Source organism: Ictalurus punctatus, chromosome 29 (genome assembly GCF_001660625.3).
Source record: "Ictalurus punctatus breed USDA103 chromosome 29, Coco_2.0, whole genome shotgun sequence".
NCBI lineage: Eukaryota > Metazoa > Chordata > Actinopteri > Siluriformes > Ictaluridae > Ictalurus > Ictalurus punctatus.
This window is the reverse complement of record NC_030444.2, coordinates 12,015,388-12,087,476: the sequence shown is the minus strand read 5'-3', so window position 1 is coordinate 12,087,476 and position 72,089 is coordinate 12,015,388. Positions and strand designations below refer to the sequence as shown.

At 40.3% G+C, this 72,089-nt stretch overlaps 1 protein-coding gene and 1 long non-coding RNA gene across 7 annotated transcripts in view; one reads left to right on the top strand and one right to left on the bottom strand.

The window, feature by feature from the left end:
• Positions 1-17,983: 17,983 nt before the first annotated feature.
• On the top strand, positions 17,984-47,997 carry LOC108260826 (uncharacterized). The gene is made up of 4 exons (XR_001811259.3): positions 17,984-18,645; positions 44,568-44,662; positions 45,426-45,522; positions 47,550-47,997. It is a non-coding gene; the product is annotated as an uncharacterized LOC108260826 (long non-coding RNA).
• An 18,859-nt stretch (positions 47,998-66,856) lies between these two features.
• Positions 66,857-72,089, bottom strand: part of LOC108260822 (protein tyrosine phosphatase receptor type D) — a 416,825-nt gene continuing 411,592 nt past the window's right edge. For all 6 annotated transcript variants that reach the window (XM_053677696.1, XM_053677698.1, XM_053677695.1 and 3 more), the window contains 2 exons: positions 71,971-72,089; positions 66,857-70,427 (listed from right to left, as the gene is read on the bottom strand). The exon at positions 71,971-72,089 is cut by the window's right edge and continues 17 nt beyond it. In XM_053677696.1, the coding sequence (XP_053533671.1) occupies positions 70,359-70,427; positions 71,971-72,089 (188 nt within the window). In that variant the 3' untranslated portion in view covers positions 66,857-70,358. The remainder of the gene's footprint in view (positions 70,428-71,970) is intronic.

Here is a 72,089-nt window from a genome sequence, read left to right as displayed (position 1 = left end):
CACACCAATGCCAAGTGAGCAGCACATGAAGAGTGGCCATCATTGCATGTTTATTCATGGTTCGGTCCGACACTCCGATCAGGGTGTCCCCAGGGTCCTGCACACCACTGGCTCTGAGGCAGTCCAGGGATTTAAAGTTCCAGCTTTCTGGTCACTACTGCAGAATGGTAACCTCTGAGCTAGCACTGGGATGAGAGTTTTCTCATTGTGAAGTTTCCTGCTCGAACACACATCGTTTCCAATGTTTTTCCTTTTCTTTAGTTCCTGTTTAGTTTTTTTCTTTTCATTTTACCGATTTTTCCTTCATTTTCTTCTGGGTTTTGTTTTTTTTTGGTAGTTCATGTTCTTTTTTTCTTTTTCCTCCCCTTTGGTTCCTGTCTTTTCTCTTTTTCTTTGTCCTGATTTTTAAATTTTTTCCTGTCTTTTCTTATTTCTTACATTTTTTCTTTCCAATTTTTCCATTTTTCTTTCTTGGCTGTTATTTTCCTGTCTTTCTTGACTTCCTACCCTTTTATTCTTGTTGTTTTTTTTTCCCCTTTTCATTCTTTCAATTGTTTCATTCTTTTTTTCTTTCTTTTCTGGGTTTTGTTGTTGTTGTTGTTTTTTCATTTTACTCATTTTCCATTTGGTAATTTCTGTTGTTCCTTTTTTTTTATCTTTTGTTCTTATTTTCCATGTTTGTTTATTTACTGTTTTTCCCTTTTCTTTTCTTTTCGTCCTGTTTTTTCCCTTCCTTCATCTTTTTGTCATTCCTTTCCCCCTTTTTCCTTTCCCTTGTTCTGTTTTTTTTTCTGTCCTGTTCTTATTTGTTCTTTTTTCCTGTCATTACTGTTTTTTTCCCCTTTTCTATCTTTTCTGGATTTATTTTATATTATTTTTTTTGTTTTTCCTTCTGTTTTTTTTTTTTATCGGTTTATTTGCTGTTTTAAGTCCGTTCTTTGCGTTTTTTGTTTTTCTTTCCTGTCTTTTCTTTTTCCTCTTTTTGTCTTTATCTTCACTGGTCCTGGCCTCACTGAGTGTCTTCTCAGGAAGATGTTCACATGTTCACAGATCAGGACTGTCCATCATACCAACTATCTTATTATTGTACACTATATTCCATGAGATTTAGGTGAAAGGAGCAGAAATGAAGAATAATCCTGTACTAATGGCAGCACCAGGAACACTTTTATTTATTCATTTGACTCATGTTTCTATTCAGAGCAGTGACGCAGAACCCCGCAAACCTGACATTAAAAGCCTTCCTTACTCAAGAGCCCAGCTGAGGTTCATGTGGCAGCCATGTGACCTGAGCTCACAACCTTCCGGTCCTTTCCCTGAGCTACCACTGCCCTAATGAGATCCGACACGTTTCACCTCCCGAGTGAGAGAAATCCCAGACTCTCGGCTCAAACTGTAATTACGTCAACCGGGCCTGAGTCATCGTCACCTGCGAGGATCAGTGGGACTCATAAGGCTCGGGAGTTTACAGCACGTTCCACTAGAACCGTTAAAACCAGCGCAGGTCATTTTAATAGCTGGACGTCTGTTAGGATTCAGAGATTAAAGGAGTTGGAGAGCATGTTTTTGCGTTCGCTCCTGCCATGAGAAGCGGTCGTTACGGAGCGCTCGAGCCAGGCAATGAGCTGTGCACCGCTGTGTTTTCTTTCCACCCGGCGCGTGTGCGAGGTCTTTTCCAAAACACACTCGCATTTGGCTCAAGAAAAGAAAAAAAAGTGAAGGCTGAGTGAAACTGGAGGTTTTGGTGTGTTCAGGAAAAAAAGCTCTGTCTTTTACAGGACCTCTATGACCTCACTGTGTCTTTATACACTACTGTCAGTCCACACACACACAATAAAGAACATAAAAAAAAAATCAAAATATTTAATTTACTAAAAAGGTGAAATAAAGAATAAAAAAAAAAAGAATCAAATATAAGACGAGAAAGAAATAAAAAAAATCTGTCATTTTTCTTGCATTTCTATTTTCCCCACATACTTTCCTTACTTTCTTTCCTGTTTTTCACTGTTTTCTTTATTTCCTGTTGTTCCATTTTTTATTTAATTCCTTCTTTACTACAATATTCTTTTCCCCCCATTTTCTCGTTCATGTTTTCCTTTTTTTCCCCCTGTATGTCCTGATTTTCTTTCCTTTTTCTATTTTCCCCTCTTTTCTTTCTTTCCTGTCTATCTGTCCTGCTTTATTCCTTTCATTCTTTTAACGTACTGTTTTATTCCTTTCGCTTTATTTCCAGATTTGTCCCTTTTTTTCTTCCTGTTTTTTTTCCTTTCCTTTTCCCTTAATTTTTCCATCCTTCCTTCCTTCCCTCCCTCTCTCGCAAGTTTCCTTTTTTTATTGTTCCTGTTTTCCTTTTTTCTATTTTCCCTTTTCCTCTTTCTCTACTATTCTATTCTGTTTATCTGTCTCTTTTTTTTTATCCATTTCTTTCTATTTCTTTCCCATTTTCCGCTTTTCTATTCTTTAAGTTTCATTCCTTCTTCTTTAGATCCGGATTGGTCCTTTTTTTTTTTTCTTTCCTTTCTTTTGTTTTTCTTTCTTTCCATTTGCTTTCATTTTTTCCTCATTCAAGCACTTTCCTTCCTTCCTTCCTTCCTTCGGCATGTTACACTACAACATTATGTCTTTACACTGGAGCCAGAATATGGTCATGACCTTCAGCAGCCATGTCTCCTCCACTCTCCTGTAGTCTACATGATCCAGCACTTGATCCTCGGTGTTAGCCCGCAGTAGTAATCGCTCTCGGCTCAGCCTTCAAACACGGCCTGATAACAGGCGAGATAAATCTCTAACCCACCGCATGGCCTCGGGACGTTGCTTCATTCGGCTTCGTCACTGCTACTCTCCCACTGAACGTCTCGCCACGGGACAACATTAGCGCGCAGCACGTCGATATTGACTTTTAGTCCAGACAGTAATTAAGAAGAATTGGGAAAGAACATCCGGGGGTCAAAAGGAGCCGAGTTCCCTCAGGTTGAGACCACAAGCTCATGTAGTTATGTTTGAATCTATACAACCTTCAGAAGAAAAAGGAAAAAAAAAAAGACTAACACTAGGGGTGCTGTTCTCTTCTCTGCCACGTTGTTCCTTATTTGGAATTACTTTCGATAATGTTCTAACAAGAAGGAAAAGAAAAAGAAAAAACAGGATTCAGCTAGGCTACTTGAAGATACGTTTACAGAGTGAAGTACAAAAACATCGGAATGTTTTGTTTGCTCTTTGACCCCACCTCCCATCCGCATGCATGTACACGAAGCCCCACCTCCCAAAATGTACAATGGCTGGTGAAGTTCAAAAAAACAATCACTGACCACCAACCTCCACAGGGCAGGGGTGAAGGTACCGTAATTCATCATTCGAAGAAGACTTTGAGAGCAGAAATATAGAAGCCATACCACAGGATGTAAACCTCTCATCAGCAGTAAGAATCAGAAAGACGGATTGGAATTCGCAAAGAAATACAGAGACGAGCCATGAAAGTTCTGGAACCAAGATGAACCTCTACCAAAGTGATGGAAAGGCCAAAGTGTGGAGAAAGAAAGGATCTGCCCATGATCCAAAACATACAAGCTCTTCTGTGAAACATGGTGGAGGTAGCGTCACGGATTGGGCTTGCAGGGCTGCTTCTGGAACGTTCTCACTAATCTTTACTCATGATGGTAACACCAGAATGAGTTTAGAAGTTTACAGGAACATTTTCTCTGCTAATGTACAGAGAAATGCATCCAAATTAATCAGGAGGAACTTTATAATGCAGCGAAGACAACGATCCAAAACACACTGCCGACTCAACACAGGAGGGAAAAAATAAGTTTTAGACTGGCGAAGCCAATCATCAGACCTTAACCCACCAGAGCAGCATCTCACGTCCTGAAGAGGAGACTGAACAGAGAAACCCCCCCGAAACAAACAACAACTGAAAGAGGCTGCAGTAAAAGCCTGGAAAAGCATCACAACAGAAGAAACCGACAATTATTGATGTCAGCGAGTCACACGCTTGATGCAGTTATTGCAAGAAAGTCATACGCGACCAAATATTAAGCGTCATTTACTTCAAGACTTTTGTTCCTATACTTTTGCTCACCGAAAAATTGGGTAGTCTGATACAAAAGGTTCTATGTTGTTTAACACATCTGGATGTGAATACCAGTATTTAAAAAAAAAAAAAATCATAAACTCATATCCATCTTTTGATCCCAAACCTAAATGTGTTTGGTGTATAGCACAAACAAATGAATTGGCCTTGCTGTTCCAATAGTTTCGGACGGGACTGTATTTGTAATAGGAGGCCAAAAGTTATTATAATAAAAATATTGACGTTGAGGCATCATCAGGACTGCTTCTGAAACTTCACGGGCCCTAAGCGATGTAAATCCTAAAAAAAAAAAAATAATAATCATCTTGGATTCCTGTGTGAAATCTTGGTGGCTTGTGGGGACCTAAGCGTCTGCTTAATACCACTTATAGGCTAGAAACAGTGTTGAGCATTGTTACCTAATATCTGTAGCAAACCGACAAACTCTGAAACAGCAGGAAGGATTCGAAAACGTACTTGAAAGAGTGAAATGCATCGGCAAATAGTCAGGGGCTTGAATTTCCCCTGGAATACTAAAAGGGTCGAGGACATTAGTGTAGCCAGTACGGGACAACAACTAAATATACTACACCAGAGGGTCCATTTAGAGGCAGGACAAACATTACAAATGCTGTGAAAAGTCAAACATATTAAGGCCCCTTCGACTAATGTCTTGTTTATGGGCCTGAAGTAGTACTTCTACTGCAGAACAACAGCTTTATAAACATCACATAGAAACGAATTTCATTATTACCCAACAGAAAAGATTACGCCGGCGCACGTTCATGTGAACGTTCATCTTTGCATATCTACTCGTATTTCTTCCCCGTTGTTTCACACCAGGTGGACTCATTCAGTTTCCCACCACTCCGGAGTGTCTCCTCCTTCGACAGGCTTTCTTTTCTTGCTAATGAACACTTAACATATCCAAAGATCGGTGCGTCATATCCTGTTCTTGCGTATCCGAGGATATAAGGGAGGCGAAAAAAAGAAAGGCGCCGCCGCCACGCCGTATAATTTCATCTCCTTGGAAGCCGCACTGAACAGATCTATCGAGTGTTTGCTCCTTCTGCAATTCCAAAGCCCTACCTTTAGTCATTGCAGCTGTGTAAATAGATTTTTAAGAGCTGATCTGCCAAGCTGGAAGCAAAATAAACGCCTCGAACAAGAACTCCGTCAAGGAGGATCAGTCATCAAGACGGAGTACAGGGATCCAGTGTTCAACGAGAGGTATTTATTTCGGTCGAAGCGAATAGCTTTCAGGGCTTTAGACTGCCTGGATATAACATGCAGTAAATATCCTGCTGTATTAGCGTGAGGGTAATGGAGGAAAATGGCCATTATATCAAGCAGGTGATAGTGCAGAGCTAACACACTCCAAATCAGCCATTTGGTGCCACTGACCTCAACATATGTCCTCGACACTCACCGAGCTAATGCAGCTAATGGAATCCCCTCTGTACGGGTGAATTTATTTTAATCTTGCTGCTGACGATTGGCTCATCCAGGACACTGCTACAACGTAAGGCTGTATGAATGAATGAAAATATACAGATAGAAAAACGCATAAAAATGAACAGTGGCCATTTTATCAGGTAAAGTCGTAAGCGCTCTACACTAGGGGCGTAAACCTAAGGCATTCGACACAATACCATATCATTCCGGTTCATGAGGTGAGGATTCGATATTTGACAATGCTACCGATTGATACGATACGATACGGTACGATTTCGATTCATAACGCGGCGAATCGGGATTTGACAATACCAGCGATACTGCGACAGGATTAAAATAGGTTCCCGAAAAGTCCGAGTAAAACGTAAATAAAGACTTAATGCAACGATTTGCGACTCGCGTAAACCCCGTATGGTATTCCCAATTGAACATGGAAAACGTATCAAATGTTTAAACTGAGGGAAAAAATGTGGTCATTTTGAATTCGATGGCCGTAACACGTCTCGAAAATGTTGGGACGGGGGGCAAGAAAAGGCTGGGAACGTAAGTGTTATCGGAAAGAAACAGCGGGAGGTTAATTAGCAACATGATTGGGTATAAAAAGAGTATCTTCGAGAGTCTTTCAGAAGTAAAGATGGGCAGAGGTTCTGCGAGAAACTGCGTCTACAATTTGTGGGACAATTTCAGAATAATGTTCCTCAACGTAAAATTGTGAAGACAGATTGTGACTCTCTCACCTCACTCTTCCATGGGTGCCATTTTTGCCCAGTGTCTTTCTGATAGTGGAGTCCAGAGCAGTGACCTTTATTGATGCAAGAGAGGTCTGTAGGTCCTTTGATGTTGTCCTTGGCTCGTTTGTGACGTCCTGGATGAGTCGTCGCTGTGCTCTTGGAGGAATTTTGGAAGGTCGGCCACTTCTGGGAAGGTTCGGTACTGTGCCGGGTTTTTCCATTTGGAGATAACGGCTCTCGCTGTGGTTCTTTAGAGTCGCAGAGCCTTAGAAATAGCTTTGTAACCCTTCCCAGACTGATGGATTTCAATCGAATTCTTCCTCATCATTTCCGGAATCTCTTTCAACTTCGGCGTAGTGTTACTGCGTAGGACCTTTTAACCAACTTGCTGTTGGAAAAAGTTCTATTTAAGTGTTGGACAGCGTTTGCGGTTTCAGGGGTTTCCTCCGGGTACTCCGGTTTCCTCCCCCAGTCCAAAGACATGCACTGTAGGCTGACTGACATTTCCAAATTGTCCGTAGTGTGTGAATGGGTGTGAGAGTCTGTCTGCCATTGTGCTGTATGTCTCCCGCCTTTTGCCCCGAGTTCCCTGGGATAGGCTCCAGACCCCCCACAACCTGTGTAGGATATGTGGTAGACAGTAGTAATAATAAATAATAGATAGTAATATTATTATTATTCGGATTATTATTATTATTAGTAGTAGTAGTAGTAATATAATATGATATCATCACTGAAATTTGAACTTGCACGTCCCTGATGATCGGACCGAAGGCTTTTACAGTTGCACCTGCCGTACTGTTACAATTTTAACAGCATTCCACACGTCCCCTGTATGAGTTATTACATTGTCATAAATATTTCATCCCTGTTTTCTGAATGTCTGCGTGTTGCATCACATATCACTGTGTTTGGTTCCTCATCAGAACAGCAGCATAAAGCACACGCTGGGCTTTACCCATGTAATCAAATCTGCCCCAATATCAGGCTCGGAGTGATCTGAGAATACTGTAAGAAAAGTGCAAAATGGGCTCCAAGCTGCTTTTTTTTTTTTTTTTTTTTTTTTTTAGGATGACAAGATGAAACATGATAAATGAAAATGTTTGAATTTGTTTAATTAGTCATTTCTTCCTCTCTCCCCCTCACTCTCCATCAAGCTCGGAGAAAGATGCGATCTTGCGTGTTGACAGTCTGTGAAGCCTCTATCTCATTTTTTTTGTGAGAACTTCATTTCATTTTGTGCTTGAGATAAGGCGTTTAATTTCAAAGATTACTTTTATGATGGAAAGCAAGAAAGAAAGAGAGAGAGCGCGAGAGAGAGAGAGCAGAAAAGAAAGGATCATTTACTTTGCTGTTTTTTTGGAGTCTGCTCCAAGACAAGTGCACACTTCATAACAATTCATAACGTTGAATAGGAGGATCTTGTCGCTAAATCTGAGGCATAATAATATGTACATAGATTGAGTTATATATATATATATATATATATATATATATATATATATATATATATATATATATATATATATATATGACTACAATTCATTTAAAATGAATACTGATTGAGTTATGAATTCTATAGGGTTTTTTTTTTTTTTACTTTCACTATTACACTAGATCATGGCTTATCCAGTCACTGGCAAACAGGCTAGCACACAATGTACCATTCTCATTAAACTGCATAAGCAATAAACAGTAAACAGCTAAAACAAAATTAATTATTATTATTAGTAGTAGTAGTAGTAGTAGTAATATTGGTGGTAGTAATAGTGATAATAGTATTAATCCTAATAGATGTAGTAGCAAGCAATAGTAAAAGTGGTAGTAGTAGTAGTAGTAGCAGTTGTAATACTAGTAGTAATACTAACATTAGTAGTAAAAGTGGTAGTAATCGTAGTGAGAGTAGTAGCAGTAGTAATAATATTAATAATAGTAGCCGCAAGCAACACTAATTGTAATAGTAAAAAATAAAAATAATTATAGTAATAGAAGCAGTAGTAATGTAGTTAGTAGTAACAGTTGTAATAATATTAGCAGTTGTAATAGTATTAGAATATTAGTAGTAGTAGTAATATTAGTAGTGATAGTAATACTAGTATTAATAGTGGCAATAGTAATAGGAGTAGTAACAGTTGTAATAATAGTAGTTGTAATTGTAGTAGTAGTATTGGTAGTGATTGTAATAGTGCCAGTAGTAATAATATTGATAGTGGTAGTAATAGTAGTAATACTAGTATTAATAGTGGTAGCAGTAGTAATAGTAGTATCAGTAGTAGTAGTAGAGCTAATAGTAGTAGTATTGGCCAACTCACAACTAGCATTACAGTAAATAAGCTGAAAGATGGATTATCATCACAGTAACCAGGCTCATGTTAATGTTGTGTTGTACATTTCAATCATCACTTTCTTCCTTGACAGCATTTTTAATCTAATTTCTGCTCACTCACAAGTTCTACCATGTCTAAGACAAATGATTGGGATGTGTACCCATACCAGAACCCTAAAGAGAAGATAAAAGGCTTCCTATATGAATAGATGGATTTATAAATATGTTTATTTAAAAAAATAAATAAATAAATAAAGGCATTAATTCTGTTTTACATGTACTGAATAATTAATCAGGTTTTTCATGAACAATATACATCGGTTTAATAACTTGTGTGTTATATAATAGTGCATATTAAAATATGGTTCAAAAGTTGTTGTTTTTTATCGGATATAAACAAATGCTAAGGCACTTGAGGCATATGAAGATTCTACTTCAGGCTGGGTTCTTTTAATATGAACCCTGAGCTATCGCTATCATCTTTGCGGATCACATGGCGATCTAATGCTCGCCCTATGACGCATATTGAAATTTGGGTCTAGGCAAACACCACGTCACATTACTGCTACTATAGTGATACTCTGGAGTGTATACTTTTCAAAACAAAAACGCGATACTCCCATGCTGCTTAAACACAACGGCTGGAGATCAAAGAATTTCAAATGACCTCATAAAAATAACTGCGAGCTTGTAAATGTTTTCGTCTAATGCAAGAAATCACGAAACCGCAATCATGTACGCTGAACTCGAGGCCGATCGAACGGCCTTCCTGCCTCTCGGAGAGTTACCATGGAAACCAAACAGTTTTTCCTCCACTGGCTCGATGTCAAACCATAAGTCACATTTAACCATAATTGCAGTTTGCGGTAGTGTGTCGTTCAGCGGCCAACGTGTGTGTGTGTGTGTGAGAACGTGCAGTGTGTTTCCGTTTAGAATCAAGCCATGCTGCGAGAGTCATCATGGAAAAGCAGCAGTGGGGGCCTGAGTCCTTTCGCTGAAATTGGGAAAAGGAAAATTGTTGCGAAATTGAGCGTGATGTCTAATTGAGGCCTTTCAGGCTGTAATTGAAAGAGTCGTGTTTGTGCATTTCGGCCGATTCGCGTCGACTATAAACAAACCAGCGTCGGATGAAGTGTGTGTGGTTGCATAGGCATGGATTAATAATCGGTTATTATTAAAAATATACTGTGATATTCAGCAGACACTATTCAAAACATCACTTTTTAGTACACGTCCAGGTGTTCGATCTTCCTGCTGATTGTAGCAGCTTTTATTTATTTATGTTCTGCATACATTAGGTAGACATCGCCAAATATATACTTGTTTGTTAATATTACAAAATTCGAGGCAATTGTAGTCATCTGAAGTGTAATACAGGGATTACGCGGATCAGCTTTTGGATTTGTTTATGGAGCTGATTTCACAACCCTGCAGCCAGGCTTGTGTGATTACAGGAGGGCTTGGGGGGACCTCCTTAATTAAGACTTTACTTGCTTTAGACAGTTAAAAGCAAAAAGTGTAGGGTTGGTTCATAAATATTACACATGCTCGGTAAACATGCTTTAACTACTGTATGGAAACACATTTTATACTTTCAAAAATAATACTTCACTGTGGACACTACCTCGGACTCGATTCTTTTGTTAAGCAAAGCATTAATTGTGAAGGGCGAGGAAAATAAATAAATAAATCGGCTACGTCTTTAGCTAGGTGATTGAAATGGAACGGTGTTAGCTGAATTTATTTTCCACACCAGTTGAGTCGTGTCGTTTACGTAACTGTAGTGTAGCGTGTTGAATATATGAACATACATAAGCTACCTCCTGGTATTAGCTGATAAACTTGTCTAACATCTAACTAGCCACTATGTTGGTAGCTAGCTATCTCTAGCGTGGTTGAGCGTCTTCTAATTTCCCCCAAATCTATTACTAGATCAGAACTATTGTACGTTTATCTTTTAACCTTACTAACAGCTAGCGTTTTATCCGTGAACATGGCCGAGAACTGCATACTTTGGCAATTTAATTAACGTGGCAGATGTCCAAGCGCAGACGTTTTCCCCCTCACATGGCGATTTTACGTACATATCATATCATATTTTATCGTTATAAAAATGTCAAGCGATTAGGAATATAATACTGATTCTTTGATGCCTAATTAGCAGGAATAGTATGTGTTCCTGACATCTTGTTTGTTATTAATGCCTCACTACAGTGACAGTTATTATTAAAGCCGTTCCTAGCTAACACAAACTTCATACCACTCATGAGCGCACACACACTCACACACACACACTCAAATAAGGCCATATGAACCTACACAATACCTACTTGACTTCATGGTCATTTGCTCGCTCTGTGATGATTAATATTTGTGTGTGTGTGTGTGTGTAGCCTGCAGTGTGATCGAGATCTTCCAATGTAAGAGACAGTTTTAGCCTGAAGAGTTCTCCCCGGGTGCCGTCACCGACGCGCAGTCTGCCGATTATAAGAGAAAGGCAGAGAAAACGGCATTCACGCATACGCACATGCATTGAGAGACAGAATATTAAATCATACAGAGCAACAGAAGATGAAATGTAGACACAGCAATGACTGTCGAGTGTCTCAGCTGAACTGACGAAGGCGTCTACTTTTCTAATATGCTCTAAATAGACCCCCTCATTTATTCTGTTATACATATACATTACATATCTATAAAATCTTATCAAAATATACGATACAGCCTGAAATACTTTGCAGTTTCCTGGGATTATCATGCAATAAAGCTAGTCAATTAAGTGATGGAGGGAGAAAGAAAGAGAGATCTGTCCTAAATACGAGAAATCGTGTCTAGTTACCATTCTTCCTAGAGCATCAGCCATTTTTAGAAATGTCCCAAACGCATGAAATCGGTTCTAATTGGACACCGAAAGTCCGACTGTTCTTTGTGGCAACGGGATTCCTGTAATCCTCGTACACATCATTTCTAAAACGTATACAGATATAACCTTCAAATGACTGTGTAACAAAAAAAGCCCGATGTTAGCTATGCTATCTGTTATGTATTAGCTAGAGGTCATATTGTATGTGTGTATGTGCTTAATATCTCGGTACAATCAGTCAGGCTTAAACGGAAAGGGAGTTATATAGGGCTCTATGTAGTTATCCTAGGTATAGTAAGTAATCAGGCTATGAGGTTTGTACAAAGTGCGTAGGTATTATCCTAACGGATATATACCTACCCTCGAGCCTACCCCAGGGAACTTGTGGCACAAGGCAGGGGACACACTGGACAGGGTGCAAACCCATCGCAGGGCACATTCACACACCCATTCACACACTACAGACAATTTGGAAATGCCAGACAGACTGCAATGCATGTCTTTGGACTGGGGGAGGAAACCGGAGTACCTGGAGAAAACCGGCAAAGCACGAGGAGAACACGCAAACTCCACACACACCTGGCGGAGGCAGGATTCGAACCCCCGAACCCAGAGGTGCGAGGCAAAGAGGCAAATGTGCCTGGATACACTATAAGACATTTAAAATCCTGCCAGATTATGAAAAGGCCGGGCATTTCACACTTTCCGAATGATCTGTGCAAATTGTAATGATAACTGATAACTTATGAATCGACTAGGGATCTCAGATTACAGTGTTCATGCCTTGTTGCCAATCGAAACCAAACTCGCACAGAAACACATGCTTAAGTGTTACTAAGAGACTGTGGCAGCAAAACAAACATGGTTAAGTCACGGTTTACTGCTTCTGCTGTACAGTATGGACTTCAAATGGACTTGCGACTGTTGGCAACTGGACGTTAAAAATGTTTGTAGCTAATTATCTTCAATTAGCTACACCTGCTCTTTTTTTTTTTTTTACTATATGATTATTATAAACCACTGCAGATGAGATTTTCATTCCCAAAGATATACAAAGATACAAAGTGTCGAATTAGAACTAATGCCAGTGCGCACGCTGCTACAGGATGAATTATTGAACTGATGTTCAGTAAAGTTTTCGCTGTGTTTAATAGCATTGCGGGTCGGGGGGGGGGGGGGGGGGATATATACTTAATTACTCCACTGAATAGCCATTCATTAACTGGATATTCAGATATTCAAATCACGCAGAAGGCACATCCCTACTAAGTACATATTTCTTCCATAGATTAGCTACACGAGTAATTGTCCACTATTATACTTCATGTACTTCTTACATTTACTGCTTTCGTGCTCCCAGCATTCACTGCCTGCTGATGGGATTTTATTTCTCCATCCAGATTTGAGTCATTTGCCGTGTTTAAATACGGCCACGTTCACTGCGAATACAAGACGATGCTTCATTAACAGTAAATTCTTCATATTCACAATGGAAGTGGACATTTTTTTGGACTAATCCATATTACGGTTATTGAAACAACATTGATGTTTATCAGTATGGTGTATTCCATGAAAGTTGGGTTAGCGCTCAATGCTAAGTGTAATTGCAGTATCATTTTAGTCGAAATGAGTGTTTTCTTATTAATTTACCAACATATCTGAGGAAAATATTGATATTCTTGACAGGTTTGTCTTGTTTTCTAGTTGATGCTAAACGTAATTACAGTGTAATCTGAGTCATGTGAGTCTTTACCTTTTCATTTTAGTTATTCACAGTACACAGTTTTTTTCTTACTGATTTGCTGACATATCTGACGGAAATATTGATATTCCAAAGACTTTGGGGTAGCAGTTGATGCCAAGTGTAATTACAGTGTAATTTCAGTCATGTGGAGTCTTTTCTTAGTAACTTACATACATATCTGATGAAAGTGTTGATATTTCTAATGTGTTTGTATTGTTTTTACAGTTTCTACACCTTTACATTGGGTGTGTGTGTGTATATATACATAAATAAAACACTTCACAGCCATGTGCTAACTAGATCTGTCACGATAGCAGTCAATGCTATTAGTAATTGCAGTGTAATTTTAGATATACATAGTCTTTTGCTTATTTACTAATATATCTGAGGGAAATGTTGATATTTCTGACAGGATTATCTTGTTTTTACAGTCTCTACACTTTTATATTGTTTATATAAAACACTTTACAGCCAGGTACTAGCAAGATGAAGGCTAAATCGTTAGCCTCAGTGATTAGCAACCGTCCATATTTTGACGGAGATATTTCCCAGTCATGTTTCCATGTCAAAACATAGATTTCACGAGTTTCCGTTTGAACAATTTGACCAAACCAACATTCCAACATTATCAGGGTTGTGCAAGTAGGTGCTGTGAATGAACAGGATGCTGTGTCTATAATGGCACACATATATTACCCTCTCTCTATTCATTTCCAGAACTATGAGGCAAAAAGTTTTTTTTTTTTTTTTTTTCGGGGTCTGTGGGGGGGGGGGGGGGGGGGGGTGCGAGAGACACAGCATCTGCAGTGAAAGGATGCTAATTGCAGATTGATTTGAAGGAGCGACGGCCCTATCTGCATTGCAGTGCATTGCAGGCTGGCACTCGTCTCTCCCTCTCTGTCTCTGATTAAGCATTGTGTGTGCTGTTTATTTAGCTAAACCACAGGCTAAATTTCAGGTTAAGTGAGCGAGGAGGCTGGCTATTGAGGAAAAGGGTCCCTCTCATTTCACCATCCGGAACGAGGATGATTTAGAGGCGCAGACAGATGTTCTTGACGTACACAAGCTGGGAAATGAGAGCGAATTGATTGCTCTGTGGCACGAATTAGCTTTAAGACAATCATCGTTTCATAATCTTGTGGAAAAATGCGGGTATTCTGAAGTGATGTAGGAATCAGGTGCGTGTAAGCGGATGCGAAGTCAAACATCAAACCTTTCACAATGTCTAATTCTGCAAAAATACACATGTAATGTGTAAAAATACACAATTTCTACTTAATAGACTTGTTTGGTTTCTGAGGTTCTGAAATGAGTCTAATGTTCCTAAGTAGTGGTGGTCTACTCAGCCAAAATAAGGTTAATAAATGATGTGATTTAGGACCCAGTATGATTGCTGTAATTTATGAATATGAACAAAACTTCTCCACGTAGCTGAACACTGTAATAAAATGAGGGAAGCTATATTGTACTGAGCCACTGAGGTGACATGGTGGTTATTTTTATATATATAAAATATGGCGTGACCACAAATTAATATATTGAAGCCAAGAGTTAAGTTTCTTCTGGACACAATTTCATATTAAGGAGAGTTAACCTTCTTAAAATCAATTTTGTGGCCACAAAGTACTTACTTACTTCAGGTCCAGTATTGCAATTTGTTTAAAAAGGGTGACTTACTGTACCGCATGGAGAAGACTGATAATATCACATTTTACATACACTGCTCCGGCATTTTCGACCGTCGAAAACGGAGTCTCTTGGAAACGCCGAAGACCCCGTTTTAGTTCGAGAAGGCTTGCGTTTCAGTGTAAACGGACCAAAACGAAAACTTGGGTCTTCTGAATCATTGTGTATCCTTCCCTGATTCATCAAGCCCCTTTCATATGACCATTACGCTGCCTTGATCGTATGCACAACAACACGGAGACTGAACCGCGAGCTTTGCTGGCCTGGTCGTCATCCCGAGCAGCCATTGTGCAGTTCAATTCTGTATTTTATAATACTGCAGCTGCCTACACGTGCAAGAGGCGAGCTATGATTAGAGCGACCGGCAACAAATCTCATTTCAAGTGGCGTAAGCCCTACACGGAACGCCGGTTTGTTGTGTCTGTCGGTGACCAGCAACCAACTTCCTGTTTACACTTGTATGCGCATGCCCAGTGTTCATGAATGGTCATGTGACATGCGTATTCGGTCGTGTAGTGCGGACCGAGATCGTTTCTGAAACACGGCGGAAACGCCAGCGTAGACGATGATCCTTTTTGTTTTTACCAGAAGGTTGAGAGTTTAAATCCCAGGACTGTCAGACACCATGTTATTCTCTTGATCAAGACGCCTAACTCCAGATTGCTTAGCTCTGTGCTTGGACTGGATTATGCTACTTATAGGTTTTATTTAAGCATCTGCCAATTGAATAAAGGATAATATTTTAGGGCTTTGCACAAATTCTTATTAAAGGATTCACTTAAAAGAAGACCACGCAGATACAGTACAGCGTGCTATATACTATACTGCTATAAGGTGGCAGTATGACTTTTCAACATGTTTACAAAGCAGAGGATCAACATTAGACAACATGGAGCATTCGAAACAAACGGAGGACGAGAGAAAAATCTCTCTGTGGGGAATAAACCAGGCGTCTTGATGACTTTGTCAGAGACCGTGAGCGAGAGAGTGAGCTCGTCAGCGTCAGAAACGAGCTGCCATCTTAATCCAGCGTGTCACGTCGCACTCGGCTCTGTGTCTCTTGAAATCCGCAGATGAAAACAAGAGCAGCCGAGACCGCAAAGGTCATAATCCTCTGGTATAAGCATAGCGCTGACACATGAGAACAAATTTGCCGCTTCATCTCGCTCTGTCCTTTTGTTCTGAACGAGTTAATGCTTCGTGGCAGCTGGCATCAGCGACCACGGATTGTGTTCTACTGGTGGGAACCCAAAAAGAATTCGTGGCCAACTACGCAAGAGCCAAGTGGTGAGGAATACAATGAAATAGACGTCAAGAAACCAAAAAAAAAAAAAAAAAAGAAAAAGAAAGAGGCGGATATTTCCTTGGGCCGTATGTGGGAAAGCACGATTACGAGTCTCTCATATATTCTTCAAAATGAGCTTTGTGACTACAGAAGATTGACTTTCTACAGAAAATCTCATTTATTTTGTTGTGGGGTCCTTTTTAATGTTCTGCCTTTAAAATGTCTGCAACGCCGTTAGCCTTCCTGTTTCAACACGTCATCAATGCATACCTCCCAACCCCGTGTCCATTAACTACAGTACGTCCTACGTGTTGCACAAGAGAAGGTTCAAGTGATTGACGTCGTAACAGTGCTTTTGCTAGAAAACTGGAAAATATGGATGATGAAACCTAAACTTTCATGATTAAGGGTTCGTATTTAGCTAACTAGCATCTAACCATTTTAAGTATTTTATTCAGAGTAAAGGCACAGCAGCGATTAAAAAAAAATTTTTTAAATTAAAACAACGATACCAACACAACGAGTATATGAACATTTCCCTCAGATGTGTTGGTAAATTACTAAGAAACGATCCTATACTGCTGAAAGTACACTCTGATTACACTTAGCATATCTTGCTAGCTAAACTTTCCTTTCACAGCTTGTGATGTGAATATCGAAATAGACGAACCACGTAGAATCTTCGTGTAAACATCGTAAACAAATGACATTTATTATCATAAATAAAGTTGTATCATGTACAGACAAGTGAAAGTACAGAAGATTTTTTTTTTCTTTTTAGATTAAGCATTTTACCTTTGCTACTGCTGCTAGCTTGCTAGCTACAGTAGCTGGCGTGTTAACTAGCTACCTTGCTAGCGATGAAGTCCAATTAGCTATCCTGTACATATGGAGGTTTTAAAGTATTGGACCCTTATTAGAAATCATAAAATAGAAGGTGTAAAATAAGCACTGCTCTAATTACATTTATTTACATAAACCACTTCGTTCATCGTGTTTTTCTGGTTCGAAAGGGAATCTACATCCGACGTTGACCCGATCTGTTCAGCCACTAACGAACGTATCCGACAAGCTTCTCCTTAAACGTGAAGACGCAGACGTAGCAAAAACAAGACAAAAATAATCAGGGATGCCAAAAATGTTCCTTTGAAGTGTCGGTAAATTACTACGAATAAACTGAGTACATCTAGAATTACACTGCAATTCCACTTCGCGCTGACCGCTAATGGAAGCGCCATGGGTTCCGCCATATTGAGACACATCAACATTGCATTATAGCTCATGAATTCAGGGCTGCTTGAACATTTTGAGACCGAACGAGAGTAGGCTGATCATATGGAAACGTCTCATGAACTCCGTTTGAACGTTGGTCTTTGTTTTGTTTTGTTGTTTTGCGTGATGGTAATTCCTGCTCATTTTGTTGACTCAGTCTCTCCAGCCACCCATGACTGGTTAATCTTCATCATCTCAAGTGAAGTGGAGAAGGGACGTCGGTAAAGGCGCGTGAATGAGGGCTACATCGTAGAATGACGCCCTCGATTTTAGGAATTAAGGCATGAATTAAACAGCGCCGCGTTGCTTGTTTCTATTTCACACCGTTCACATAAGCCATCATGACTGCATTTATCCTTTAATCCGCACTCAGAAAGTTCTCAAACACGTGACAGGATCCTAATAGACAACTCACGCTTTAACGGATGATTGTGCTCTACAACGCAGAAGTTTGCTGTCATAAAGCGAGTTTTATTAAAGAGTTTCATTGACTGTCGTTATGCCCTACAGTGAGCGCCGTACAGACCCCTGATGAGTAGATTGTCTTTTCTCAGCAGGATGTCGCGTTTCTCACCAAAGGGCAGTAATTGAAACCATTACCTCATCCATTTGGTTATTCATGTTTCTAATGGGATGAACAGAAAGTCTGGCATCTCAGTTTTGCCTCTCTCTCTCGCTCGCTCGCTCGCTCTCTGGTGTCGTTTGTCAGCTGTAGATTACTTTAACATCCCTGCTATAATGAAATGGATTTTAACTTTCTATGGCATGTGACATCCTTCTCTGCAAGCGAACGCTTCAAACGGCAGAAACTTCTTAGAGCAAATATCGACTTTTCTCATAAACTGCAGCCATGCTGATGCGAAATGACTTGTATCTGCGTTACACCACCAGTGTCCATTAAGGCAGCGTCTAACGATGATACGCTCGTATTAAAAGCTTTGACAAAAGACGAGTCTTTTTTTTTTTTTTTTTTTTAAAGTAGGAGTCGTTTTTCAAAGTAGGAGTCCGACAGTCCCCACTGTGCTCGCAGGAGCCGCTAATGCTCTTACGCAATCGTTTGTTTGGCCTTGCTATTCATTTCTGTAGGTCGTGAAGCCGCTCTAAAAGCCCGTCGGAAAGCCTGTGGGTGTGCGAGAGATTGAAGAAAAATAACTCGATAACTAACTTTGCTGAATGGAGAAGGCTGAAAAGTTAATCCAACGCGTGACCCAGTGAGTAATCCTTTTTTTTTTTTTTTTTCCCTTTTTTTTTTTTTTTTGCCATTTCAACCAGCTATATTTAAACACCTAGGCCTTGTAGGCAGACTTGTGTAACCACAGTTGATCAGTGAAATGCCAAATGAAAAATATAGAAGTCTCTAGAGATCTTGACTGAATAAAACAACCCGGCCCACCCCGGCCCACAAGATTTGTAGCAACAGCAGTTTTGGCAAGTTTCGTTTTTGATTAAAGTCATATGAAAATCTACATTATATACTAATAAACACTTAAAGCAGCTTCCATATTGCAAAGTCAGTGCAGATACCCGTGGTAAGATATTTCTAAAATAATTCTACCCATGGTAAAATATTTCTGTTCAGGGTTAAGGTATGCACACATAGTGAGGATTTAATACTGAAATCACACACATCTGTATTCAGGCCTATATATATATATATATATATATATAAAGATTATAACTATAGACTTGAGTACTATTCTGAAGCTACGCAAGAGTTACACATGTGGGGCAGAGTTTTCCTAAATCGAACGCATGGCTCAGTTACATGCGATTCTGACCTTAGCCTTAAGCCCATTTCTTATGCAATATCAAAAGCTGTATAAAACCCAGCATCACTGTCTGAGAGTTTGATGTAACCACAATAATAATATGACGTGCTGGATCAAGTGCTGTTTTAAGATTTGCAGAGTAATGAGGGGGGCAGCCATTATTTCGTTTCAAATAAACACATTTCCAGTCACTAATCTAATAATTAGTGCAACAATATATATCGCGAACATACACTTAGACTTCATATAAAAACCATAATGAACTTTCTTTTACTCTCACACTATCCAGATGAGGACGGGTTCCCTTCAGAGTCGGGTTCCTCTCAAGGTTTCTTCCTCGTATCATCTTAGGGAGTTTTTCCTCGCCACCGTCGCCACCGGCTCGCTCAATAGGGAGAAATCCGCACACGTAAAATCTGTCTCCTGTGTTTATATGTTTCTGTAAAGCCGCTTTGAGAAAATGTCCGTTGTTAAAAGCGCTACACAGATAAAAGTGAATTGAAAAAATGTAACGTATTAGATGTTTATTTCGGTGCTTGCCATCTTCTCATTTTTATATCATCGTGTTATTCCTTTGATCATTTATTACATTTTAAATCTTCTTAGGTCTGCTTATTACTGTGCGTTTTTTTGGACTTGCAAGAAAAACCTGCCCACCTTGGAGGTATCAACTACATACAACCCAACTCCGAATACCTGTAACTTTCCCCATGTAAATACCGAGATACGTACCTTTTGGACTCGGTATCAACAAATCGAAATTCGCCACAAAGTTTGTTCTCGACTTTGATGTAAATATTGATGTTCTAATTGCTGGAAACAATTTTACCGGCTAAGGAATAACTTCTATTCATGTAATAATACCAACATCCTGTACGTCACAATTACAATTCAGTTACATTGCTAAAACGTGCCGCAAACAACAAAAAGATGCCATTTTAAATGCCCTCTATTTTACCTCTGTGATTTAAAGAAAGACTGCATAGAGTAAAATTTCTTTTCTAGGAAATATTCCCCCTGGGAATCATATCTGTAAATATACACAGCCTTCATACTACACGGAGGGTTAGCGGAGGTGGAGCTTTTCGAACTTACCAACATCCAGTGGTGAGAAAGTTGAGAATAAAATGGCTGTGTAAACGTTTAATTACAAAACCTTACCCAGACTACACGCACACTGGCCATCTCATCTTTCCTTCAAAGTTTCAATGGCCGGAACATCTGCTGAGACAATACACCGGTTTCTTATATTGCATGCTCTGGACATACTGTATACCATATATCCGTTTCCCTTTCGAATCCTGTTACGTTAGTATCCGTGCACAGGACTTTAAATGTTAGCATTTTAGTCCACTCCTTCTATAGCACACCATCCAAAACACTAATATTTGCACCCAAAAAAAGAGCTGAAATGTGTATGAATGTATTACTATGTAATTATAAGCCATTTTGGGTTTTCAGCAGGGTGGAGATAGATCTCACAGACTCGCACTGATTGACAAACTGTGGGCAGGCTGCCTGTATTTACTGCAACAACAACAACAAAAAAAAGAATACAATTCATACCGCACTGCCACACAATTATACATAATTATTGCAATTAACACGGGTGACGGTGGAGTCGGTGAACAGAAAAGGCTAAGGCTAAAGAAAATTCATGCGCTTATAATGGGGGAAATGTTTATTGCTTGTTTTTTTTTGTCTACCCGTATAGTTGAATAAAGTTCAAACCATTATCACGAGAGTGTTACAGCACTGTTGAACTCTCGATTCAAAATGTTACATTAGCACCCAACTAGCCATTAGCAGACATCTATCGAACGCATTCTTTATTTTTATTTTGTTAAGGTTTTACAGTAGCACTTTTATGGCTCAGAAAAACTCCCGGGATATTCAGGGTCATGTTCTCACCGAGCTAATGATAGCATGTCCCATACTAAACGGTGAGATGTTTATTTGTACAATACAGCTTTTTAAGTGAGTCTCAGAAAGTGTTTGATATGTCTACAGAACGCGTTCAACCTGCTCCGTTAGCACGATTAGCTTTTTATGAACTGATTTTGCCTACAGTTAGCCGATTAATTGCCATGACAACCATTATATCTCAAATCATAGCATCTACACTTGAGAGCCAAACTATAATCTCATATTTGAAAAATGTTCACGCTCAACCTCAGACATTACAATTCTCACCATTAAAGCTCGTCTCAAACACGATGCTAACCCCTGGCTAAGATTTAACAAACCTTTAGCAGTCAAACAAAAGGTGCTAATCATAAATTCTTCATTTTTGCCATTCGCTAAAGCCCCAATCAGCAAGCACTATAAACGCCAGTCTGCTGTTCATTCCTGCAACAACACAAGCTTGCCAACAGCAACAAAGCAGCAAATAAAACTTTTAATGGGCAAGCTTAACACGCTCTTTATTACCAAGCCAAGAGCTAGCGCTGGCACGGTTTTCGGAAGTTTCTGATCGAAATGACCTCAACTGCACCGGCGTGAAGTCCGCAAGCGGTACGGTTCCCTCCAAATCGACTGGCATGAAATATTCCCTCATACCCTCAAGTCCAAATGGACCTAGTGAACCCTCTGGGCTAATGCTAACATGCTAATACCCGCTCGTTGTTTTTGGGAGCACACTTGTTTTGCACGCTTGTTTCTCCGTCCCTCGTTTTTGGACGCTGGGTTGGGCCAAACCGCCATGAGGTCATTCCAAACAATTCTGTTTTGCTTAGTTACCGTGTCAGCTAGCGCTGTTTGGGAGAGTCAGTCATTCCCTTTGGTGGGAGCATGCTGGGAAAATGACAGTCTGTAGGGAGGTCACGGTCCAAGGTGTCGGATAAATACAAACGAGTGTGTACATTTCCATTTCTAAATATCCCTTCCCCTAATTTTACAGTCATTATGGAGTGAAATAGCCTGACCACATTATGATGATCTAATCAGGGAAATATATTTAGCACTGCACCGTTATTGTTATGATCATATTACTAGTATCATAATCATTATCCATATCACTCTTCTACTAATGAAAATGATACAGGTCACTCGCTCCATTTCTACTCAAAGCAGCCTATCAGCATGTGGACGTTTCATTCATGAGATCATATTTCTGTTGACAAGCCAAGAAAAACAGGAGGCAGCATTAAGTTCAAATGCTAAAGCTAACGACATGAGGAGATGAATCTAAAATGACTGATCGCTATCTCCACCTATACTCCATGCTATACTCACCTATACTCACGTGTACTATTTAGTAAGAAGGTATATAGTCATATCATTCGTGCTAGATCCCTTTATAAGCAAATTATGGGGACAAGGAACAAGAACTGTACCACCACCGCTATCCTAAAACCTCACTTTACTTCCTATTCCCTATGGGTTCTTTGCTTTGTTCCCTAGTCCTGGTTCAGTACCAGACCCTACAACAAAGGGTTTTCCTTTCAGAGAATGTTCCGAGTGGATATATTTTAGGAAGCCAAAAAACGTAACCCTTGAGGAAACATTTTTCCAAGATACACCATTGGTACTAACCTACTGCATTGTGGGTTTTCATGAGCGAACTGAAATTCTGGAATTACATCCATTATGGCCAAACTCAAACAACAGTGCAGTATATAGTGGATAGGGGACCCTCAAGAAAGGTTCAATCTAGAACCCTTAAGAGTTCTATGACTGTCCCACTGGAGGAAAGCATACAGGTCAATGTAAAACCATACTAAGTAGTACTTCCTTGTCAGACTGAGTTTTCCCAGCTAGAACCTGTGATTGATAACCAACCTGGAGTTGGTTACAGGTCTGGGCTACTGATCACAAGGTCAAGAGTTCAAATCCCAGCACTGCCTATTTGCTGAACTGTCGGATCCTCGGGTAGAGCCCTTAACCTTCTCTGGCTGAGAGACACCATTCACGGCAGACCCATGGGCACCAGAGAACCCTGACGAAACACGCTCAAACCTGGGGAGGATATTCAAAACTCCACATAGACAGTACCTCAAGCTCAGGATCAAACCGGAGAGAGATGCACGATTGTCTGGATTATGATCTGGGGAATTTGGAGGCGAAGTCAGCACCTTGAACTCTTTGTCATGTTCCTCTAACCGTTCCTGAACAATGTACATGATCCTGCTCAAAGATGCCACTGCCGTTAGGGAATACCGCTGCCATAAAAGGGTGTACTTGGTCTCAAACAAATAATGTTTACACAGGTGGTACCTGCCGTCTTGGAGATGCTCTGACCCAGTCATCTAGCCATCACAATTGGACCCTCGTTAAAGTCACGCCGATGATTACGCTTGTCCATTTTTCCTGCTTTCAACACATCAACTTTAAGAGCTGTCTGTTTACTTGCCGTCTATGAAATAATCAATGTTATTCACAACACCTGTCAGTGGTTTTAATGTTATGGCTGATCGATATATGCCTGTTTTTTAAACATACATCCATCCTTCTATACCGCTTACTTTTTGAGGGTCACGGGGGAACCTGGAGTCTATCCCAGGGAGCATCGGGCACAAGGCGGGGTACACCCTGGACAGGGTGCCAATCCATCGCAGGGCACAAATACACACATTCACACACACACATTCATACACTACGGACACTTTGGACACACCAATCAGCCTACCATGCATGTCTTTGGACTGGGGGAGGAAACCGGAGTACATGCAATCTCCGCACACGCAGGGCCACGGTGGGAATCGAACCCCCGACCCTGGAGGTGTGAGGCGGACGTGCTAACTAAGCCACCGTGCGGCCCATGCACACGCACACACAACCACACTGGCTTGCTAGCCTTTCTCTGTAGAACATCTGCACATATCCTTACCCCTACCTGAATTAGCTGAACCATGAACTAATCCCGTCCGTAATTTTTACTGTTCATCATCGAAGAATAACATTCGATTATTTCTGCTCTTTATACAGTACAGGTGCTTGCTGTGGTGAACCACTAAAATGGAAAGCTCCAGATGGCAGATAGTGTTCCTTGTCAAAAATGTTTCCACCCTGGTGGAAAAAAGCCAGCACTCCAACTCTGACTGTTATGGCATTTTCATTAGTTTAGTTTATTACTTTGTACGGTCTGACATGGGTAACTGTGCCACAACTCATGCACACACAGCACATTAAAAATGGATGAGGAAAACAGGAATGTTTAAGAGACCCGGGAGAACAGCCGAGCTGTTGAACACCTGCTCAGTCTGCTACTGGGAAGATTTAAGAATATCTAGCGTGTGTGTTTTCAGACAGTGCGGGGGCCGTTTGGAGAGCAGTGTTATTGTGGCGCCGAGTGACCACGAGAAATGACTGGAGAAGGGAAAAAAAAAAAAAAAGAGGGTCATTAGGCAGAGGGAAAGGGAGAAGGATTGCCCACAACACGTGTTTCAGATCAAATTTTTTTTTATAAATCCTAACCTATTTTATAATCTGCATAGGGCATAATATGCTCATTAAAAAAATTTAAATAATATTAAATACTACTACTAATAATAATAATAATAAGATTTTATATATATATATATATAATATATATTTTTCAATTCTCATTAATGCATCTGGATTTCCATGCTAATAAATAAAATTTTGTTGTAAAATTAAAACAGTATTAATTAAATTGTATAAATAAAATGTAATTGATTTGAATAAATAAATAAATAAAAAATCACCTGCTCAAGGCCATAAGAACATGTTATATTACACAATGAGAAATCAATTGAATAGAGATGAATTCTGTTTAAACGTTTCACCCATGTCATACAAATCTACAAATCCTATCATCCAGAATGATGAGTAGAACCCTAATGAGTACCCCTAGTACCCTGAAAAGGGTGACACACATACTCGCACACAAAAAATAAATTAATCAAAAAAAAAGCTACAGCCAGCACTGCATGGTCATTAAAGTGGCATGCAATTATTACGTATTCATGCAATTATCCAATCTGTCAATCAAGTGGAAGCAGCACACTACGCGAAATCATGCAGATACAGGCCAAGAGCTCAATATGACCTCGATGACTTTGACCATGATATGGTGGTTGGTGCCAGACAGACTGGTGTGAGAATGATCTCCTGGGATTTTAACACAACAGAACGGTGTGTAAAACAAAAAAAGAAATCATCCAGTGAGCAGTGGAAATGTCTTGTTGATGAGAGAGGAGAATATCCAGACCGGTTTGAGCTGACAGGAAGGCGATGCTAACTCAAAGAACCACTCTTTACAGCCGCGTTGAGCAGAAAAGCATCTCAGAATGCACGACATGTTCAATATTGCAGGTGGAGCAGCAGAATCGCTCCACTCCTGTCAGCCAAGAACAAGAATCTGAGGCTATATCGACGAAACTGGACCGGCTACGATTGGGAAAACATTACCTGGCCACTTTTCTAATAGAAAACTAATTCTTTCATTGAAACAAACAAACAAACAAACAAATAAAAACAGGAAGCCTTTGTGACACGCCCACACTTCAGATTTTACGATCACGATACCGAGTTTGAATTAATTCCACACGCTACAAGCCGACGTTCCATTGAAAAGAGCGAAGCGAAATGAATTTTCATTATTTTCCCCCCCCGAATAATTTATTAGCCTGCTGAACTAGACTGCGAGTAAATTCTCGACAAAATTTTGCATTAAATTAAACTGACGTATTCACGGCACAATAAACGCCCTTTAAATACGTGATAAAAGGAATGCCTCAAGGCTGCCACACATCCATTTATTAAAAGCAGTAAAGATTAAACTGCCACGTGTGACATTCCATCCGTATTGGAAAGAAAAAAGAAAAAAAAAACGCATGAAGAGACACTTCTATAATTTCGCAATTCTGTGGATGATGTCGTATTTGCCTTGGTTTTGATGTCCCGCTGTGACCTTGGAGCAGTCGTAGTATTCTGCTGTGGTCAATCTCTGCGCCAAACTGCTTATTTTTCCAATCTTATGTTGATGACGGTTCGTCATAGATGGCACAAAATCCGATTTTATGAAATCCGACGCCCGGTTTAAGGTCACATCACTGTCGGTCTTTCCCAGTCTTCCTCGAGCCGGATCGGTTCAGGAAGTACTGATGAAACCTTGCTTTGAGGAGAAATCTGTTTACCCACTGTTTGAGGTTGTAGTTCAGGTACAAACTTCTGTTGTAAGCATTATCTCAGTAACAGGTTGCCAGATTCATGTCCCTTCTGCTCTTATAACCATGATGAGTGTCGGAAAGTTGATTATTTTACAATTACTGCAGGTCGTAAGGTGTTTTATTATTATTATTATTATTATTATTATTATTATTACTATTACACCACAACAATTTGCCAATTGCAACTTTTAATTCATTTAAAAAAAAACATGACTGTTACACTGACACTGGAGACTCCTTCCAGAAACAACCTTAGATTTTTGATTTATGGGTTCAGAACGCAACATTTTAAGTAATGTTTAGTCCTGATTACTTGATTGTTTAAGTAAAGACAACGTTAGGGTTTTTCCTATAGTAGAAAAGCATTTGGAATGTGAAAAATGTAGAGAGAAAAAAAAAAGTGATTGAAAGACCATTGTGTGGAGAAAGAAAGGATCTGCTCACGAGCTGAAAGAAACGAGCTCATTGGTCAAGCATGTCACGGTGTTCACTTCTTTCAGAATATATTTCCTGCAGCAATACTTAATTCATATGCTCAGAAGTAAAAAATTAATTAATTTTTTTTTTTTTTTAAATGCTACATGTCTGTAGGGGAAATGCTGAGTGTCAAATAAATATGAAGACTTGGATGCAATTATGGTTTACACTGAGATCATTCATGTGACATCATTGCATAGTTTCCCTCCTCTGAAACCAGTGCTGAGCAGTATCACTTAACAGGAACTGCAAGTTTTCCCACGTGTGTCCTTTTCGCCAGCTGTGCCGGATTCTCCGAGTGTTTTTTTTTTTTTTTTTCCTCGAAATGTTTCTCACGGTTATTCTCAAAAAACCGAGGCGAGCTTTAATATCAGCGTTTATCACACGCTCGATGTTCTGAGGAAAAATTCCCTATTTCAGTATTTTTATTTTTTTTTAAATTGAATTTAAGGTCCCTGCTTCGAAGTCTTTTTTTTTTCTTCTTCTTCTTTCTTTCTTTTCTTCATTTTGAGGTTTTCAGCTCCACATACCGTAGAGTATTTGCTTTAGGAATTATTACTTTTTCCCATATGCTTTTGTGTTTTTTTGAAATTCAACAGCCCGGCACTGAACGCGACCGCAGTGGCCGCTAACTCAGCAGTTTTATAACTTATCTATAATTTTCAAAGTTATTGTGCAGGGAGCAGTCTATCGTTTTCTCAGAAATAAAAAATAAATAAATAAAAAATAAAATAAAAAAAAAAAGTCTCATGTGAATGCTGGAACTGCGACCACCCAAACAAAGCGTCTATGGTGGATTTCGAAATTGGCAAAATGCATGTAGATGATGTTAAAGACTTTTATGAGAGATTGTGGTCTTGTTAGCATTCCTGTAGGGCCCTCGACAATGTGTCTTTAGCATGTTTTGGGAAAACTGGTGGAAAATGCAATAAAGGATGTAGGATGTGTGGAAAGTATGTTCGAGGAAAAACTTCGAATAAATGTTACGAAAGGCCAAAGAACCTTGCGGTTCCGTATCTGCTTTAAACATCCAGTGAAGTCCCCATTCTTGGCACAGAACATCCTACACACACTGGTGTTATCCTGAGTGATCAAACCCAACAGCACTCATAAGATAATTACAAAGTCCTCTAACAAGCGTCATTCATGCTCATTCAGAGAAAATGCCATTTCCAACACAAAGGCCTCTGGATTGGCCACAGAAACTCACTCGTCTAATGATTAACCCTGCTTCTATAGATGAGTTCATTTCGCAAGCCAGACTGAATACACCGGATTCACTTACACGGACGTATCTGAAAAGAGGTTTAATTGAAAAAAACGAGTAAATAAATAAATGAATGACTAAACTAATCTCTTTGAGAAATGGTTCTTTGGTTTGTCAATAGCTTTTGAGATATGGGCTGGCATTGGGTGACCATGACCAGCCTTGAACATTTATTGACCACCCCAGTGATCTCCCAAAACTAATAAGTCGTTGTTCGATTCGAATTTGAAGCAGTGGCCTGCCTTGAAATATCAGTTTTCCATTCAGGAATGGTTCCAAGTAGAACCCCTTTAAAAGGCTAAGAAGGCTTCACAGTGGGAAGCCCCTTTGGGAAGGTAGCACAACTTTTCTACAGGTTATAGGGTGGTACTGGGGGGTTGGGGCCAGCCCAGAAATATTTTACTTCCAAGTATGACCACTTTAGAAAGCTAAGAGCCCTTCTTTACAAGGGTGGAGTGACGTGGCCAGCTTTGATACATCATTGACCACCCCACTGGCCACCCCAGACCTAATAGGTCATTGTTTAATATGAAATTTGTGGAACAAGTGCTATTCATTTCAATGCATTCCTCAATGATCATGTGATTTCTGGCAACTTGTTTGGTGCTTTTATATATTTAATTTTTTTACAAGGACACATCTAAACAAGGCTTTCATTGATGAGGATGCAAGAGGATGCCATCTCCCCTGTAAAAAAAAAAAAAAGATGCTTTAGTCTATTCTAATTCAATCCTTATTTAAGGATTGAATTTACGCAACATGTTGCTGTGGGTGTACCAGGATTTTGTCACGTCAAAGCAATTAGGACTGGTATAAGGCATGTGTGCACTTGTTCAGGAGACCGCCATGTAGAAATAAGAGTTTCCAGATTGGATTGGCGATTGAATCCAATCGGAGTTTAAACCTTGCCAATTCATTACAAAACATCTCAGACTGCACTTGAATATAAACGAAATAATACGTCAGGGTTTGTTTCTAGAGCAACTGGAGTAAAAAAAATAGCCTACATGGTCTTGTCAGACATTATCTGGCAAACATGCTGAAACACGGACACTTGTTATTAGTAATGCAGAATTTGATGCTACGGCACCGTAGTTTCATCCTTCAGAAAAGGCAAAGCAAACATCCGGCTAGAAGAAGATATGTGGTCTTTAAAAAAAATAATAATAATAAATCCAGGTATGATAAACAGCACGATGTTTTAATCTAACCTAAGAAGCTTGGAGGAACCTCAGAACTATAAAAAAATAAATAAATAAATGTGCTACCCATCCCATGGTGGCCACCCCAGGTTGGAGCTAAACATTCTAAACTGCAGAATGTTATAATCTTAATCTTTAATTAGTGATAATCTACCTACAGTATACTTGAGCAAGTACAGAAAGTGCTAAAATGTGCAGAACTAAAATACTCCAGGACCAGAACGGGGTACCTGTGCCTTAAATGATTCTTTCTTTTATCTTAGGAACCCTGGGTGGAACCTTAAAACCAATGGATTCTTATGAAACTAGAACATGTTGGGTTTTTTTCCCCCCTAAAATTGCAACTTAACCTAGAACATAATCGGTGGACGAGAAGCGTGAACTGTATTTTGAGTTCAAACTCTGACAGATGGCTCTAGACTTTGGCGTGATTGACACCGACTTTGGTGCATCAGTAGCATTTAAGGAGTAGGTTAAGATCCAAACTATTTGCACATTTTGGGGGAGTGTTAGCTCACTACAGTAGTTCAGGATTTGCGATAAGGAACGAGTTCAAATCCCAAGGGACGGGCTTTTTAGCAAGACCCTCGAAGCTCAACTTCTCAGCTCTAGTTGTAATTGGACTGTATCCTTGTAGTATTCTCATGTAAATAGCTATGGATAAATATCCTCGGACAAATGAATTAAATCCAGAAAATCATCGCTTTCCCTTTATGGAAAAAAAAAAAAAAAACGATTCAAATCGCATAACCATTTGATACGTGATTTGTACGACAGCCCATTGAATATAAAAGAATGACACTTATATACAAATGCCTCTCCGTGAAAACCACAACGATTCTTTGGTCTTGTGTGGTTTGAGGTGCAGAATGGAAAACTCCAATATTTTCATTAAGGTAAAAGCCAGCTTTTCCTACACCTACACATGTGGTTGTGCAAGCAACGAGACGAAGAATAACGGAGGTCTGAAATGAATCTATACTCCGGGACAGATTCCTGACCACACTGACTTCAGCCTCCCCTCTCCTGCATTCCACGGCTCTCAGACTTACAGGATTTCCTGCAGCTCCTGCGTTTTCCTTGGCGTTCAGATTTCTATTATTCTCGAATTGAAATGGCCACCCAGACCTGCCACCTCCCTCTTTGTTTGACGGTCTGCTGCTGGCTTTGGAGACCAACCCCTTCTATTCCGAGAGCCTCAGAAATGCCATAATTACCACGTTAATTTTGGGACGCACACAAAAGGATGTTCTCGCCAATCTATCAAACTATCAATCTACCTATAAGCTCAGGCCACTTGTTATTAAACGAGAAGCATAATTGAGTGTAATTAAAGCCGCTCTAAGTGCTGTAATTAACGTCAGTTTTTGAGCGTTAAAAGGGACCTCGGGAAGAATAATGGTTCCCTGCAGTTTGGAGATGGAGACCCAGAGAAAAACGATTAGTAGACCATCCGGACAAACAACGCTAGTGGACAGAGAGAGAGAGACGGATGAGAGAAGGTGAAGGAATAATTGCTCGAGTATAAAACCTCCTCATAAGGAGAAATGAGTCAGGGGTATTAATTCAGATTCATGATGCTCTCGAGATCGACCTTTAGATTATCGCCGTCAAGAGTGTCTGCGGCCTGCAGAGTTCACCCAAACAGGTCGTAAATAAATCGACAAGAAAAGGCGATCAAATTAGCACTAGCGGTTTCTTCCAGGTTCATATAACCGTTCACACTTTCCACTTTTCACGCCCGACATATAACAATAAAGCGCTAGCTGGAATCCTGGAGACGACTGCAATTTCACACTCGCTGAGTGTTATTTCACTGTGCGGTAATATACAGCCTGTTACCTTATTTAACCTCCTGGGTTTTAGAGCTAACTGATTTATTCTAATTTTCCTGCTGTGCTTTCTCACAACGCACTGGAGTCGCTTAGCTCATTTATCCCCTCCCTTTTTCCTCTCACCTGCATGCACTGATGGCTTTTTGCGATATTGAAAGAGAGATCGCTAAAACAAATCCTTCTACTATCCATAACTCACGGTTACTATTATGAAACCATTAGGGTTGAGTCTTATATTACCAGGTTTCATTGTGTAGCCACAGGCATAAAACTATTACACATAAATACAGGAACACACACTTTTGAGCCACCCTTCTTAATATTCGTTGAATTCGAAAAAAAAAAAAAAAAAAAAAAGAGAGAGGACGCCATTAAAATGCATACGAAGTACATCATTAGAGATGGCACAGTGGTACAGCAGGTGCAGTGCCACATCACAGCTCCAGGGTCCCCGTTCTCACCGCATTTTCTCAGCGCTCCCCGGTTTTAACCCACCTCCCAAAATCATGCCAGTAGGTGAACTGGCCAAGATAAATTGCACACCCTAGGTGTGAATGAGCATGTGAACGGTGGTCAGTGTTCCCGGGATACGCTCCAGATCTACAATGGTCAGGACCAGGTTAAAGTGCTTAGTTAAGATGAATAAATGAATTGACGAAATCATTGGAAAAGTTACAGTCCCTAACTCCACCCATCATGATATCTTCGACGTGAATGGGTGAGTTTGATCAGGAGGAATTCTAACTGCTGGACCCTTGAAGACGGCCCTTAAGACTCAACAGCTGTATGAGTGAGATAACCGAAAGTTGCTCCGGATAAGTGCATCTGCCAAAATGCCATAAATGTAAACGCGACGTAACCGTAAAATCAGAACGATCCGATTCACATCAAAAGGATCTAAATTCAAGGATGAATAAAAAGTCAAGAACGGACTCCGAAATGAACAATTATGGATGCGATACTGTGATACAATAAGTATATGTTTAGCGCTCCAAATATTCATCTCTCTATCTGTATTCGGATTTAAATCAAAAGTGGGCGTGGCCTAAACTGGTGGATCATTTTTTTTTTCCTCCCTGTATACTTTATTTGTTTTCGTTTTTTACCTGTCCGCAGCGTTTTCTGACATATTCAGTTGGCTCGGTTTCCCAAGATATAAACAAACTAGTCGGCTAACTTAAACCTCAATGCTTACCCACATGAAACCCCTCCCATCTGCGTGACTTATTTGTCCTGAGGGATTCCAGTCCCAACACACACGTCTAGTCTGAACCAGATGGGATGGGAAGCTTTCTCAAAAATTCATCTCGGTGTTTGTAACTACTTAGAACACATCTGTTCAGTAAGGAATAACACACGACAGACCGTACATACCGGGGGGGGGGGGGCATCATTTTTGTGTAACAGCACAGTCTGGAGTGTGTTATTCCGCTTATACCACAGCGATTTGCCAACAATGTTTGATTTATTAACGAGCGACACGTCACACTTTTGAAAGGTTTAGAGTTAGATTTGATGTTGTGGAAGTTAGTTTCTGTTCTCACCTCCGTTACAGCTGCAATAAACGTTTTTTTCTCTCTTACTATCCTCTCTTTCTCTTTCACAGACCCACACATGTACACAAAGTGTAGCTTGTCATGAGAAAACGGAGGAAAAAAGAAAGCAGTATCGAGACCGAGAGTGCTTACAACCAAGACCTCTTCCAAAAGACTTCATCACATCATCGATTATAAGAATTGCTTACTTTTTTTGTTTTTTTAAATCCATTTATTATTAATGTGGAGCATCTGCCGTACAAGTCCCTGTGTATGAGCGGTTACTATAGAAAACAATATACAATAATATATACACAATAACCTATCAGAATGACAAGGATTAATATTAACATTCGCGTTACTCCCGGAATAACTTGTGCGGTTAGACAATAATAACGCTCACCTTCTGACCAATCAGAATCGAGCATTCAACCGTACTGTGGTAGAAGTCCGAATAGTGCGTTCACGTTACTAATTTTTTTAAAAATCCAGTAACGTTACTGTGACAACAATCAAAATCATTTGCAAATCAGGTTCAGTGGGGCTTTAGATTTATCCAATTTATTATCAAAACAGTCATAATGTTCGAACTATATTTCAGACATAAGCCGAAAGTGACCCCTTCTACTCCTTGCATCGCTAGGATCTTTCATCCGAATCTACCAAACGGTAACGTATTCACCCTTTTTCACCTCATGGGTGACATGAAGAATGAGTTGACTGCTTATACGAGCCAACTCGAAGTCTGGCTCTTCCTGTTAAAAGCGTTTCAAAATGTCTCAGTCTTGGATCTCAGTTTTGAGAAGCGCATAGTGGAAAGCCCTGTTATTGCCTCAAATGTAAAGCCAGCTCTATGATGTATATAACCTACCAGTTGGTAAGCGTCAGAAGAGTGAATTTGAGAAGTCTGAGATTCATACATATATATATATATATATAGCGGACTATTGGAGAGATTTCAAACCACACGGGCTTCACCGCTCTCCTCATTCCATGGCACTTAAAACATATAGTTTTGTCTGCAGATTTCTTTCAGTTCGTTTGTTTTGCTTGGCTTTTAGGTTCCCATAATTACCGATTTCAAATGGCCACCCAGATCGGGCTATGGTTCTTTCCTGATCTACACCCTGGATAGGACACCAGTCCATCACACCTAGGGGAAATTTAGCATAAACGTTCCATCTACCTGGGAAACCGATATGGAAACTCTGCACAGAGAATAACCCGAGCTCCGAATCGATCTAAAACCCCTGGAGCTATGAGACGGCATGGCTACCCACTGCACCACTGTTCTGCCCAATTCACATAGTAAAGATATATAGTTCCAGTGAATATCTCATGAATTAACAGGAAAACCAAAATACCAAGAAACACAAAAGGAAGACGCCATGTTTGTCTTGTGGTGGTGTATTCCATGCAACCAGCAAAAATATTACTCTGCTTTACTAGAATCATAATGGTTTTAGATATGAATAATAATAATAATAATAATAATAAAAAAATCTAATTAAAGAATACTGAACGATCTCTTTGAATAAACTTCAGCTGAGAGAACATTAAAGCCGGTTGTTTTCACAATCAGGCTGCTAGACTAAAATATTGCTCTTGGACTATTTCAGCAACTGGGGGTTTTGAAATATTTGTTTAACAATCAAGATCTTTTGATGAAATATATTTATAAGTCCATGTAGTGGAACTAATGATCTTTAACGAAAATATTTGAACTGGTTTACGCACTATATCCAATTTCACAGGCAGCCCATTGTACAGCCATAGTACATTACAACAACGCTTGCGTTAGAGAAATCAAAACCGGACCATGAAACTGCCAGAAACGTCATTTTAAAAAGTACAACTGATTACGTCGATCAGCAAGGTGGAGGCTGTGCTTCAAGTGGCCATTTTGAAGTTTAATATAAGTCAGGAAAATAGATTTGTATGTTAAATTAGCAGACCATTTTAATGGTGGGGGTGCAAGTCAAACAGTTTCCTCTATAATCCCAAGAGGTGCAGGTTTTGCATAGTGAGTATTTAGTCCGTAATCAACAGCAGTACGTTTTACTTAATGGATAAATTGTATAATATAAAAAGCTGTATGCATAAAAGAAACAATATTAATATATGGACTAACTGTGAACATATTATTCCCATCTAATGTTGAGTATTAAGGCTACAAGGTAAAAGTTCGTGGATTTGATTTCTCACTGGAGATTGACAGGTTTCTGTAAAACCAACAGTTTGGTGTATCCCTAGATTTTGGTTCGCCATTTAATCCCTATGGAACGAACATCTCCTTAACTGCTTGTTATCATCTGAGAAACCAAAATAAGAAATATGCTAATCTTATAGGATGCTGAGAAACCACTGGAACATTACTCCAGTCTTATTTCTCCAACCAAGCTACACTGCTTGCCTGTTAAAGTTCACAACATTTAAAACTCCGAGTGGTTAACGTTCCTGTGCGTCTTGCTGAGATCATGAAGCAGTATAACCCATTTCAAACATTTCAGGTCAACTTACGCAGGGTTACCGAAAAACATTAGGAATGCTAGCCCAGAAACTATTTTTAAGTAGAGATTTAAAAACATACTTAATCTTTTTCTAGACTTGTGACTTTTTCATTATTATTATTATTATTATTATTTTTTAGAAATACACTTTCCAAGATTTAAAAATCCTCTAAAAGAAGTTCTGCATTTTGAGTGCTTGGACCCCTAATAAGACCAGACTTGGGCACCTCTGCTTCAAATAAGGATAGAAATGTGTTTGTGTGCGCGAATCCCGGAGAAAACTAGTTCATATTCTGGTTTATATAAATAAATATGCAATCAAATCATTTGAAAATCAGTTTAAATGCATTTTATTGTACAATTAAATCACAATAAATAAATAAAACATTTTAAAAAAAGACTATTACTATTACAAATACACAAACAGGGATCAAAAAGGTCACCAAAAAAAAAAAAAAAAAAGGGCTTAACCTTTCCTCCCAAAGCAGAAATCTTGGCTTTGGGAGGAAAGTTGGCTTGATGCTTGAGGCTGATAAATGTGTTTGGAGCAAGGAAAGTATGTACAGTATTCGCAGGTGCGGTGCTGCGAATCAATCATATGATGAGGTAATGTATAAAACGGAAAGAAATACAAATTCTCGTTCTCCTTCACACACAAGCTCCGATTCCGTTTCTACACATGGGGTTCACTTCCTTTGGATCCCCTAAATACACTGGTGTGCGTGTGTTCATTCCTTCCAGATGCCGTCCTCTCGCGCCTGCAGGCTCTGCTCTCCCCAAGGCTAGAGCATGATTCAGCTCGATAAACATTTACAGCAGGGTTTTAAAAGAGGAAAAATAATACACACGTTACTATTTAGGCCGAGTTATCGTAATGAAAACACGGTAACTAACCGAGCCCTGACACGAGCACGAGCTGTTCTGAATGCATTCCTTGAATCCAGATGAACCAAATTGAAATGCAGGGAGTATTTTAATATGTGAGGAAAATCAAGCTTGTGTTACTATGTAGGCCAAACTCGTGTACTGAAAACACTGGCGTAGCTCTGACGGTATAGTGTGCAGTATCAGTTTGGGATGAACTCGGAGTTTAGGACTATTCTTTGGGATAATCGGGACGCATGACACACGTATACGCAATATTATTTAGGTCAAGATAACATAGATAAACACTGCAACTAGGTTTGCTCTGGTGCGAGTGTGCGCAGTGTTCGTGTCGGATTTAAACTCAAATTTAAACAGTAGTCTAAAAAAAATTTCCATCTAACGTAATAAAAACACCGTACCTATCCTAGCCCTTATGCTAGCATGCACAGTGTCAGTTCTGGATGAACACTGACAGTACCACCATACCAAAAGAAATTGGTCAAAAATAATAATAAACACATTACTATTTACGCAAAGGTAACGTAAGGGAAACAGAGGTTAGCTTAATCCTAATGCTAGCATGCACAGTGTCAACTGTGATGAACACTGACAGTACAGCTGTTCAAAATGTAAACAAATTCTAAAATGGGTGCAGAAATAATATACATGGTACTTTAGGCCAAGCTAACGTAAATCAAAACACAGTAACTAGCATAGTCCGAATGCTAGCTTGCACAGTGTTGGTTTTGGATAAGCACGGTGAGGTAAACTGTACCAAATTTACCACAACATGTGTACAATATAATATACATATTACGATGTTGGCAAAGCGAACATGATGAAAAATAGCTAGCTTAGTTAACTAGCTTAGATCTCGTGCTAGCATGCACAGTTTGGGTAAACACAAGCTCAGCTGGACCAAATTAAAATTAAAAACAATCCCCAGAGCCTCATCTTAATTTCATATTCCATTCTTGGAGGAACTTAGCATGCTTATTGATTTCATATGTAACCCCCCCTTCACCATCCATTCCTGCAGTGGTTGGATCTGCTATCCTGACGCTAATCTCTGATCGGGAAGAAAGCCACACTTCAGGAAGCATGGGAAATACAAACCCAGGAATTGTTTCAGCCCGTTTCTCACCTCATCCATCAAAATAAAACTCCCTACATGGGAACACCTGCCACGTTCTCTTCTTATTTTAGTACATATTTGGTTGAACACACTGTATTACAGTCATGACTTTTGGAGATCTACTGACCAGAATTTAATTGCAGCTCAAATGCACCAAAACTGGCTTTACTGCCCTGAGGTTCTAGATTAAATGGTCATGAGTGCTAGATTGGGATTATTACTGATAATCTAGTTTACAAACAGTCTTCATACTGCTATTTGGATAGTAAAGAGCTCTATCCTGAGTGCCCAAGTTGAAGTAGAAAAGTACAACGTACGTCACAAAAAGAAAAAGATTTTAGTTCCTATTGGTAAATCCATGCATCTTCCTTCCTCTCCCAAGAAATATGAGAAAAAATTAGCCAAGGCTAACTAAAAACCGGCTTTATTCCTAATCTCTCAAAAGTTAGCTAGCGTGATAGCTCGGACCATACAAACAAGCCGAATGCTAACAGCTAACTGACACAACATACACTGTGATAATAAATGGAAAATGTACATCCCAACTGCTAGATCACTTTGATAGTATTAGGTCTCATTCTTGCAGTCAAATCTGTCAAAGTTTAGATCTTTGCTCTCTGACGCTAAAAAAAAAAAAAGTACCTTATAACTAAGCAAATATATGATTATAGTAGAGATGCAGCAACTAATCGATAACAATCGATTACAGAAATCGTTGGAAACGAATCTCGTTATCGATTAGTCGGTCTGTACGTTTACTCATTACGTTACTTCGGTTCCGAAAACACGCATCGGAGAGTGAATACTAAAGTTCTGTCCCAAATGGCATACTATAGCTACACTTACACTATGCACTGTGTACTCTACCGTCTAGTGAAGGAATTTTAGAAAGGTAATATCGTCTCAAATGGAACACTAGCGTTTTTGTTTTTTTTTTACGTATAAGCCGTTTCCCAGTCCACGGCTCATGACCTCAAACGCACGTAACGCAAGGCCGCTAACTTTAGTAGATACCCAGAGTCGAGGAAAATTAATTTCTTCAGTTTACCGTCTATAAGTTTGATCATTTCATAAGTTTTATATCAAAGAGTGTTTCTATTTGTAACACTCAGTTTGTGGGTTTTATTTTAAATAAATGGGGGGGGGGAAATGGTACTGAAAGTTTGCCCCCTCCCCCCCAGCCCTTTCGATTAATCGATTATGAAAATGATCGTTAGTTACAGCCCTAGATTATAATGTAGTGATGCATGAAAATGTAGTGAATAGAAAGTAGAGATTTTACTTTTGAAATGAAGTGAACCTAATCCAGTATTGGATATTATCAATTCAATATCCTGTATTGGTTTGCTGTATGGTGCTGCTTATTAGCTAATACAGGGAATACTAAGTAGGCTGCCGTTTTGAACACAGTGGGTGTTTAGAATTTGGGCGGTTTTATGTATGAAAAACATCTCACTGTAATCTGTTGGGACCTATTGACTGGTTTGCCCTGGAATTACGATTAGCTGAAGTGTATCCGTCTTAAAAAAAAGATGGATGCTAATTTCTACATTGCTTGCACTGAAGCAAATGCTGGCCTTGAGCCCTTTTCTGATTGCCCCCCTAGAGATAGTAGCGTCGATTGGAGCTGAACAGATGGAGGAAGCCATGTGGCTTCTTAAATGGCTGAGAGAAATGGGAGGGGACACAACCGTACCAGTCGGCCATCGATCGAAGCAAATCCTGCAAGGCATTAGCTGCTAATCATCCGAAGGGTCGGTCTCTGAAGGCAATTTTCTAAAGGGATAGAGACACTTGCGATAAAAACCATGTGAGAAAGTGTGAGAGCCTCCTCACTTAGTCTATATATACACAGATCAAACTATAAATGACTTCCATGATCCTGAACAAACATCATATTAGTATTATAAGGTTATATCTGGGATGAGAAAAAGATGGGAGATAATCTAAAATGTACACTCACCAGCCAACAGCCAATCATGTTGCCTCAGCATAATGCTTAAAATGCTTTAAAAAGGTTCAGTTACTGATCACTTAACGGCATTTTCGCACACAGCAGTCTAGTTTGAGATTACAGGATGGTAATGGTAACTCAAATAGTCACGCTTTACATAAGTGGTGAGCTGAAAAGCATCTCAGAATGCGCGACTGTAGCTTTCTATCAACTCAAAGCACTCTGGTCATTCCTTTTTATTATTATTATAAAAAAAAAATAAATTGCACCATTCCGAGTGAACTCTAGCGACTAAGTGAAAAAAGCATTTATATTTAATAACGAGAAAGTCAGAGTTCAGACCTCAGCCCATTTCAGATGCTATTCAGGTTGGTCATGCAAGAACTCATGGAAATACTGACTTGAACTGAATTAAATATTGAACTGTAATAGCCGTGTTGTGAGAAGTAATGATCTAAAATTCCTCCTCCTGCACATCTGACCCCTTTTCAGCAGTGACTGTATGATGATGAGATCCGTCTTTTCACACCGAGGACGACCGAGGGACTCGTACACGACTATTCCAAAAAGGTGCAAACGTTCACCGGTGCTCAAGAAGGCAACGCGACACATTAAGAGCCGGGGGGGGGGGGGGGGGGGGGGGGGGTAAACTTTTGCACAGGAGAAAGGGGAAGCCGACGGTGCTGTTTTTTTGCGCAGAAACTGTTTTAATGCAAAAATGTGGATCGTTAAAACGGATTTCCGGACCAAAAAAATATATATATGAATAAATAAATAAAATAAAAAAGGTCCCCGGGTGGTCCCTGAAATTGTGTGTCAACATGTCGTGACCTTCCTATTATATAAGGTCACGTCTGGGTTAACTGGAAACCTTATAATACCAAGGGCATGCAATGTCTCCTTAACCTCGTATAGAACGGGCTGCTGTTAGCATACACAAGCACATTTCTTGCTGTTTTCATTTGCTTTGAATCCACATCCCTTCACCTCAGCAGTTTTCCCATTTTATTCTCATAACCTTTTAATGCATTTCTCTTTCAGGTTTGCATCAGCCTCTTTTATATCCAATCTTTGTGTTGATTGGATGCTGTTCCCAAGCTCATTCCACAACCTTACAGTCACGACTTTATAAAATCCGCACGTCTCGGCTGATCTGCGTTGAGACGTGGCAGACTTTTCACGACCTCCTCGAGCCCTTTGCGCGTTTACCTAACAGTCGGTGAAAACATGACATCACGTCACCTCCCTCCTCAGGAGGGAAAAAAAAAAAAAATTAATGAAAAAAATTTTTCACAACCAAGCACTTCTTTTTTCCACTAGCGCTCTTTCTGAACAGCCACCTTCGCCTGCTGCTTCATCTCACAGCTGGCCTCTACCTTTCTCAATGAACCTCACTGTTTTTCTTCTCTCTTTTCCTCCCCTAGCTGGCCAGATGTTTCTGCATTATGAATGGAGCAGTCGACAAGTTGTATATTTTTTTTTGCCAACGCCTCGTATGTCAAGCACTCCCAGCCGGCCGGTCAGGTGCAGGATCGAGTGTCGGTGTGAAATGTGTAAAGCATCTGTAAACAGCGGATCATCATTAACAGAGTCATAAAGTCCAGCACACACACACACACACACACACCAAATTTAGCCAAAGTAACAAAGATAACTTCACATTCCCACAAAATAGTTTCTTGCTCTTCAACCGGAAGTTTTCACACCCGACCATCACACCCATATGTGGACCTTCTTCAAACTCATGCCATAAAATTGAACGTGCACAATAGTGTAGAATGTCTGTTTGCTCTAGCATTACAGTCTCCCTTCACTGGAGCCAAGAGGCCCAAAGTATCAGTCAACAACATACTTGTGAGTAGTTCCTACATGTCTAATACTATCCCCATCTCCAGTGAAGGGAAAACAACCCAGAGTTGATCCAATGAGACGCCACTTCCGTTACAGCAACCTGTTTGGAATTTTTCCAATACTAAAACCTCCCATGACCGCAACCGACGATTAGCTTAACAAGCAGCACTGTAACTACAGATGGAATCACGTCTTGTGGTCAGATGAATCCGGATGAATCCGGGTTCAATATAGAGAAGGACCAGGGATGATTTGGGGCCGTTTTCTGGCTGGTGGTCCAGGAGATATGGTAAAGATCTATAGCGACACTAAGTATGAGGGAATTTCAACCCCATAATTGGTTACCTCAGTCAGGAGGTTAATAAACCAATCTTTCAGTGTAATAATAATAATGACACATGATTCAAGGGCACGAAATCTCATCTCTACTGAAAACATGTGGACTGACTGGAAGAGGGGCATCCGTATGCACAAAGTGTACGACATACACATCTATGACTTGGGAAAAAAAAAGAGAATGGTCAGAGATCCTCTTACAAATGCCTCCGACCGAGCCGGACCACACAGTAAGCAGCTCAGTGCTGTTATTTTCTGCACAGGAGCACCGGCAAGTAGATGGAGATGTAGACGTAACTATAGGTTTGAAAGCAGCATTTTGCAGAAAGAAATAAAACTACGCGAGAAAATAACAAATGTTCTGTTTAAGTCCGACTACAGAGCTTAACCGTACGTTTAAGCCCCGAATACTCTTGTGAAATATTTTACACATTGTACATTCATGCATCTGGAGTGCCAAGTCAAGTGGGCTGTTATGGGTCAGTCTACAGAGATGGATGGATGGATAGATAGATAGATAGATAGATAGATAGATAGATAGATAGATAGATAGATAGATAGATAGATAGATAGATAGATATGAACTACATTTAAAAGAATGCCACAATTACACAGAAATTGTGCATAATAATGAGCGTCAGACATTTTAGACGGAGAGCCTGAGATGATTATAATAGGGTAGAAAGGGTGTTTTTGGACTGTTCTGATGCGAGTTGGAAAAGCCATTGCAAAGTGCTTAATATTAAAGATGTGCTATGATATGCTGTTTTCTCTCTCTCTCTCTCTCTCTCTCTTTCGCTCGGTCTCTTGCTCTCTCGCTCACGCCACAAAGTTATTACAATAACTCGTGCCACCAAGTGTGCTATGAATGTTTTAATGGAATCCATGCGTCATTAAAGATAATCACAGTCTATTCATCGTGGGCCGAATAGCACAGCCATCCAAACGTCCAGTTCATCGACGGGCCATATTATAATCCTGAATTCAGAGTCACTGAAGCGCTGGCCTTGGTCTGCACAGAGAGAGAGAGAGAGAGAGAGAGAGAGAGAGAGAGAGAGAGAGAGAGAGAGTCAAAAGAAAAGAAAAGAAAATAGAGGATAAATGAAAAGGTGAGTAAATGGAATCAGGCTGACAAAAAAGGGAGATAGAAAGAGGACCATTAGATCCAGCATCGATCTGTTGTCCCTCTCTCTCTCTCTACCTCACTGCCTCTCTCTCTACCTCTCTCTCTCTACCCCTCTCGCTCTCTCTCTACCTCTCTCTCTGCCTCTCTCTCCACCCCTCTTGCTCTCTCTCTCTCTCTCTCTCTCTACCTCTCTCTCTCTCTGTGTGTGTCTCTCTGCCTCTCTCTCTCTCTCTCTCTCTCTCTCTCTCTCTCTCTGCCTCTCTCTCCACCCCTCTTGCTCTCTCTCTCTCTCTACCTCTCTCTCTGCCTCTCTCTCCACCCCTCTTGCTCTCTCTCTCTCTCTACCTCTCCCTCTCTCTGTGTGTGTCTCTCTGCCTCTCTCTCTCTCTCTCTCTGCCTCTCTCTCTCTCTCTCTCTCTCTCTGCCTCTCTCTCCACCCCTCTTGCTCTCTCTCTCTCTCTCTACCTCTCTCTCCTCCCCTCTTGCTCTCTCTCTCTCTCTCTACCTCTCCCTCTCTCTGTGTGTGTCTCTCTGCCTCTCTCTCTCTCTCTCTCTCTGCCTCTCTCTCCACCCCTCTTGCTCTCTCTCTCTCTCTCTACCTCTCCCTCTCTCTGTGTGTGTCTCTCTGCCTCTCTCTCTCTCTCTCTCTCTCTCTCTCCACCCCTCTTGCTCTCTCTCTCTCTCTCTCTCTCTCTCTCTCTCTGTGTGTCTCTCTGCCTCTATCTCTTTCTCTCTCCCCCTCTCTCTCTGTGTGTGTGTGTGTGTCTCCCTGCCTCTATCTCTCTCTCCCCCTCTCACACTCTCTCTCTCTCTCTCTCTCTCCCTCCCTCACTCTCTCTCTCTCTCTCTCTCTCTCTCTCTCTGCCTCTATCTCTCTCTCTCTCTCTGCCTCTATCTCTCTCTCTCTCTCTCTCTCTCTCTCTCTCTCTCTCTCTCTCTCTCTCTCTCTCTCTCTCTCTCTCTCTCTCTCTCTCTCTCTCTATCACGGCAGAGGAGACATTTAGAACCATTTCACAGATGTCTTTAATTTTACAGGCCAATTTTTGCCATGAAATTGTTATCGTGCTAAAGACCAGGTGGAGGGAAATAAACATTTCTCATGCATTTAGTAGCGAAACGCAGCACTACATGCATATCGGAGGTCGATTCCTACTTTTACTTTCAATTTTCGCGTTGTAAATGTGGAAATTTAAAGCGCTAGAAAACAGAGGGACACTCAATCACAACAGTCATCCATCGACTGAAGGAAAGTCCCAGGACAATTAATCTCAGGACGCTAATCATCCAAAACCGCAGGTCCCTGAGGAGCGTGCACCCCACGCTATAAACCGTTTTCTGTATTACATCAGTAAAATAACCCGCATGGCCCGTGGACGTCTAGCCAGATTTCTTTTTAAGCCGCTTCTAGCACATGCCAGTACGTTTCATTTCATTCCATCACCAGGTCTCCATTTTCAAGTCTTCGCCTGTAATGCATTTCATTTTCAGGTCAGTACGAGCGCGAGCCGTGTTGACATGGCACGCTCATATGGTGTTCATTCCATGACTTTCTAAAAGCACACAGAGTCCCGTTTAGATTTCGCAGGCGTTTCACGACGCGCAAAATTTCGCACGCTTTCATGTTTTTATACTCGTGTTCAAAACCTAATTCAAGGCTCTTTCATACTCTGCAAAAAAATAAATAAATAAATAAATAAACAAACAAACTGGCAAAGAATTCTTTTCTCAAGAGTTAAAGAGAAAAAAAAAAAAAAAATACAAGAAATTCCAGATAGTGTTGGATATTTTGGACCAGAATGTGAGAATTGGCCCTCTAAAAAGCCACCATAAAGTGTGCACAGCTCACGCACCAACTACAAACAGATGGCGAAAATGAAAATGTGGCACGCACGACTCGGTCGGCTACAGGGAATTATGGGATGCAAATCTGCATGTCGTGCACGACCACTGACTTCAGTTGATATAAGAGGACACTACAACGTTGCGCAAGTACCACTTCTGATTTTAAAAGAACGGAATAACAGCACGGTTATGCCAAGGGTTTGTTTTTGTTCCAACGATCACACTGTTCTGCATAATGCCAGAAGTCGCTCATGGACGATTCAAACAGAATACTAACAGTTTCATGTGTTGTAGGTCTACAATCGTTCATGATGTTCCCACCAATGAATATCTGCAGCATTTGATGGATTGGACGCTCTTGTGCCACGGTGTGACGCATATCCAGGGAGGTCTGTAAAAACGTTTTACGGGACCATTATCACATTTATTAGGTTCGTTATTGACTTCTTGTAGTTATTAACCTGTTTGACCGGTCACACGCGTTGAACGGGTTATATCCCATCCTCAGTAGCTTCTAATAAAGTCAACATGACACGATTAATGTCATGCAAGTCTAATCGTTTCACACCTCCGGGGTCCGGGGTTCGAGTCCCGCCGGGGCCGTGTGTGTGTGCGGAGTTTGCATGTTCTCCCAGTGCTGCGGGGGTTTCCTCCGGGTACTCCGGTTTCCTCCTCCAGTCCAAAGACGTGCATGGTAGGCTGATTGGCGTGTCTAAAGTGTCCGTAGTGTATGAATGGGTGTGTGAGTGTGTATGTGGTTGTGCCCTGCGATGGACTGGCACCCTGTCCAGGGTGTACCCTGGGCATGCCTCGTACCGGATGCTTCCTGGGATAGGCTCCAGGTTCCCCGTGACCCTGAAAATGATAAGAGGTATATAGATGGATGGATGGGTGGATTTGGGGGGGCGCTGGGGGAATCGTGATCTCTGACTTTGACTTTGCAATAAACAAAAAACATCCACTGAGAGGCAGTTCTGATGGGGGAAACATACGGTTGATGAGAATGGTCAGAAAGAAGGTTACGGTAACAATGTAGTGAGCAGAAAAGCGTCACACAGGTGGAATATATTCAGTGCGTTTAAAATACATAAACAAGTTCAGGGTGTTACAGCTCTGAAACATATTAACCAGCTTTGTTTGAACTTTGGTCAGGAGTCAGCAAGATACTCCTCGAGGTGCTCCCTGAAATACTCCGGGAAGAAGTCTACGGCTGGTGTTTTTGTCAGTCATGTGACCACTTCATATCAAGGTAGGTGATTCTTGGCCACGTTTATTGCCGAAATGTTCTAGCAATAGCTAGCTGGCGTGCAACACTTTAAGCCTCCTACCGTAGGTGCTACAGTAGCATGTCTAGCATACGTGATATCTGTCTGGAAGGTGAAAATAGCAACCTCCTGTCACAAGGTCTTCATTTGAATCCTAGTTCTTATAGTAAAGCTGTTCTGTTCCGTCTCCACCCCCGTCCCGTCACTGCTTTGCTATCCGATTGTGTTCACCTGTCCTGTGTTTATTTTGTATCGGTTTGTCCCTTTCCCAGTTATGCCAATAAAGATTTGCGAAGTCTCGCCATGCGATTTTTATTTGCATCGAGTCGTTTCCTTGTTCGATCTGTGTTTTCACAATGATTCTGGATTATCCTTGTTTAACTTCACTACTCCAGTTGCATTACAGTGCTTGGATTTTCCCCCTGATAAAGCACATACCTTCTTAGAATTAAAGCACCGGTGTCCTGCGTCTCACCACACGATACACACTCTGCTTGAAGTCTTTTGATTATTAAATTAGAGTATAATCACTTCAGTTTAATTATAAATACATGCATTTTCTAGAACAGTACAAAAATAAAATACTTAAGCGCCACTAAGTCTGCTCTCCCTCCTGTCTGGGAGAGAACGAGGTGCGGGTTTCCTCTGAATAGCACTTCATGTAGGAGTTACCGGGCCTCTGCATTCAGAGGCAGACAGATTGGGGGGGGGGCATGGGGGGGGGGGCGGGTTAGGGGAGTTTAATGAAAGTCAGAAAGTCTGACAGTAAAGCTTATCAGCCCACAGACAGGAAAGAAAGAGAGAGAGAACGAGAGAGAGAGAGAGAAAGACATCATCCCCAAACTGTCTCATCTCCACTGAACCAGAAGACACTGCAAGCAATGAAGTGAAAAGGGCCAATTCATTCTGTCCCTCTCTCTCTCTCTCTCTCTCTCTCTCTCTCTCTCTCTCTCTCTCTCTCTCTCTCCCCCACTCATGCATCATCTTTCGTCCTCTCTGCCAGTCTCCTATTCATTCTCCCTCATTTTCTTTCCTTCTCCCAGTTCCCAATCGACAGGAGCAAATATGACTGAACGGGACTAAGACCACAGAGTGGGAGAGAGAAAGAGATAGCGTGTGTTCGGAGACTTGGGTCCCACGTGACGAGAGAAAGGAAAGAAAGAAAGACGGATTTTTATTCCTTCTTTTTTTTCGCTACTGAGGATTCCCGGGAGCTGTGACAGGCATTCACATTGGTGCGAATTTATCTGTGGGCTGCCAGAGGAATTAACAGAGACAAGGTGGGGGGTGGGGGGGGTGACCAAATGTGGGTAAAAACATTAAAGCGGGGGGGTTATTGGGGATGTGTATGCTTGAAGTGGTTTAAATACATTGCCTTCCATTTTAGATTTGAAGCCCAAGGCCATCTGTATCTTTCTGCTGCCCCAAATTAATCTCTGCCACTGGCTCTTTTGAATTTCCCATTTGAGAGAAGACAGATAGAGCAAGAGTGTGAGAGAGAGAGAGAGATAGAGCGAGAGAAAGACAGTGAGAGAGGGGAGATTTTTTGAAGCCTGTATCTACTCTGTGCATAGACCAAAAGACCGAAAGGTCATTCTGCCCGGTCTATCAGAGTCTCAGCTGTGTTAACAATCTCAAACATTTCAGAGTTTAACACTGGCTATAAAGTCGCTTGACACACTGATGTGTAAAAGCTCGGAGGCTAAAGGCCTTTATAGTGACAGATTAATAATGACTACAGGACAATTGTAGTGCCATAAACCATCTTAACCTTCAATTCCCTCTCCTTCATCAGTGCTCATGTCGGAGTAAACTGAATAATCTAAACCGATACAGTCGAGATTAGTAAGTTATAAAAAGGCATTAAGTGACTAACAAACGTTCAGAGGAGAACATGTTCATATTGAAAATGATCGTGATGTGCTCAGTGAATTTGTCGGTTGCTGTCGAGCCAGATATGACTTTATGGAGATGCAAGTGATCCTGACCCTTTCTGCTCTGATCCATCCAGATACCTCTGAACGGAGCTCTCAACAACTGGACGCTACAGCCTGGAGATGGTACCGCTTGGAGTACCACGATATGGTCTTGGACTTCAATTCTACATGGACGTTCTCGCTGTGGTTGCTGGGACTACGGTTGCTGCGATGGCAATTACCACATGCAGTTTTGCACGCAGGTCTCCTTTAGTGAGCAGCGGACTAGTTCAACAAAGACTTCATGTTAAAACCTTAATGAACTTTCTTTTACTCTCGCACTATCCGGTGTTACCCAGATGACGACGAGTTCCCTTCGGAGTCCGGTTCCTCTCAAGGTTTCTTCCTCAGATCATCTTAGGGAGCGTTTCCTCCGTCTCCTGTGTTTATATGTTTCTGTAAAGCCGCTTTGAGACGATGTCCGTTGTTAAAAGCGCTCTACAAATAAAACTGAATTGAACTGTATTCTTCACTGTTTCGCACCGACATCAAATTGCCAGCGCACTTACTCCAAGATTGTATTTCATTATTATTATTTATTATTATTATTATAAAAAAAAAACATTTCTCAAACGGAAGGGATCGATAAATACAAAAGAATACAAGGGCTTCTTTTCTCGTCCACCATTTTTTCCAGCGACAGTCGTATTAAACGTCACGTTGATAAGAAATCCAACATGGAAGTAGTAGAGACGTTGGTGCAAAAGTTCGACTCAAAGGACCAGAATGCACTGCAGGTAAACGGCGCGGTTCCCGCTGAGACTCGGCTCGACCGGATAGAGATCCACGAGACGGCCAACGTGATGGTGTCGATCCTGTTTTTAGCGTCGTCTTTTATTTAAGCCGGTCTTCCAAAAGGCTAAAGCACTAAAGCGCTGCTGCATCGCTCACCCGCGAGCGTCGATGAGAAGTTTGAAGGCAGAATTTTTAAAAATGTGATTCATATCACGTCAAGTGGGTTTTAATTGTTATTCCTCTAGATGTACATTGGAATGAAATGCCATTTCTAAAGGACCATGGTGCAACACAAGACGCGAGACTACATAAAGTCGAAATCCACAACAGCATGAGACGAATGCAGGACAATAAACACATAGAACAATGATAGTAGAGTTCTGATTTGATTTGTATATAAAATATGGATGCGCAAGTGTGATTATTTAGCACCTACAAGCTGGTGTCGATTAGCTTTACAGCTCCTGGATAGGACGAGAGAAGCAGAGACACTACACACCTTAGCTAATCACCACTGACCATCAATACGTTTAGAATAATACGTTTCTGTATGCATGTTTATACACTTATTTATACCATACTAGCATTAATATTCTTTGCACCAAATGCCCACCACCACCAAGCTCCATAAGGACCAGCGCGGTGTATTAGGTGATGTAATACTTTAGTAATCTGGATCTTTAGCTCTGGTAAAGAATTGACCTTCCGCTAACCATAGGACACAGTGGAGCTCCGGTCGTTCCCCAAACCCAGCCATCTGGGCCAGGCCTCGGCTAATCAAAATAAATCATGTGCTTGTGTCTACAGAACAGCTTCTGAAGGCTGCGACTCCTAAACCGACATGGCAGCGCATATGTCAAGGAGGAACACCTCAGAGTCTCACCGCGACGTCTAATCCCAATAGGGTTCGGAGATTAAAAGGAATTAGAAAAGAGACAGAGCATGCATGGAAGGGTTCATTAAATATAAATTTTTTTTTTTTTTTTTCCCCAGAATACATAGAGTAATTTCATATAGCATATTACATGAAGCCCATATACAGAGATCAGTATAACTGTACGTCATAAATTAGTAATGATTCCTTCGAAGATGTTGTTTTTATAAACGCTAAAAATGTCTCTGAAATGTCTAGTAAATGTTTTATGGGTTTCCTCTGGGTTCTCTGGTTTCCTCCAGGATGTGCTGCGAACGTCTCGGTGCCAGGTAGTACAGAACACCTTCAGAGGTCTTGTGGAGTCCATGCTTTGATGGGTCAGAACGGTTTTGGAGGCACAAGGGGGACCTACACAATGTCAAGTCATCCATCTATCCATCCTTACTTCACTTTCTTTCTTTGTCTCTTTTACCACCCTCTCGTCCTTCTTCATCTATAGCTCTTCCTACTGCTCCTCCCCCCCCATCAATATTTCTTTCTCTTAAGCAATCCATTCATCCGTCCATCATCCACTTTCTTTCTGCCTTCCTTCCTTTTTGTCTTTCTTCCTCTCCTTTCTTTCACCACTATTTCTCTCTTTGAGCAATCCATCCATCCGTCCATCATCCACTTTCTTTCTTCCTTCCTTCCTTTTTGTCTTTCTTCCTCTCCTTTCTTTCACCACTATTTCTCTCTTTGAGCAATCCATCCATCTGTCCATCATCCACTTTCTTTCTTCCTTCCTTCCTTTTTGTCTTTCTTTCTTCCTCTCCTTTCTTTCACCACTATCTCTCTCTTTGAGCAATCCATCCATCCATCCATTTTCTTCCTTCCTTCCTTTTTGTCTTTCTTTCTTTCTCTCCTTTCTTTCACCACTATTTCTCTCTTTGAGCAATCCATCCATCCATCCATCCATAATCCACTTTTTCTTCCTTTCTTTTTGTCTTTCTTCCTCTCCTTTCTTTCACTACTATTTCTCTCTTTGAGCAATCCGTCCATCATCCACTTTTTCTTCCTTACTTTTTGTCTTTCTTCCTACCTCTCCTTTCTTTCACCACTATTTCTCTCTTTGAGCAATCCATCCATCATCCATTTTCTTTCTTCCTTTCTTTTTGTCTTTCTTTCTTCCTCTCCTTTCTTTCACCACTATTTCTCTCTTTGAGCAATCCATCCGTCCGTCCATCATCCATTTTCTTTCTTCCTTTCTTTTTGTCTTTCTTTCTTCCTCTCCTTTCTTTCACCACTATTTCTCTCTTTGAGCAATCCACCCATCGTCCACTTTCTTTCTTCATTCCTTTCTTCTTCTTTCTCACCAATTTTTTTTTTATTTCTCTGAGCAATCCATCCATCCATCGCTCCACTTCCTTCCTTTCTTCCCTTCACCAAAAAATGTAAAACAGACAAACATGACTATACGCACTGAAGTCTCCTTTCTGTTTCTCTCTTCTCTTTGCGGTCTCGTCCTCTCTATCCATATTCTCTCCCCATCTTGTCTTCCCCGTTTCACACTCAGTCTCCTTCCCACTCGTTTCTCCTCTCCGACTCGAGTCCCTCACCACCTGTCAATGCCAATAGGAGTTAATGTGTGTATTCTCACTGCTCTGTGAACGTTGGGCATTTACACCACGGAAATGTTCTCTCATCTCTGCTGCATTATTTGTGCTACAAGTTAATTTCTCAAACCGCCCGTTCCTCCGCAGATCTTCAGTCACGCCAGCTTTCTCTGAAATGCCACCTCGCTCTCGGATACGGCGAACAACAGGAAGTCATTTTCAGCGGAGATGTTTATGAGCACCTGAGACAATGTAATCTCCTCAGTGTGTCTGCTTCACAAGTCCTACGACTCTCGATTTATTTCCGACCTTCTCCTGGTCTCTCTGCATCTTTCTGGGCCTTTGTCATATCTTTTTGTACTTTGTAACGCATACTCAACTTTTAGTTCATCTGAATTGAACCCTGGTGTGTTTTTCCACGGCAATAACCCTCGGGTGGGGAACAAAACCACCGGTCGCAGACCTCACCAGCCTTGGTCCGCTTCCGAATGAACTCCAGAGCACTTCAAAATCAATCCGTCTGTAAATCCACTCAACTACAGGAAGTGGCATGAATTTTGAGGGATTTGGTGCTAAATGGAGCTCTTAAAGTTAGCCTGTTTCTCGTTCTAAAACTATCCCCTCTCTCTGTTTGACATTAGCATGGCAGCAGTCTGTCCCCGATGATTGATACACTCATCAGTGTGTATGCTCGTGCCAAGCTGCTCCCTGTGCCAGCTCTCATTAGAGCAATCTCACTGAAGACTCGGTCCAAAGCTTCAGCCAAGCTTCAGGACAGAAGAACAAGCGGAGCAGAACGCCAGCGCCACACCTGCCATTAAGCCTGGATGGCTATGGGCCTGGAGCCCATCCTATGGAACTCGGGGCACGAGGCAGGGGACACCCTGGATGGGTTGCCAACCCATCGCAGGGCACAATCGCGCACACATTCACACAATTTAGAAATGCCAAATCAGCCAACAACACATGTCTTTGGACTGGGGGAGGAAACCAGAGTACCCTGACGAAACCCCTGAAGCACAGGGAGCACATGCAAGCTTCCCAAAAGAGGGTCGAGGTGGGAAACAATCCCCCAACCCCCAGAGATGCAAAGCAAATGTGCATCATGTAGCTAAAAGCTATAACATAAGTTCGCCAACGATAAACCAGTCTGAAATTCAGTGTAACTGAATTAAAAATGAAAAAAAATGTTAGCTGAGGTATGTTATTCGAAGAACGTATAAAACATCTTTTGGGTGAGGCCGACTTCCATTACTTGGCAACCGCACGAGCATCCTAGCTCCACTTCAGTACATTTGCGGTAAATTAAATCCTGCAAACTATTCCTTTAAGAAAGAAAGATTTAGATTTTCAAACGTGTCGAAATAAGACGAGTTGGAATTGTACTTTGCGGACAATTTTCAAAACCGATCGCAAATCGTGTTTGCCATTGCGTTCTCCATTTGTGGACGCATTAACTGTGACGACATTCAAATGAAAATGCAGATCGGTTTAGAATACCGTTTGCATTTTTCCTTTACACAAACGTACAGCCAAATTTCAACAGGAAGTCTATTTGCAGTTGCATTTCCCCATGTCTTAGGAGTCACGACCCTGTCATATCGAGATCGCTATAGCGACTGCCCCGTTTACTTCCTCGGCATCGCGTATAGAGCCTGCCAAAATTCAAACGGAAATCACAATTCCCTTTGCATTCGCATTTCCGACGCCTGGCACAGAAACACGTCGATCACTGTCGGGACTGGGACTATACTATGGGACGTGTTTGTATTTGTACGTGACGTTTTTACAATTTGCTATGAAAATAGTCTGCAAAATACTTCCGTGGATTCTGCTGTCGCATTCCCAATTGTCCAATCCAAAGCATAATCTTTGGTTCGCGAGACGAGAACCGTGGTCTTAGAACATATAACATGACGTGCTCGCCGGTGGCTGATTTAGCGCCACTGCGACCAAAGACAACAGATGACCAAGTTGTTGCAGCGTCAGAAAATCATCGAATACGAGCGCTGCTACGGCACTCGTCTAAAAATCCACCAATAGGGGGACGGCACATGATTACACCAAACTCTCGGGACAGCTACAAACACGTTAGTGGCAACGGTGAAACAAACAAAAGGTATTAGATTTAAAAGAAGAGCGGTTTGTTGAATTGTGGAAGACAGAATGTCTCATCGCACTTGTGTCATGACGGGACAAAATGGGATGCGGCATGGAAGAAAATAGAGAATGAACTACAGTTGTGTAGCTAGCTAATTAGCACTGGGTCCATAGAGTTTATTTACCATTATGAAAACGTGACACTATTTTTATGCTAGTGACTACCTTCGTTGTTTAATCTGATATGATGAACACGAGTTATCGCACAGAGTGTTAGAGAATTCTTATTGGGATCAAAGTAATATTCGTTAGAAACGACATAGTGTAAAACCGGCAAATCACGATCAGCAAAAACACACGTCATGATTTCTATAACGAAACGATCTGACAAAAGTATGTTGTGGACTGTATTAACCAAATAATAAAAAAAAACAACCAACAAGACCTCCCTCTCTCTCTTTCTTTATTCAAGGGTTAACTAATGTGATCTGGCAACCCAGCCTTAAACCTATCCTGACCCATTAAGCTTGGTCAATCTCTCTTAAAACCATTTTTACTCCACGTGATTCTTATACAGGAAATATCCAGACGTTCAAATGGGTCAACGTGCGTATGCTAACTCACGAGCTTTATCCTACTCACGATTAGCAGATCCACGCATGCTGGGTTTAGCAGTCATTTAAAATCACAAACCACTTGAGAAAAGCTCATATGTCTCGCTCCCATTCTCATTTCAAGGGTTAATTAATATCTGTGCTCACACCTGGATCCCCGTTTTACACACCGGTGTGAGGTTGTATGATCCATATATAATCAGTTTAGACATTTAGCTTGGAGTTGGAGTCCCCCCCCCCTCTTCCTTACTATTATGATCTTTTTGTCTAGAGCTAGTCTCTTTTGAAAAGATGTGTGTTCACGTTACAGTGAGTTGAAATGCTAACAGATTACCCAAGCTGACTCATGATTAGCCAAACCTTGACAAGAAAATAGACAAACTCAATAAATGCACTTGTAGTTGGTTCGATATTCTAGCAATACTCAGACATGAAATGAACATTTATTTAACTTTCACTAAAAGTTCAACACGCGTGTAGCTTAGATTTACATCATCATTTGCTTAATTGGGCATTTGGTAACGATAGCCTTGATACGCTAGTCAGGATTAGCTTGATGTGTTCATCACCTAGCTTTGCTTTCTTGTTGCTAGCTAGGAAATTACCAACTATGCGTTAACATACGTTTTTACAGCGAGCCGGTTAATTAACACAGATTCACATCACATTGTGGGATTTGTTTTTCATATGGTCTCAATAGTGTACAGTGTGGCATTATTACATAGCTTTGCCTTCTAGATGTTACAAGCTACGAAATGACCAAGTATCTGTTCAAGTTAATTACGTAGCTAGTTAGTTAGCGGATTCAGATTCACGTCAGCGTGTGGAATTAGGTTGGTTATATGTATTGATGTTAGCACGTCGTTATATTAACGTGTTGTTAGTTAAAAACAAGTTTTTAAGAAGCCGTATCCATCCCAAGAACCCCCTTTTTAAAATTTCATGGTGAAATATATGACCAAACTTTTTTTTTTTTTCTTCCCATGGTGGCATTGGAGTAAAATTCTTTTATTGAACATGTCCATACATGCCCTCGTGTCATAGAGCTGTCCCCAAGATGGGGCTAAATCCCAAGAGCTCTTATTTAAAAACACCACTTCCTCTGACATGAAAGGGATTTTTATATATATATTTTTAAATAAATTGGCTTCTCTGCAGAACACTGTGGAAAGTCTCGTCTTGGCGAACAGAGAGTCTATTCTTTATACACGTCTCATTAAAAAGCTCTTAAGTTGTAAAAACCTCGTTATGCGGCATCCCTAAAAATATAGAAACCTTATTTTATTACTATTGTCTCATGTCAATTAAATTCCTCCCATTCATATTCCCTCTGCGAGCCCGCATTAGCCATTTGTATAATAACTTTCCCTTCTTTATTAGATGCGAATCTATAAAGGAAAGTTTGTACTGGCCATACCGGCCTGATGATTCCTTCTCCGTATGCACCAGTGGAGCAGACTGCAAAAATGAAGAGGACATCTTGGGAAATTGGGCGCACTTTATTCAAAAGGGAAAGAAAGAGAGCGACGTCCGGTTGCTATAATGAGTGTGCGTGGGGTGTTATGACCTCAAACTTCAAGTCAGAGAAACTCATCACGAGAAGGAAAACAGTGTCAGAGAAGGACGGTTTTAATACTGTAGTGAGGAGATGGGTGAGGGTATGTGATGCTGAAGTTCACAAGCCACTCCATTAAATCGTGAAGCTCCTGGCTTGTCGATGCAGATTAGAAGTTAACGCTCATCTCGTGCTAATTTCGTATCGCTGGTCAATATACACGACGCCATCATAAATGAAGAGATCAAGCCTCGAAGCTGAATGAATCAGTATTCATGAATTCAATATCAGTACTGATTCGGTATCTTACCAATTTTAACCTGAAGTGGGCGTGGCCTAACCTCAAAGGCTTTTTTTTGTTTGTTTGTTTTTTGTTTTGTTTACTATGTTGTTAACTATGAGCCCTATTACTCCGTGAAACCTTTCTGGGAAATAAAATTGTGTGCCTAATATTCGTATCTGTATTTGTATTAGTGTAGAACGTGTTACTGATCTCTCTCCTTTTCAATCTCCAGTTTCACCACGAATCAACCATGAATGTGGAAGTGGTATTTGCATTAGCCTTACATAGATTCACTCCTCTCTTGCTCATTGGTCGGTAAAAAAAATAAATAAACCGGAGACACACTTACTTTCTCCGTTTTTTTTTTTAAGATATAAATTGAAGAAACATTATCATTATTCAATTGTCAAATCATTATTCAATTGTCACTGGAAATTCAGTGCTACCCGTCATATATTTCTCATTTTAAAATGTACATCACAATTACGGTTACAGTTTTGAGAAGGAGACTACCACCACCACCACCACCACCACCACCACCACCACCAAGTGTCAAGCATTCATCATCAGTAGCCATGACAGTCTTGGTACTTATCTACTACAAGCATCTTGCCTTGAGCTCCCTTATGCACTGTAGGACAATAAGTATTAAATCACATAACTAAATCATCTAAAACACTGCACACGTATATAAAGTAATCATTTTTGTTAGTAATTTGTCAGCCATGAATTTGACACATGGCTTGTTACATTATAGTGTAATTAAACCTCTATGGATGATGTTGCAGTATATATATATTTTTTTTTTTTACCAGTTCGGCAACCTACTCTATAAACTATACCTATATAAAAACACCTACCCACCCACATACAAAGACGCACTCAATATATCCAGAGGTACTGCAATGTACTGTACGTCTGTAACAAATTTAGAGGCTGGAAAAATTGAGGCAGTGCACAAAGTTTTGCACTTGCACAGCTGATGGAAGATTTCTCACTGCAATGTCCAATTTCTCAACAAGTTCTAGAGGTTCCCCACACACACAACTTAACTTAAATCATAAGAAAAAAAAACACCTATTATTTGAAGCTTAAGTAAATTCACAGAGGACACTGATTATCACTTGGAATTGCCCTACACTGATAATGACAAACATCAAGAAATCAGCTTGTGCATCTGAACCTCCAGAGCACCTCCATTCCCCACACTAGTGTTTTTATATCATAAAGCTCAGCCATCTGTCTCACCTGTCTAATCCGTCGAGCCTCTTCAGGTGAAGGTGTGACGTTCCTGGCACCTGTCGCTTCACGTCAATCATCTTCCACTATGTTTCACCCGGCACATCCACTCCTCCGCTCTGCAGGCTCGGTTCCTCCTGTTATTTCTCCTCTAACAATCTGCCTCAATCCTGCTCTTTCACTCTTCATGCTATATCTCTGCCTCCAGACTTTCCAGTCTCACCTCAGGTCATGTTTTCATCTGCAGAGACTAAATGGTTGAATGTATGTTTATAAAAAGGTGACTAGAGCACTGGTGTCAGGCTCCAGAGCTGAAGGACTGCCTAGATTAGCTGCTCTGGTTTAACACACCTGATTCCCTTCAGCTAATTAGTGAACAGTTATCTATCAGTTCTGTGTATTAGTGCTGGCAAAACAACCAATGTTTGATTCTATTGACTTTCACACACTTTTTTTTGTTAAAAATTCCGGAGAAGAACATATACATATATATGTGTGTGTGTGTGTATATATATATATATATATATATATATATATATATATATATATATATATATAGATAGATATAGATAGATAGATAGATAGATATAGATATATAGATAGATAGATCTATATCTATCTATCTATCTATCTATCTATCTATATATATATCTATATATATATATATATATATATATATATATATATATATATATATATATATATATATATATATACATGTAACAGGTATGGAAAGTATTCCATACATTTAATATGTAGAATTGCACAAAAGGAAATGTATACCTGATGTAGCTATCTACATGTGTGAGTACTTTCCCTTTTAAATGTCATGATGTCATTGGTCTATGTAATTTCCTGTTTTGGCTCCTCCTCTTCTCTTTCGCATTGTAATTGAATGGGAGTGGTAGGTTTAATTTTGAGTTCTCGATAATCTTGTTTCATCTTTATTTAAATCATCATTTATATATGTATATATATATATATATATATATATATATATATATATATATATATATATATATATATATATATACATATATACTCATTATTACACTAATTTGTGTGTATAATGTTAGTTTACTTACCCGTGTGATTATTTTTCTTGTTTTCCCCTCCTTTTTGAGTAATTGTTTTTGTATTTTGTTTTAAAATGTGGAAATGAGAGCCCATGGTGACCATCGTACATCGTGTTTATTTTATAGAGCACATCATAAGGGCGATTCACTCAGAGGCTGCTTATTTGTGTTATCAGTAAACGAAGATTCGACCCAGTTGACGTCCGCCGACTTGTTTGGTCAGAAGAAAACACACAACGCAGACTACAACCAGTTACATATATAAGTTTTGTTTATATTTTGAGTAGCATTCCTGTTCAGACATTTTAAGTTATTTTCTCTGGGTTTTTTTTACCACAGCAGCTAATGATTATATGTACTATTATAGTTCATTTACAATTCTATTCAGTGACAGATCCACTAGGATTATGTGTGCAGTAACAAATTGCTACAAAAACTGGAATTAAGTTAGCTAAATGCTACTAATATTAGCTAGTTGTTTGGCTAGTTCAGATGAACTAAATAAAATCTTGGCAAAGTCTATAACGGGCTTGCATATACAGAACCATTCGACCATTCTTCATAGTGACTTTGAGGTCATTTTTTTCTTTCTGTCCATTAGCATGTCGCGTTTACGTTTTCAACATTACTACTATCGAATTTATAGCTGTTTTATGAGGGTTGCGTAATCCTATGTCGTCCCCCTATTTCTGCCTTTTAAACAAGCATCACAGCCGTGCTCACACTCATTTTAATCAAGCAGGCAAGAATTATTTCATACCCTTTCTGTGTTTTCTGATGTAACCGCTAGCCTAGCTGGCTAACCAGTGTGGAATGTTCTCCAATTTTATTCCACACCTGATCTAGCTAATCAAGTACTGGACACCCCAGATAATATACAGTATTATACAATTAGCAAGTTGGATGCAATCCAAAGAAAGAGGTCCAACATTTTTTGGTGTTTTTAAGAAGACTTAAAACAACAAGATTATGGAAAATGCTACAGACTTGACTCAGTCAGAATCCTAAATATAGCTCCACTGGACACTGCATAGAGTGCACTATACCAATGGAGCATTGGACGGTACTGCATGAGTCCAACAAATTGAATAAAAGTGAAGGGTCAGGATTTGAGGAAACAGTGTACCAACTTCTGGGCTTTACAGACGTTTCTCAGAGCAGTGGCGCTGACGCGTGGAACTTTATTTTAGAAACCGGTGATGAATTCACTGGGAATGCTCTTAAAAAAATTCAGTCCATAATGGTAACTGTTTGGGGCAATCAACTGATCAAGACAAAGCCTAACGAAATCCATCCAATGAGCTAACTACAGACCATGGAAGAAAAAGAAGAAAAAAAAATAAAGTGTCTGACTTTTTAATTAAGTTTCTACTATACAGTAGAGTGCACTGCTTTTGGAATTGCATCTCCTTCATGTCCTTGTTCTTCGTTGTTGACAGTGAGGTGTTTCTTTTTCTGTTTATGTGGTCTACAGTTAATAATTTGTGAGGTTTGAGACGTGCCCACAGTGTACTGATATGTGTCGAGGTGTTTGTGTGGCTGATATTGTGTGTGTGTGTGTGGGGGGGGGGGGGGGGGGGGGGGGTTGGTTCGGATGCTTCTACAGTGGCCTGTTGATGGTAAGGTGTTTTGCATTGGTGTTTTGGGGCAGTTGATTGATGATAGAGTGACATTTATATTGGTGTCTTAATGACACCCTCAGTCAACCAATTGCACTTGGAGATGTTTGTTTTGGTGTTAATATGGTCTCAAGTGCACACGATGTACGGACTGAGACACACCCAGAGTGGACTGTTGATAGTGAAGCGTCAGTAGCAGATAAATTGAATAGGGTATGTGGTTTGGGACCTGTCCACAGAAGATAGTAGTCAGGAAGTATCGGGTGTGTGGTTCTTGCTCAGCATGTCCTCCATTAGGTATCCTCTAATGGCTCCGCCCCTTTTGCTATATAGACCCCGAATGGTGTCGAACATTCCACACTTAATTTTTTAGTGGTCATCTGAGCTTTGATCGTACACTACATATCTCAGTTTCCCAGCGCTGCCTCTAAAAGTCCGACAAATGCACCGTTCGAGTCTGTTTTATTCACTACTTTCACCACTTTCATTGTGTCGTCAGCTATCCGTCCCGAGAGTCTTCTGCAGTCGTGTGTAATAGGAACCTTCCAGCGTGACACGGCGACCCTTCCCAGAACATTCAGAGAGCTGAAGGTGCGAAAAATAGTTTCTAAATGACTCTGCTGCATTTTTAACGCTTCGGTGCCTCGGGTAGGAGACCACGTTCCGAGAGGAAAATGGAATTTGCTGCTGTCTGCAAGGGGTGAATGGAAGAAAGTGTGTGTGAGGATGAATGACTTGCTACAGCGGGCGCGTTATTCATTTCACACACTCGCTCAACATGTCTCTGTCCTGTGGTTCAGCAACTTAAACTGTGTATCGATAGACTGGGCAAACTACACACACTCGCATACACGATGTTCATGCACTAGCTTGTGTGTCAGAGTGCACTATATTGGGAATGAAATGGTAGATAGATGTATAAAGTATAAAATAACGAACACCACAGATCTCCTCATTGGATCTACATAGGAGTACATAGGGTGTGTTTATGGAGAGAAAGACCACACCTGAGGCCTCGGCTTCTTCCTGGATAACGTCATATAAATTCCCATCTCTTACTTTTTCTACTTGTGATGACGTTTCCATACTCATCATCTCGACATCTCCTACTCAACACTCTCCAGTGGAGTGCAGAAGCCTCCCAGAACCCCAGCCCAAGTTCTCCAAGTTAGCCCAAGTTCTCCACAATAATTCTTCATTCCATTCTAAGGTGTGGCCCTGAATGGTACCCCGGTCCATCACAGGACACAATACACACGCTCATTCAGACCTAGAAAATCATATCGAAATGTACGGTGCATAAATGGACTATAATTAGTCCAAAAAAGTACAGTTTTAACATTACACTGCATGCAACTTATTAGGTAAAAGGTACCAAGGTGTACCCTTGAGGGTACCACCCCAACGACAAGGAAAGTTATGGTAACAATCCACCCACTGGCGTGTTTTTATGAGGAATCCACAGAACCCAGAGGAAACCTACACATGGGGAACATGTCAAACTTCATCCAGACACTCACCCAAACTCGGGGTTGAATCAGGGACCTTGGAGCTGTGAGGCAGTAATGTTACTTGCATTCGGCATCCTTTAACAAAAATCTGATTTGGTGTGAAAAGGCTTTTACTTTTAAAAACTCGAGCCCAGATATCTTGATGTCCAGCAGCTATAACACTTACTCACTCCACTATGTCTTAAAAGGTAAAGCGACACATCGACTAAAATGACCCCATGGAGAAAACCCACTGCTGCAAATACTGTAGAGGTTGATGACAGTTTACCCTCTGGTTCTGTGTTCCACATTTCCCATTAACCATGTGTGAAATAGAGTTCCTCATTGCAGGGGTCCCTTCAGTGTTCTACTCGGTCGGAGCCGAAGTGCTGACTCCCTTTGTTCACTTCGCTTTAATGGGTTTGTTTTTAGCCAGGTCTCTTTGGGAAGTGAGGAGAGCGTAACAACATTCGCTTTCTGCTGCTCTGGCTGTTTATTTTTGATTAGCTGATAGATTTGTCGACATGGCCGTCGCCAGAAAATTGACACAGCAGGTCCGGAGGTCAAAAGCACACCATAGTATGTGCTCACACAGCACCTTGCCTGGGGATGTTAGGGAGTCTCGTGGAGTTACAGAGTGTGCAGTGTTGCTTGTGGCTTGAGGCTTTGTGTATGTCATATTAAATTGTTTTAGATCTTCAAACAAATAACAACAAAGACAGCCTTAGTAAACACAATACAGTTATTATTATTTTAGTTGAAGCAAAAAAAGTTATCCAACACCTATCACCGATGTGGAAAAACTAATTGCGTCCTTAAATTTTAATACCTTTAGCAGCAATAACTGCAACCAGATGCTTCAGATAACTGGAGATCAGTCTTTCACTTACTTCTAGGACTAGGATTTACTCCTGCGCTTTGGATCGTTGTCTTGCTGCATAATCCAGTTGCGCTTGAGTTTCAACTTACGGACTGAAGACCGGACATTCTCCTTTAGGATTTTCTGCTAGAGAGCAGAATTCATGTTTCCCTCAATTACTGCAAGTTGCCCAGGCCCTGAAGCAGTAAAGCATCCCCACACCATCACACTTCCACCACCACTATGCTTGACCGTAGGTATGATGATGTTTTTGTTTTTGGTTCACGCCAGATGTAACGGGACACCTGTCTTCCAAACAGTTCCACTTTCAACTCATCAATCCACAGAACATTCTCTCAAAAGGTTTACGGAACAAGATGTGTTTCTGCAAAATTCAGACGAGTCTTAATGTTCTTCTGGGTTAGCGGTGGTTTTCACCTCACCACTCTAACATGGGTGCCATTTTTGCCCAGCGTCTTTCTGATAGTGGAGTCCTGAACAGTGGCCTTTATTGATGCAAGAGAGTCCTGTAGGTCCTTTGATGTTGTCCTTGGCTCTTTTGTGACTTGCTAGATGAGTCATTGTTGTTCCCTTGGAGGAATTCTGGAAGGTTGGCCACTTCTGGGAAGGTTCACTACCATGCTGAGTTTTTCCATTTGGAGATAGTGACTCTCACTGTGGTTCTTTGGAGTCCCAGAGCCTTTGAAATAGCTTTGTAACCCTTCCCAGTCTGATGTATTTCAATCATCATCTTCCTCATCATTTCTGGAATTTATTTCAACTTTGCCACAGTGGGTTACTGGGTAAGACCTTTTAACCAACTTCATGCTGTTGAAAAAGTTCTATTCAAGTGTTGATTTGATTGAACAGGGTTTGCAGTAATCAGGCCTGGTTGCGTCTAGTCCAGCTGAACTTCATTATGAATGCAGTTTCATAGATTTGGGGAATTAGTAACTACGGGGGCAAATACATTTCCACACAGTTGGCATTGGATAACTTTTTGCTTCAATAAATAACATTATCATTTAAAAACTGTATGTACTATAAAAGCAAGCCATTGTTGCTTCTGTATGTGGCTGTGTTTATTCCAGGTTTGAGAGAGAGAGTGAGAGAGAGAGATAGGAGAGCATTGGTCTCTAATTGCAGATGGTGCCAGTTTTGGTGGCCAGTTCTCGTTAAATCCAATTCTTCATTCATTCGTCTTCGGGAACAACTTCAGAGTTTGAAGCTTATCCTGGGAACGCTGGGTGTGATTTGGGAATACACCGGTCCATGCACATTCAGTTCTAGGGGCAATTTAGCATAGGCAGATCATCTAGCAGAATGTTTTTGGGAGGTGTTTGGAGACTGGAAAACCCAGAGGAAACCCATACAAACATGAGGAGAACTCCACACAAGCAGTAACCCGAGCTCAGGATCGAGACCCCGGAGCTGTGAGGTGGCAACACCATCCACAGCACAATAATTGTCAAGTTATTTCACAATGGAAAAGTACTTCATACATTTTGGCAATGTTGTATTACAGCCGATAATGTTCTGTCTCTGAACTGAATGGGATCAGAGAGAGAGAGAGAGAGAGAGAGAGCGAGAGAGAGAGAGAGAGAGAGAGAGAGAGAGAGCGAGCGAGCAGATGGTCAGTTAGTGGAGAAGGTAATACTGGGTCACTGGCTACTAGCAGACAAAGTGATATTAACCTTCAGGCTAATGCTGCACTCACTCTTTCTCTCACTCTTCATCGGTCTGTTCCTCCTCCGCTTGCTTTCTCCATCACCATCTTCCTCTAGTGTTTGTTTTTCTTTGAGCCCACACCTCTCTCTCTCTCTCTCTCTCTCTCTCTCTCTCTGTGTAGGATGTGTACAACATTAAACAATCTAAAGTGAGAAAACATGGTTCAATCGCGTCTGCAAGAGACGTCCATATATCAAACACGGAGCAAACGCGTGTAGACGTACATCAGTGTAAATCAGCGTGTAGACATAAATGTATGATGAGCTATGTATAAATTCGCCTTCAGCTGTTGAGAAAACTTGAGACATTTTCGGTTGCTGAACTTGTAGAGGAAGCGTAAAACCTCCGCAGTTCCTCACCTCTGAAGGTGCGAAAGTTGATGTAAGTTCTTGCGAAAGGTTTATATCTGCCTGAGAAGTGTATTTGTATACAGTATATATACAGCTGTCAAGTGCCTTCAGACACAAGGAATGGCAGAGGCCAATATTACTGCCGAAATACTCAGTGTGCTCTGTACGGTTTTGGGGAAATGGGAGGTTGAAAGTTCAAATCCCAGCAACGCCAGAGAGCCACTCTCGGTCCCTTGAGCAAAACGCCGAAACCCTAAATCACTCGGTTTTCGGCTTGGATTCTGTCTCACATGGATAAATACTTCTGCCAAGTAAATAAAGCTCAGCGGATGTGGATTTCATCATTCTGAATGAATTTGTTCATTCTAATCCGAATCGAATTATATGCGTAGGCCAGGAGGGGCATTTAGGGTCAACTTTACCCTACCAACAGGAGACATCACACTGTAAACCCAGATAAGTTGATTTCACTTAAAAATTCTAGGAAAGAGGTTGCCTTAAAATAAATAAAAAATAAAAATAAAAAAATAAATAAATGTAATGTTTACTCGATAACTTAAGTGAATTTAACCTAAAAATTCCAGACCTTCCAACAGTTATTTTAAGTTTAACGCACTAAAACTTAAAATCTTTTGAACTATCAATTACTTTGCAGTTATTACACTTAGAATATTCAAGTTGAGTGCATTAAATTGCAAGTTGATTTCGCTCAAAATCAATTGCTCTGTCCAATTACTCGACTTAGTTCCTTAAGTTAAATTAGGTCAACTTTAAATTCATTAAATTATCTATCTATCTATCTATCTATCTATCTATATCTATATCTATCTATATATATATATATATATATATATATATATATATATATATATATATATATATAATTTTTTTTTTTTTTTTTTTTTTTTAGAAAGCAAGCAAATACCAAAAGTAAATTTTTTTTTCTTGTTTTATTTCAACTCAAATATTTTCATTTGAAAATACAATACACACAGTCAAGAAAATTCTGTGAAATTATCTCCCAAATTTTACTTCCTGAAGATGTGGTCTTCTGAACTATCAGTGTGGGGGAAACAGTAGCTAATATATATATATTTTAGGTGTTCTTGAGGCTTTAATGATGGCCATCGTGGCAATTATTGCCCTTATTGAAGACAACAGAAGGAGGGGAGGAGGACATTTGTGTCGGGTGTATTTCTGCTTCGCCATTTTAGCTGGCCGCACCTTAAACTTACCATCAAACCATCCACCTTGTAAATGTATTTTTATTTTTCATTTTCTAGTTTGCACTTTTATATAAAATATTCAGCCTCACTTTCTTTCTAGTTTCAATGTTGGATCGCACAAGAAGAATTTCTGAGAGGAAAATCCTAGCAAAGGTCAACAGAATTTTACCACAAGAGTGGTAAAGTGGATGAGACATTTATTTATTTATTTATTTATTTATTTATTTATTTATTTATTTATCCAGATGTGCACCAAGCAACAGTAAGGACTAAAAAGAGAGACAAAAGTCCAATGTGATGAACTCCTCCCATTTTCTATTGGCCCACAGTACCGAGGCTCATAACTACATCTAATAAAGCAGCTAATAAAAATATCCTTCATGCCACATATCCTTTCCTTTTCAGTGGAATTGTCGTTTCCACCAGGTGAGTTTTATTCACGTTTTGATCTGACTGCATTTGTATCTGCATCTCTGTGCTGAAGAAGCAGAACCTGGAGAAGCATTTACAATTATACAGTGGGTATAAAAAGTCTACGCACCCCTGATAAAATGGCAGGCTTTATGAAGTAAGACAAATGAAACTGAGACAAGTCAGGTCCGAACATTTTCAAGCCTCGGTGTGAGATCAGAACGTATGAAAATGAAGAGAAAAACAATCGGAAACATTTGAAGGAAAAAGTAAGAAAAAGTTCCAATGACCTGGTTGTATAAGTGTGCACACCCTTTTACAATTGCGGGTGTGGCTTTGTGCAGAATGACCCAATCACATTCGATCTCATGTTCAAAAGTAATTATCATACAGCTGTCATCTATGAAATTATTCGGAACAGACCGGCTGTTTCTGTAGGAGTTTCTCCATATCTTCTTGGGTTCCTCCGACTTTTGAAGCCATGGTCCGCAAAGAGCTCACAAAGCATGCATGGTATCTCACTTGTCAAAAGGAATCAATCACGTTAGGGGTATACAAGAACATCCAAAACATTAGATGTACCATGAAACATTGTGAAGGCCACCAAGTGGAGAAAATGGAGCACGACAGTGACGTCACCAAGAACGTCCATCCAAAACGTATAAAAGGACGAGACCAAACACTTACCAGGGAGGCTGCTGAGAGACCTGCAGTAACATTAAAGAAGCTGCAGGAATAGCCGACTAAGAATATGTATTGATTACTCTCTGCATGTGACTACAATTCCTTGTATTCTTCACATTTCTGGGTTTTGGGGTAGGGCGGCTAGACGGAACCGCTTTCTCACAAAAAAGATCCAAGCTCAACTAAATCACCCCAAACCGTGTGGCAAAATGTGTTCTGATCCGAGACCAATTCCAAAAGGTATAATAATTCCATACTACCAAAAGATTTGGTTTGGTGCAACAGCAAAAAAAAAAAAAAAAAAGCACATCACCAAATGAACACCGTGAAGCACGGTGGTGGCAGCATCATGCTTTCGGGCTACTTTTCTTCAGCCAGAACTTGGGCTTTTATCAAAGTGGACTGAATCGTGGATTATTATACATGCCAGTCCATTTTAGAGCAAAACATTCAGGTGTCTGCTCAACAAAGGAATGGACTTAACAAAAGAAGATCTAGGTTGTTGAATGCCAGAGCCCAGACCTGAATCCAACTGCAAATCTGTGGGGTGACCTGAAGAGGGTTGTGCACAGGAAACGCCTTCACAATTTGATGGCTTTAGTTTCTGATTTCATTTGAATACTTTGCAATTTCACATTAAAGGTGGCTAAAGTTCTGACATGATTGACCTTAGTTCTTTTACTTTGGAAAAACCCGCCATCTGAACAGGGCGGTGTAAAGCTTTTATATCCGTTGTACATTCTATATTCGATTTTATCCCAAGAAACTTACCTACAAGTGTGTCAGAAGCTGAACGGTTCAGGGTTAGCAGCATGTCACGACCTTCGGGTCACTAGAACAGAACTATAAGCCGCGATCGATCGCCGTGCCACGATGATGAGACTACAGAAGAAGAGTGAGACTCTAATTCATAACACTTACATTTTTTTAATAGAATTCATTTATAACAAATGGACCTTGAGTCAGCAAAGACCTGCTCGTCGTACAGACGTCTTCCGCCACCAATAGAACCTATGTAAGAAAATAAAAAGCACTCCATTCGTTCAGGGGGGGGGGGGGGGATAAAAGAAACAACAACAAAAAAATAAAAATAAAAGAAACAAAAATTACGCTTACAACTAATCGGAGGTAATTTTTTATGATTCTTTTTAACAAGCCATTTTTTTTTTCGTTTTTTTTTTTCTTTTCTTTTTTTTTTTTACAATTGAATTCATTAATTTCAATCTATGCATCCAGACGTGAGATAGATAGAGAGAGAGAGCAGAGAACACCACGTTGATTTCTGTTATGACACTCCAGTCTTGAATGGCAAAGCCACAAAACTTATGAAGGGGACAAAAACAAAAAATCTCCTGCTGAAGATCTCATGGCACCAGTAAGGATGCGTTTTTTTTGCCACATTTTTTTTTTTTTTTTTTTTAAATGCGAGACCTCACGCCCCACCCCCACCCCACCCCTCCCTTCCCATCCCATCCCATCAGTTTGTGTTATTTACATACACACAACATGAACGCTGAAGGAGAATTCTTACAGATGCTTTCAAGTAATACATTATTGGGTATAGAATCAATAGGGCAGTGCATAGTACAAAGATAGAGAAAGTGCAATTCTTCCTACCAGGCCTCCATTGGCCCTCTGCGAAGCTTCCCATGCATATTGAAATAAGGTTGAGGATGGAAAAAAGTTTTTTAAAAAATGAAGAAAAAAAAAACGGAAAAAAAAACAACACCCTGTTGAACACAGACATCCGTGAAAATTTTGTGAAAATACTTAACGATGACACTAGGTGGCGCTGACATTTATGTGAAGCTAAATAATAGCACTTTGTAGCTTGGCGGCTGTCTCGACATAAAAGATGGCGGGGTGGGGGGGTGGGGACAAACCCAAAGAGAACTGTTTGAAATGAGACAAGGGAAAGAAAGCACCTGGAATGCACATCCACAAGCCCGACGATTGACGTAAATAAAAACCAGCAAAAAGTTCGAACATCACGTCCGCTATGTTACACAATAAAAGATCATCGCAGGTCCATCGCTTAGTATGTTACAAGATTGTCGAGATTAACGAAGCTAGTCCGCGTCATAACTCACAGGAAAGGAACCGCAATAGCGAATAGCTCTGAGCGCTAACCCCGCCCCTCACCGTTTACAACTTTCCACACATGCTTCCAATGAGTGTTTTGTTTTATTATTATTATTATTATTATTTCATAGGTACCAAGTCTCCATGTCCTGTATTTAACGACAAGGCGAAAAAAGGCTCAGCGAGTTCCCTTTCGGTTCGAGTGTACACTGTGCGCCCCTCTCTCCGGAGACTGTCTCGAAACAGCGAGATTTGTTCCACCGTGACGGTTTGGTCTTCAGAGAAACAGAACTAGTGAGAACAGCTCATCTGGACCTCCTGCTGCGACTGAGCTGTAAAGCGTAGAATACGATAGTCACATATTATACCAACTAATTCACCTTTTTCGCCCGTTCACTGAGCCGGAGTAAGGCCTCAGGAAAGAAAACAGGACCGATGGACGTTATTTGCATATATAATCTCATATAATGGAAATTAAAATGAGTGATACATAGATAAATACTGGACTACTCAAAACGGTACATGGTAAATTAATATTATAAAAAAGAGAACAGGCATAAATATAAGGCACTCTAAATGCAAAAAACGAAAATATCATGGTGCTTTTGTACCTTGCCCTATATATATATATATATATATATATATATATATATATATATATATATATATAATTTAACGAGATGATGATTGTGGTGCCGCTTCGCCGTGTTTGACCTTTAACCTCTACGGGAGCTGAATACATGACACGTGTTCAGGCATCGCGACGTACACCGGTCCCTTTTCCCACCCGAATCTATAACACACCTATTTATTGCACGAGAAAAGATGCACTGAATTGAAATACGATTGAATTTTTACCTACTGATGTGCATTCCAGTGAACGATCTCTTCATTTTCCCTCGAAAAAAAAAGGACAAAATCTCATTGTGGAAACGTTCATGTAGCATTTTATCTCTCTGATATTTATATATGTATGTATCATTTACATCATTAATAATTCTTTAATAAATATTTCAATATTATACGTACATTATACTGTATAGATGAGCTGCTGTGTTAGTTCTAATTATATATATGTATATATATATATATATATATATATATATATATATATATATATATATATATATATATATATATATATATATATATATATATGTGTGTGTGTACCATATATGTTACTCTCTCTCTCTCATTTCGGAGGCTCGTCTGTTAAACATGGAAGAACTAAGATATTCTGTAGCAGCAACTTCATACTGTGCCTCCCCTTTTGATTCCACGGAGTCCCCGAAAAATACGAAATACAGACGTTTGTGTATGTGACCATGGACAATTAAGACCCTGTATCAAAGTCAACCATTCGGTTAGAGTTAATACAGGACCACAGCAAGTGCCGTATATGACCGAGTAAAAAAAAAAAAAAAAAAGAGAGAGAAGGAGAAGAAAGAAAAAAAAAACAAAAACACAGATGTACAGGTATATGTGTATACATTAAAACAGCTTTAAAAAAAATAATAACATGAACGGAAAGAGAGTGAGATAATACTCGGGTTGCACTAACGTTAAGTGATTACCTGTTTTAAAAATAATCAAATCAAATCAAATAAAAATTCACATAGTTTCAAAATGAATTACCATTCAGTCGAGTAATAAAGTACTAAAAAACTAAATCAATAACTTCTTTATTCGTCTGGTGTTTGTACACTCCCCCTAACTGAAGGACGAACATTGGGACAAGATAGGGGATTTATTATTACTATTACATACGTCCGTTTGTGTGTTTTTGTTGTTGTTGTTGTTGTTTTTTTTTTTTCCTTCATCGATCGATTCTCTTCGTCGATGAGATGAGATGTCCCTCTTCGTAATCGTTTGTTTCGTCTCTTTACAACACGGTCCACGACGACTCGTCCGTATCGATGCGGTACCTTGTTGTTGTCGGGGTTTTCGTTTTCTTTTTTTTTTTTATTTACGTTTACGAATCCGAGACGAATCCTCGAAGCGACGTGACGCTTCAGCAGTCCGGATACACGTCTGCTAGTCAGGAGTGGGAAGTTATTGGACTTTGGAGGGAAAAGGGGGTTCTTGGTCCACCTGGTATTTCATAGGTTTGTGTTTTTGTTTTGCCCTTTTTTTTTTTCTTTTTTTTTTTTTAAATTAATTAATTCGTTTATTTTTTTATTTATTTTTTTCCCCCACCACACACCCAACAAACGAATCATGTCTGGGACTAGGAGTTTTAAGAAGTACTTTTCACAAGCAGGAATTTTATGGCTCAGAAGAAGTGACCTCTGGACGGCCTTCGGCGCTCCTCGGGGTGAAGCGGACTCTTACGTTGCATAGTGATCGAAGCTTCCCAGATACTCCAAACCCGCACGGTAGCAGAACTGGTATTGATCCTGAAAAGGAAACGGAGAGAGAAATTGCTGAGTGGGTTCGACTCCTGTGTGGCTGCGCGTACGAATCCACCACTTTATGGACGGATGATGAAGGTGAAACGGTACGAAACCATCTCTGTACCTCCGAGTACTGTATTGATGCTAATAAGCGACAGATAATAAAACGTCACTTAACAAAGTATCGTCATTAATATGAACTTTCTTTAACAATTTTTGGAAGGAGTCTCCAGTGTTCGCTAAATCCGTGTCTTGACGTTTTCCAGAAAGTCTTCGAGACGAACGATGCTTTGTGTAACGAGTTATATTTTTTGCTTCATTACCTTCAAGAGAAGCCGTTTATAGCTGCTATAACATACGTGATGACAAGAACTTCACGTGTTCCAGACGTTCGACAATATTAAACACGTATACGTGTAATAAATTGTTATCACTGGTACTGGAAAAAGTATTATTCAAGTCAGTAACTACGCTTTGGGCCACATGACACTATATTTTTTTCACATGGGCCGTATTTTTCCATAACTTCACACCTATGGAACACCGATACGCCAACAGAGTTAACTGCTCGGACACCCGCATATAATAACTTCGATCATGTGGATGGTGATTTCCAGACCGTCACGTTATAGGTATATAATTCCTGGCTGTAGCTCGCAATGTACAATGAGTCACAACGTGCCTCGAGTCCTCAAGGGTGCATTGAAGCGGTATTGAAACACAGTCCCTGTTTGTATGCATTCTGCTCAGGCACGGTTTTTTTGCTCTGGGGCTCTCATATCTACAGAAAGCCATCATTTCAGCTCTCTGCAAAGTACATCAGGGTCAAGAGCTCAGCTTTATCTGCTGCACACTCGGAAAAATAGGAAGGGGAAGAAAAAAAAAAAGAAAAGGAAAGGAAAGAAAAGAAAAGAACGGCACTATTTTGCTCAGCGGGCTGTAAAGTATCACGTCTTTCACTCTGTCCTCATTGATCTCACCGAACTATTTTCCCCTCCACTGTAGGGAGGCGGTTTTTCTTTCCCCCCAACTGTGCCAGTTGCTTATCGGAATTAATTTGCATGGCTTACCTACGGGATTCGCTCAAATTGATATAAATGAACATCGAGGGCTGGGTAGCTAAATATTGATACACACATTAAAAATAAAATAAAATAAAAAACAACCCTACACGCTCCGTTAATCTACAGGCAGCTCCAAACTAAAAATCGTTGTTTTTTTAAAATTTTTTTTATTATTATTACACTATTTATCAAACGCGAACGCAAACACTTACTCGGTTGATGCTTATTATTCGAGAATATGTTACCTGAAACCGAGACCGGCCCACTGAATCCTATTACACCAGAATTTCCTGTTCTCCTTCACTACGGTTCAATTTCTCACATTGTGTACACTCCTTGTACGGTTCTGCTGCTTCTCTGTTCCTGTCCCTATCTATTTACTTACATTCGTGACAGAATGATTACTTTTTGTATTTGAGTTCTAGGCACCTCTGATCTGACACAACTGACCCTTGTGCACGCGCATGTGCGTGCGTCCGTACCTCTGTCTGTACCATGGCTGGTCTCTGTGTCCTCAGCATCTTGACCGTCTGGAAGATGTCCACTACTCCCTCATACCGCATCCTCTCCAGAACAATACTGAGCGTGATGAAGACACCTG